This window comes from Microtus pennsylvanicus, chromosome 3 (assembly GCF_037038515.1).
Source record: "Microtus pennsylvanicus isolate mMicPen1 chromosome 3, mMicPen1.hap1, whole genome shotgun sequence".
NCBI classification, from domain to species: Eukaryota; Metazoa; Chordata; class Mammalia; order Rodentia; family Cricetidae; genus Microtus; species Microtus pennsylvanicus.
The window spans coordinates 104,939,565-105,011,653 of NC_134581.1; the positions used below are offsets into that span (position 1 = coordinate 104,939,565).

Genomic DNA, 72,089 nt, shown 5'->3' on the forward strand with positions numbered 1-72,089 from the left:
TTTTGGGGGGGGGGGGGTTACAGATTTCGAGACACGGTTTCTCTGTAGCTTTTGTGCCAGTCCCGGCAGGCTGGCCTCGAACTCCCAGAGATCTGCCTGCCTCTGCCTCCCGAATGCTGGGATTAAAGGTGTGTACCACCACTGCCTGGCTCCAGGTCAGTTCATATTACACATATAATGCCAACGGAAGGAAGGTGGCGGGTCTGAGTTTAACTAGCCATCCTGGCTCACTTCTCTCTGGGATTGTTAAAGGCCACAATCTGTCTAATGAAATTTTCAGATTTTTAATTTTTAAACTTTATGGGTATTGGGATTACATTTTCCTACTGCGTATCTTTTGGGGAGGAGGCCAATGTGTTTCCTTTGGGAGTGGCGGTGTCACAGTCCTCCAAAGTGTTAGGCCGTGATTGGTTAGAGGGAACCCTGGGGTCTGGAACCTCTCAAGCTACACATCCAGGATCTTTTTGACCACCACATTCTTCCCTAATCTAAAGGGATCTGAGACCCCTGGTGCCTCGAGGTCTGGTCTATGAGGATCTTTCTGAGGCCTCCAGAGATATTTGGAAGTAACCAGCTGAGAAGACTGCTGGGACATGTGTTTACGCGAACGAAAGAAGGTCTTTATTAGATTCCACTGGCTACACTGGTGTCGGATATACAAATGTAGACAGATGCGAGCCTCCCTTAGGGGGAATTTGGAGACACAAAAACCATGTTCTGGGTTGACATACCACAGTTAGGAAGAACAGTTAGCCAGAAGTAGAACTCCAGAACTTAAAAAAAAAAAAAGAAAAGAAAAACTGCAAGTTTAGTACATTCAAAGACGTTCCCAAAATGATGGCCACTGCTGTGGTTTGGGTAGGAGGTGCTGTGTGGGTGATGAATTCTCACAGCCTGAGTGGTACTTCCAGCATGGAGTCAGTCATGCTAAGGTCTGAGGCCTGTGTCCTCCTCATCTTTTAAGAGAAGTCAGGTTTCCTCTCTGCTCACCACTTGCTAGGTTAGGATTTTCTGTTCTGAAGGTTGATTTGAAATTATAGTTTGTCATTTGAATTGTTTTTCTTAGATTTTTAATTCATAAAGTTCCTTGAATTAATGAGTAAACAACCTATTACCCCTGTACTCAGGATGACTTTGAGTTCAGTTCGGATCTAAGAACAACCTCAAACTCCAGAGTTTCTTGTCTCTATCCTGCAAGTGCCATGGTAAAGGTGAATGTCACCATGGCACGCTTACTGTAAAACCTGTTTTTTCCAAGTGAGTTCAAATAGTGTGTCTCTTTACCAGTATTTTTATTTGAACTTGAATTGTCTTAAGCTTGGTATTTTTTTCTTTTAATTTTTTTGATTTTATTGACCTCTACATTTTTCTCTGCTCTTCTTCTTTTCTCTCCACTCCCCTTCAAGCCTCTCCCAAGGTCCCCATGCTCCCAATTTACTTACAAGGTTTTGACTTTTTCTACTACCCATGTAGATTAGATTCATTTATTTCTCTTTTAGGGTCCTCATTGTTGTCTAGCTTCTCTGGGACTGTAATTTTTTGGTTGGTTTCCTTTGATTTATTTTTTAAAAACCATAAGTGGTTTTTAAACATGAATGAGTACATGTGATAATTGTCTTTCTGGGTTTAAGTGAGGTCTGGGTTACCTCACTCAAAATAATATTTTCTAGCTCCATCCATTTGTCTGCAAATTTCAAGCCATCATTATTTTTTTTCTGCTGTGTGGTAGTCCATAGTGTAAATGAATCGTATTTTCCTTCTCCAGGTATGAAAGCACTATTTGTTAAATATGCTTTTTTTTCTATTTGATTTTTTTTTTTTTTTTTTACCAAAGGACAGACGTGAGAGTGGAGAAAACGCTCAAGGAAGACAGGGAGACAAGAGAAGACAGACAGACAGACAGTCTGACTGATCCTTCGGGAAAAGCCCAAGATCTTGGCTAGAGTAGCTATGTCTACTGAGCACCGAGGCCCCCAGAGCACAGGCAGCGCCATCATGACGTTCTGCCCAACCATGAGCGAATTTTCAGATTTCCGCAAGTATATAGCCTACATGGAATCCCAGGGGGCACACCGAGCTGGACTGGCCAAGGTCATCCCACCCAAGGAGTGGAGAGCCCGGCAGTCCTACGAGGACGTCAGTGACATGGTAATAGGCACTCCCCTGCAGCAAGTGGTGTCTGGCCGCGCAGGTGTGTTCACTCAATTCCATAAGAAGAGGAAAGCCATGACAGTGGGGCAGTACCGTGACCTGGCCAACAGCAAAAAATACCGGACCCCGCCACATGTGAATTTTGAAGATCTGGAGAGAAAATACTGGAAGAATCGGTACTTTGGGTCGCCAATTTACGGTGCAGATGTCAGCGGCTCCCTGTTTGACGAGAACACTCAACATTGGAACGTGGGACACCTGGGAAGCCTTTTGGATCTCTTGAAGCAGGAATGCGGCATTGTGATCGAGGGCGTCAACACGCCCTACCTGTACTTTGGCATGTGGAAGACCACCTTCGCGTGGCATACGGAGGACATGGACCTGTACAGCATCAACTACCTGCACTTTGGGGAGCCCAAGACGTGGTACGCGGTGCCCCCCGAGCATGGCCGGCGCCTGGAGCGCCTGGCCAGACAGCTGTTCCCGGGCAGCTCCCAGGGCTGCCAGGCCTTCATGAGGCACAAGGTGGCACTCATCTCCCCCACTGTGCTAAAGGAGAATGGCATCCCGTTTGCACGCATGACCCAGGAGGCTGGGGAGTTCATGGTCACCTTTCCCTATGGCTATCACGCTGGTTTCAATCATGGCTTCAACTGCGCAGAGGCCATCAATTTTGCCACCCCGAGGTGGATTGACTATGGGAAGGTGGCAACTCAGTGCAGCTGTGGGGGGGCCAGGGTGAGCTTCCCAATGGATGTCTTTGTGTGCACCTTGCAGCCTGAGAGTTCTGAGCTGATGAGGTCTGAGCATCAGGAAGCTGTGGACTTCCTGGAGGTCACCTCACGCCCCGGGCAGGAACTGACCCTTGGGACCTACGCACAGGTTCAGGGGACATCTACTTTGATATGTAGGCGTTCCCATCTGGGACCGCTCAAGAGGCTGGTAGGCAGAGACCGCAACCGCTGTCCTTACACTAAGGTGGTCTCTGGGTACCCATGCCTTTCAGTGCCTCAAATCCACTGTGATGGTGAGAAGATGGGACAAGCCCCTACTGCGGCCTCTGTGATCCCTGTGGATGCTGCTGATGCAAAAGCCGTGGACCATTCCCAACATTCAGAGGCCTGTGGGATCTGGGCTAAGAGATCCAAATGTCCCTGCCACTCACGAAGATGGATTTGAAATAAGCAGACACAGGGTCACAGGTCTCCTGAGGCAAAGAAGAAATTTTTAGTTATTTGGCAATTGAGCCTTCATGTGACCATTGATTTGAACCTACCACAAGTTGGATTTCGCAGGAAGAGAAAACAGTTTCAGGGGCACCCAACATGGTTCCGAACATGTGTGCCTGTGCCTGTGACAGGCTCATATGACACTATCTTCACAGCACTGTGGTCATATCTGCATCAGAACATCTGGAAGGACCTGCAAGTGACCCCCAGATTAGCGCACTGACTGTTGACCAGGTTCTGGCCTAGAAGTAGGGCGGGTGGGAGGAGAGACAGATGGAGGCTGCTCCCTCCTGTATTTTCCAGGCATTTCCTTGTAATTCTGCTGTTCTGGGCTAATTGTCTCATGGTCTCAGGGGCTGCTAGAGAGACTGCAGTGTGGGAGGTTAGCACAAGGGGAGGGGCTACATCCCTGGGGGTTTTAAATGATGTGTTGTCCAGACCAGGTTGACTTGGCTCCTTCTTTTTTGTCACTCCCTCCCTGTTCTCTTTATGCAGACCCAATAAAGATGTTAGTTGTCCCGACTGAAGTGTGCTGGATCCTTTGGTTTGTGTTTGGGATGCTATAATGGAGGGTGGAGGTTATGTCTCCCCAGGGCAGGATTTCTTCTTCCCTGCTCCCTCCAGCTCCGGGGTGCTGTGAACTTCACTTGGCCCAGCACTGGGTGGAGCTGAGACTCTGAGACCCATTCCCAGTACCACCTGTGTGGGGGTTTTGTTCCTTCTCCCTGTTGGCTCAGTTGGAGAGGGGTGAGGGAGACAGAGTCAGATGGGTTTCCCCGTGAACAGAGCTCAGAGACTAGTTTAGGGGTGCAGAGTTGATGTATTGTGTATCTGCAGTAGTTTACATGCATGCGTTACCCAATCAGAGGATTGGAATTTAGCACATTTTGGCCACAAGTTTTGGCCACAATGAATTAATCTTAAAGGTAACATTAAGAATGGTAAAGCAATCAGGGCTTGGTCTCACACACCTTTAATCCCTATACTTGGAAGGCAGAGATTGAGTCAGGAGTAACTCTGTGAGTTTGAGGCCACACAGAATTTGACACAGAAATTCCCTGTCTCAAAAAAGCAAAAAACAAACAATCAGCCAACCAAACAAGCAAACAGAAAAGGGAAAGTAATCCTCTATGGTTTGTCACTTGGTTTGTCTTTCTGGTCAGTTTTGGAAAATTCCTTCTGGAAAATTACTGGTGGTTTCTAAGATTCATTGCTGGCCTGAAACTATAGAGATGTTAATACATTGTAGCTGTCTGGACATTCATCTAATCCATGTTCTTGCCCTAACCATGACTTGTTCCCATCATCTTGGTAAGGAAGGGTTTCCTCTCTGTGCTTGTCCCTACTGGTGTTAGGCTTCTGGTGAGATGGTTTCACTTTACTCCTCTGTGTTTTGTTTCTCTAATTTTATATTGGTATTAATTCACCAGGTTCCTCAAGTTAAATGACTAACCATTTCTTGTGTGTCAGAGGGGACCTGGAACACATTCAGAGGATAGACGGACCTTGAACTCCTCATGCTCCAGCCTCCTCCTCCTAAGTCATTAAGTTTCACGAGAATTCAATCTTCTTCTTTGTTTTTTCTTTCCCTCCAGAACTGAGATATTCTAAGAATGATGGGGATAGAAAAGAAGAATTTCAGATCAAAGGCACAGAAAAGATTTTCAAAGAAATCATAGAAGAAAATATTCCCAACCAAAAGTAGGACATGCCTATAAAGATGCAAGAAATGTACAGAATACCAAGTACACTGGAGGAAAAAAATATGCTGAAAGACACTGTCTCGTGAGAATTAAAATCCTTATGCTTTTACATCAACTGTGGTGTTAGAGTGGTCTCTTGGGGTGACTCTTCCTCAGTGATTGAACTTCAGGGTGCATCACAACCTATTCCCTATGATGGGATGCCATGCTCAGCCTTGCTGAAGGGGAGAGGACCTTGGTCCTGCCTCAACTTCATATGCCATGCCACTGGAGGCTTTACTCTTTTTAAATGGAGATGGAAGAGGAGTGGATGGGGGTCAGACAGAAAGGAGGTGGTCGGGGGGAGAGGAGAGCAAGAAGAGGAAAGTGTGCTTGGTAGGTAAAATAAATTTTTAAAACTTAATCTAAAAAATGAGTCAGCAACAACTACAAAAGTTCTATTTAGTAAATGTTCTTATATATTGGGCAGGTATGCAGCCCCAAACTTCAAATTTCAAAACATGCTCCAAGCTTCAGTCCATGGCTTTACATACATACATTAAGGCAGTAGTTGATTAAAGAACAGCCATTAACAATTCTCCCTGAGTCACAACTGTCTCAACAAATGGAACGTTCAGATGGTCAGTGATCTTCAGGGTCTGTGAGGTGGGCCAGGGATGAGGAGAGCCCTGGGAGTAATTCCTGGGCTCACTCAGGGAATGTGGCATGGTCTCAAGACGTAGTGACTGAATCAAGGCCCTCTGGAAATTGGGAGTGAAACCAACACAGACCTCAACATCAACCAACAGTTGCTATAATCACTGCAGCATGAATAATGAAAACCCAGAGACAGAAATTGAAAACCCAATAAGAAACCAACCAAACCACTAGAGAAGCCTTACATCTATCAAGGCTGTGTGACTGAAAACTAAACAGATTAAAACACTCTCTCCTCCCGTTTTACATTTCCTCCAGTGCAGGGTTTAAGGTTTATGTCTCATTAGTGCAGGGATTAAAGGTTTATGTCTCATTAGTGCTGGGATTAAAGGTGTGAGGCACCACCACCTGGATTTGTTTCTGCATAGACTTTGTGGAGCCCAGGATGGATTTGAACTCAAAGAGCTCCACCTGTCTCTGTCTCCCAAATCCAGAGATTAAAGGTGTGTGCCACCAAGGCCTAAACTCTAATTAAATAAAATATCACTACATTCCCCCTTTTTTTGTCTAAAATAAAAAAGGCTATAACTAATATATGTAAAACTATGTACAGTAAGTGCAATAACTATTTACAATATAAACAGGCAATGAGTATGTCAACAATGTCTAGCCGATTTACATTTAACAAATTCAGAGAAATTATTCCATATGTAGACTCTCTTGGTGGTAGTAGTCTTATAGTTAATTTATTTACTATCATAACTCTCTTTTTATATCTGGTAAACAAGAGAACCTATAAATTCCTTGTCTTCAGCTCCCTCAGAAAACCAAAAAGGAAGCAACATTAAGCAGGAAGTGCCAGCAAGTGACTTCTATAAGAAGTGAGTAATGACAGAAACAGCTGGCTCACTAGAAGTTACCCAAAGTTCCTCTGCAACATTGGGGCAACTCCATCTTCATCCTACAGGCCTAACATATCCAATTGACCTTTTTGTGAAGCAGGACATTGAAGCACTGGCCCTTTTTCTTGGGAATGATTGGCAGTCACTTTGTTTTTGTCCTGTTTGTTCAATTAGGACAGCATACTATCACCAGCCAAGACAAGGACGTTTTCTTGTGCACTGTCTTACTTTTGCTACAGAGAAAATGTCCATGTTGAATTTTTTTGATTCCCTGTCTTCTCTGAATAAATTGTTGCTGCCAAGAATAGTCATGTCTATTTTCAAAACATAGAGGAACCTAGGTTATTAAAACATCTTAAATGCCATATTCTGTAGATCTCTGAAATGTTTGAAGATGATCTCTTATCTAAAATGTGTGTTTGTTTGACCTTGAAAACATACGTAATGTGACTAAAAGTTCAATTATACTAGGTTATTGAATATTAACCTGTATTTTCTCGTTATTCTAAAAAGTTGATAATAATAAGTTTAAAGTACTAAAGTTTGCATTACATTGTTAACTGAATCATATACATATAATACCTTGAACACGAGTAGAAATGTAATTTCAGCATGTTTTTAAAGATTAATTTCAATAATACAAAATTTGTATATATTAATACAAAAATCCAATCCATTGTGAAACATTAAAACCAGTAGTTGCTTTTTAAAAGTAGATTCAATCATCTACCATTTCATATTATCATGTCTATATCCTCTCTTTTTTCTTTTCAGAGTGGATTCAAGAATCTACCCTTTTAGCCTATCATATCTATATCCTCTTATTTCTTTTCAAAATAATACCCTTAAATATATTTTCCTTTGTTTAGCTTTTTCCTGACCATTATCCATAACAGCTTGCAACCAACACCCTAAACAATTACACACATCCATAATTCATTTAACAAACAAAAAAATCACCCTTCTCATACTTGATAATGTGGGCATTGTAATCTTATATTTACTTCCTGCTCTCTGTGGGTGACTGTATCTTTAGGGGATCCTTAAAAATATTTTGAGTTAATTGTCAAGTCCTGGGAGAGGTAGCTGTGCCATTTTTTTTCTAGTGTCTGTGTAATGGGAATGTGCAGGGTCGTCTCAAATCCTGTCTAGAGCAGGTTAGGCTGGATCATCTCAGCTAGTCACCTTGAAATTAATCTGTGCAGTTTGTAGTCCAAAGCTGATCATTAGGTGGTGTTTTCAGATTAGTAGTCTTATCATAACCCTGGAGGAGTTATTGTTGTGAGCCCCATCCTCCTTATGGAGACTTCAAAGATTGCTGTTATGGGTGCTCATGGATCACTGTGGAGAACTCAAAGAGATTCAAATCTGAAATGATGTACAAAAAGGTAGATGAAACCTTTTTCTACAATTAGTTAGTACTCTATATGGCCATTAATATCGTGATAAATAGTTTAATATATGCATATTATATATACAGATTATCCCTCTGCATTAAAATTATTGCAGGGGCATGTTGGAGGGTTATATGACCAGAATGTAGTTAAGATTCAGATCTATACAATCCACAAGTGTCTTCTTTAAAATTTTCTTAGCTTCAACAGGAATTCCCTGGGACTATTTAAATCCTTGTCACCATCTAAGGTTTTGTTGAAATTAGTCAGTTTATCCCAACAGTGTGCCATAGCTTGGAAACATCTCCTAGCAATCTTTGAACGTCCTTAAGAGTCTGCAATCGATCTCTTCTAATTTAGGGGTCTAATTTTCTGTACCCAATTTATATCCTACATAATTAATAAAATCTCTTCTTTGTATATTTTTTCAAGAGCAATTTGTATTCACCAGCAAGGCAATATTTTCTTTACTTCTTCAAACCTTCTTTCTAAAGTATCAACATTTGATTCAGATAGCAAAATGTTAACCATGTAATGGTAAACTATAGTTTCAGGAAATTGCTTATGTATCATTTCCAATGCCTGACTTACAAAAATGTTGGCACAGGGTGGGGCTATTTAACATTCATCAAACCCTCCCAACCAAAAATAGCCCAGGGCTGGATGGTGTTTGAAATGACCTGTTGCCAGTGAGAAGAAAACACAAGACTGGGACATACCCACTTGGTAGTTTATTAGAGGGGGAAAGTGCACACAGGCCTGGGGAAAATGGTGTACAGAGAGAGAGAGGGAGAACAGGAGAAAGGGAGAGAGAAGGAGGTTGCCTCTCTGAGCGTGGGGGACAGAGAGACAGCAAAGATGTTGCATCCAGTTTTAAAGGCTACATAGCACATGTGCACAGGGGAAAGACATGGCTACGTCATACACTGATGACGGGAAACCCACTCATGGCACATGTGCACAAGAAGTTTGCGTGGCTACATCACACACTGATGACAGGAGAGCCAGAATTGCAGCTTATAGGTGGCTGAATAATTACATTCCACCCTTTTGTTTATTATCAAAATTTGAGAAGGATTGAGAATCTTAATGGTTGGGAATGGGGCATACGTAAGGTCTCTCATGACTGCTTCATGCTGACTTTGTGGGCATCGACGAGTTGGGATGTTTGACCACATCCTGGGGTGGCTGATTACTGCTGTATTTTCTGGGCTCTGAGGAACTGGTTGGCTGGCAGCTTGGACCTCGCAAAATGCTGGATTATGTTTGGAAAAAGTTTAGATCCAAAGATTAACAGAGGAGAGTTCCAAAAAGGAAGAAAGAGGGTTTTTTTTTTCCTCCAGGGATTCCCAAGACCAGGAATGACAAGGAAAGAATTAAACGATATTTATTCTGGGTGAATCTGGTCCGTTTAGGTGGGTCCAATTGGCTCCCTGGATATAACATCCAGGAGACACTGCTGCAGTCAGTGATAAGTCCTGTTATGTTAAAGTTTGTTTTGTGAGGTTTTTGGAGTTTGGGGCTACAAACTCATTATTGTTTCTTACTGCCTGGGCTTTGACGGTCGTTTTGCTTCTGGCTCTATGTTTAATGATGGTTCCTGTAATAACAACTGAGTGGTTAACCGGAAATTTAGGTATGGCATTGAAAGCATAGAAGAGAATGAAGAAAGGGGAGAGTATGTGGAGTTTTTGGCACAAGAGAGGTGAATAAGGATGAGACTTTTATTTTTTTGGAACTGGAGAAAGAGTAGCTGATCATGCTGTTTTCTGGAACTTAAGGGAAGAGGGTTTTGTTTGAGTTACTCTATATGAGGGGGTATCTTGAGCTGGAAGAGTAAAGGTAAATTCAATAAAGAAGTCCCTCAAGCTTGGCAGCTGTGGGAGTTACAAGAATTACTTTAAAGGGTCCCTGCCATTTAGGAGAAAGGGGTGAGGGGCATTGGTCTGGGGGAGAAAATAATACCTGATCCCCTATTTTAATTGACAGTGGGCATGCATGAACACATGACTGAGGTAATGAGCAGTCAGTGAAATCCCATAATATGGAGCATAGATGGGAAAACAGTGGAGTAAGGAAGTGATCAGGAAGGGGAGAGTATTTAGGTGAGAGGCCAGAGGTTAAAATTGGCTGCCCATACATGAGTTCAAAGAGTGAGATAAAAAGGGGGGCTTTGGGGAGAGCCTGCCATCCCCGGGAGGCACCAGAGCCCCACTGCACTCGCAGCCAGCTAGTCGTCCTGATTAATCTGCCCAGGCAGAGCTGGAAATGATGCCAAAGCTTGCCCGAGATGTAAGGCTGGTGGTCCGAGCCAAACAAGTATATGGATGACAGTTTTGTGACTGAAGGTAAGCCGAAGGCAGGGGCAGCAGTTGTGCATGGGAAGAGAAGCAGGTGGTCAGAACCCTAAAAAGGAGACCCTGACAAAATTGGCCCTAGAGATAGACTGGAATGACTGGACAGCCCTCCCTCCCTTTGTTCTGTTCCAGGTTTGACACACCCCGGGGTGATTTAAACTCACTCCTCATGTGAGGCAGGTGAGATACCTAATCCTGATGCTGTTCTTCCCAGAGGGTTATCTGTCCATCTGAAGGCCCTCCAGATCTCCAAGCACAGACGTGGAAGCCCCTGGCTGCCGCCTACCCACCCAAACCCTCAAGTCTTGCACCCATTCCAGGTTGGCTATTCGGTGTATGTCAGGACACATCAGTCCCAGAACCTTAAACCTCACTGGAAGGGACCTTACACCCTGCTCCTTACAACACCCACTGCCCTCAAAGTGGACAGCATTGTGGCCTGATTTCACATGTCTCCCATTAAGCCGGCACCTCTGCAGGACGACCCAGAACCCTCCCAATGACAGCTTCAGCACAACCAAAATCCTCTAAAGCTAAGACTGGTCAAATCAGCCTAATTCTGTCAGGACTGCCAGCACTCGCCCTGATACCCCTGACTGTCCATGGTAACCCTCATGCGCCCCAATGACTCACATGGCAGGTCCTGACAAGGGGGAAAAGCAATTATTTTTATTGTAAAAGCTGGGTATGCAAAACCACAGGGGACACCTATTGAAAACTCTCCTCATCCTGGGACTACATCTTTCTTAGGACCCAACCAAGTCCATTTCCTAGCTCCCACCCTAGGAACCTCTCTGCTTCGTTTGCTTCTCTGCCAGCACCTACTAAGACAGTACTGACCCAATCTTGCTGGCCATGCCTGTCAACAGGACTCCCCCATTGTGATGGCACAGCCTCATCTGGCAGCTTCAATAACATCACCTCTCATTAGTCCTGTAGTTGGAAGCTAACCGAGGCTCACGTCTATGGGCGAGAGCATAGCAACTGCGCCTGCTGCCACTCCCCAGCAGGAAAGGGCAGGTCTGTGCGGCAGCTACAGAGGCTCCTGCCCCCTGGCTGCAGAGTTCCTGCGTGCCCTGGCCCTGGCGTCTCCCCGGTGCCTGGTGGACAAAGCTGGCTGAGGCCTTGCGGACAGGCCGCCTGCGCCTTCCCCACTGCTGCCCCTCCTGCTCATGCCCTCCCTGTGCCTGGCTGCCACCGCCTTGCATGGGTCGCTGTCTGAATGCATGCGTCTGGGGCACGCGGTCCCAGTGGCCACACTCAGAACGCCCAGAACCGTCTGTCACTGGGTTCCGGGCATGTGGATGCACTGGCAAGCCAGGCAACAGAAAAAGTTAACCTTAACAAAAGTACCAGAAAAAGGCCTATGTTTAGGGGCTCCACCCTCTCAATATCAACACCTGTGTAACCTAACTCTCCCTAGTCCCAGGATGACAGGAAACTGGTACCTGCTACCCTGTATCAACCTAAAAGACATCTCTAAGAATCTCAGAATTGGGATTTGGCCAAATAAGAAGAAGGGATGTAGAACACTACAATAACTCTGAGGCCTTTCAGCCTTAGTGCTTTCCCCCTCCCCTGTGAACCAGAAATCTAACAATTATCCACACCAATACTGAAATGTTGGGAACATTCCATCTCTCTGAGTCTTTGTGAATGTTCTCCAGATAGAACTCAGTTAATGAAATCGTGGCAAGATAACTCTTAAGACGTTGACTCAGTTCCTGAAGTTTTGACTCGGTCCCTGGGAAGGCGTCAAAGTAACCCTCAAATGTTTCCCCTTACCTCACCTGATCTGGCAACTGCCCTCCAGCCCTGGCTCGGACCAATTATTGTTAATAGCCCTTTGAATAAGCCAATCTTCATAGTTGTAAAACAACCCACGAGTTCCCCCCTTGACTCTATGGCTTTTGTTTTCAAATTAGCCTGTACCAGCTATGCAGGGTCCTTGGCTTGAATGCTGAGTGACCCTGTCATGACAGAATTAAAATCCTCATGCTTTTACATCAACTGTGGTATGAGGGTGTCTCTTGGAGCGACTCCTCCTTGATGGGAGCAACTCTTCCTTGTTGATTGGACTTCAGGGTCCAACACAAAGCTGCTCATCTTTATATTCAGTTCAACAGGACACTCTTCCTCTCTATCTTTCCCCTTTACCTCATACTATTTTACACTCTCTGATAATTTCACGATATTGGGATTTATTAAAACCATTTCCAATATTGTGCCTCCTGCAGTCTTGTGTTTCATTGTTTCCAAACAAAGTGCTTACACAGTTGGGTTTTAGTTGTTGTGGGGTAGCCACCAGGAAAGACCACAGGGACATGGGGTTAATGCAATAAAAAGATTCCATTAGCCGCTTGGCTACTACATTGAGTGTTCAGACCCTAGGACATGAATCCACGAGCCTTTTCTAGGAGGAGCTTTTAAGTACAAAAGCATGTTCTGAGTTGACATACTTGAGTTAACAAGATCTTTTAGCCAAGCACAACTACAGAATTCAAAAAGCAAAATTAGTTGGTTTATTTAGAGCCCGTCTAGAACTTATGGACTGTGAGGACTTAGGTCATTGTTCTCATTTTGATAGGTGGTAATGTCTACTTGCTGGGTTTACAGCCTGACTGGTGCTTCCATCCTTGAGTCAGCTGTGCTACAATCTGGAAGTTGTTTTATTCTCCACTGCACTTAGTGAATCAAGGGGCTCAAGTATGAGGATCACTGTGTCTTGAAGAGCTGCAGTTGGCCCTACGCCCCACTAACTGTGCTAAACTGTGGCATAATTTGCCATATGGATTAGGATGCAGGCCCCCATATTAATCCAATCAAGTGAGAATTAGAGGCCCAGTGGGCCCCAATCTCAGAGCAGTCAAGGGACCAAGAGAATAGAGACTGCTATCAATCATCTGATTAATGTCTTTTTCTTGTTTTCTTTTTAAAGTTTTTTTTTTTCAGCCATGGCAAAGTGTTTTCTCATTATTCATGATGGATTAGCATAGAAACCACAGTTGTCTCCCAAAGAGGCTCATAGACCCTCATCTTATGGGCAATAAGTCTAATTTCTCCAATTTCTGCAGAACCAGTTCAGCAAGGGAATCTACTGCTGTTTTAATTTAGAACCAGAGACTTCTAATACCTCTCAATCCTGATCAACCTGTCTACTGAGTTTGGAAAGCATCAGAAGAGGCAGGCTGAGTCAAACCTTGTACCTGCTCACCAAGTGGTCTCAGAGGCCTGGGAATATCGCTATTGTTCAGATCAGTTAATGCACCAAGCAGATTCACAGATTAGCTGCTAATCAAGAAAGTGGCTAGATTAAGGGTGTTGGATATTAGACAATTTTCAGCCCCTTGAAGCTCTCTAATATTAGCTGGACTTTCCTCAGTCACCACAAGGTCTGTCAATCGATGAAGTGACAGTCTGGTTATTTCTCATCCCTATGGAGTATGGGAGCCTGTGAGTCTCAGCATGACCAGCCATCCTGGCCAGTGGTTTCTTGAGAGTGTTAGATGCTTCAGAATTTGCTGAAATGCTACTGTATCTTCAGAAATCTTTCTTCTTAATGTTTACCAAGATATAGAATAGTTGAGTCGTTGAAGAGCTATGGAGAGAGTGGACAGCCTTGTCGTGTTCCTGATTTTAGTAGGATGGCTTTGAGTTTTCCTCCATTTAATTTAATGTTAGCTGACGGCTTGCTGTAAATAGCTTTTATTATATTTAGGTATGACCCTTGTATCCCTAATCTCTCCAAGACTTTTATCATAAAGGGATGTTGAATTTTGTCAAATGCTTTTTCAGCATCTAATGAAATGATCATATGGTTTTTTTCTTTCAGTTTATTTATATGGTGGATTACATTGATAGATTTGCGTATGTTGAACCAGCCCTGCATCCCTGGGATGAAGCCTACTTGATCATAATGGATAATTTTTCTAATGTGTTCTTGGATTCGGTTTGCTAGTATTTTATTGATAATTTTTGCGTCGATATTCATGAGTTAGATAGGCCTGTAATTTTCTTTCTTGGTTGGGTCTTTGTGTGGTTTTGGTATCAGGGTAACTGTAGCTTCATAAAAGGAATTTGGCAATGACTCTTCTGTTTCTATATTGTGAAATACATTAAGGAGTATAGATATTAGCTCTTCTTGGAAGTTCTGGTAGAATTCTGCATTGAAACCATCTGGTCCTGGGCTTTTTTTGGAAGGTAGATTTTTGATAACGGTTTCTAGTTCTTCGCGACTAACAGGTCTATTTAGATCGTTCACCTGGTTTTGGTTTAGCTTTGGTATGTGGCACTTATCTAAAAAAATGTCCATTTCTTTTGAATTTTCTAGTTTTGTGGCATACAGGCTTTTGTAGTAAGATCTAATGAGTCTCTGAATTTCCTCTGTGTCTGTGGTTATGTCCCCCTTTTCATTTCTGATCTTATTTATTTGCGTATTCTCTCTCTGTCGTTTAATTAGTTTGGATAGGGGTTTGTCGATCTTGTTGATTTTCTCCAAGAACCAACTTTTTGTTTCATTGATTCTTTGGACTGTTTTCTGCGTTTCTATTTTGTTGATTTCCGCCCTCAGTTTGATTATTTCCAGTCTTCTACTCCTCCTGGGCGTGTCTGTTTCTTTTTTTTCTAAAGCTTTCAGGTGTGCTGTTAAGTCTCCGATGTATGCTTTCTCTGTTTTCTTTAGGTGGCCACTTAGTGCTATGAACTTTCCTCTTAGCACTGATTTCATAGTGTCCCATAGGTTTGAGTATGTTGTCCCTTTATTTTCATTAAATTCAAGGAAGACTTTAATTTCTTTCTTGATTTCTTCCTTGACCCAGGTGTGGTTCAGTAGTTGACTGTTCAGTTTCCATGAATTTGTCGGCTTTCTGGAGGTAGGATTGTTGTTGAATTCTAACTTTAATCCGTGGTGATCTGATAAGACACAGGTGGACACTGATATTTTCTTGTATCTGTGGAGGTTTCCTTTGTTTCCTAGTATGTGGTCAATTTTCGAGAAGGTTCCATGAGCTGCAGAGAAGAAGGTATATTCTTTCCTGTTTGGATGGAATGTTCTGTAGATGTCTGTTAAGTCCAATGGGGATGTTCTACTGGGAACTCAACGAGACCAGCTGGCCTGGGTCTGGAAAGGCTGGGATAAAACCGGACTCTCTGAACATAGCGGACAATGAGGACTACTGAGAACTCAAGAACAATGGCAATGGGTTTCTGATCCTACTGCACTCACTGGCTTTGTGGGAGCCTAGGCAGTTTGGATGCTCAACTTATTAGACCTGGATGGAGGTGGGGGTTCCTTGGACTTCCCACAGGGCAGGGAAGCCTGATTGCTTTTTGGGCTGGGGGGGGACTTAATTGGGGGACGGGAAGGGAAATGGGAGGCAGTGGCGGGGAAGAGACAGAAATTTTAAATAAATAAATAAATTAAAAAAAAAGAAGAGTTGAGTCATTTTTTCAATGAGTCACTCTGTTGGACCCTAGAGTCCAGTTATTGAGGAGGTGTTGCCCCAAAACACCATCTCTCACACCACAGCTGATGTAAAAGCATGAGGATTTTATTAATTCTCTTCTGACAGGGTATTTCGGCATTAGAGGCCAGAAAGATGTCCCAAATATCTGGTACAGGCTATTTTGAAAGGAGAAAAAAAACACAGAAGCAAGGGGTGTCTGGGGGTAGTTCTTTGACTATTATGATTGGCTTATTCAAAATGACTGCTACCAATAATTGGCTGGAGAGTGGTTGCCAGATCAGGCGAGGTAAGGGGAAACATCTGAGGGTCACTTTGCCCCTTTCCCAGGGCCTGAGTCAAAACAGCAGTAGCTAAGTCAACACCTAAGGGTTATCTTGCCCTATTCAGGGTGATAGAAAGTTCCCAACATCTCAGTACATGCATGTGTAGCTGTTAGGTCCTTGGTTGTCAAGGGGGAGGGGAGCACTACTGCTGAGCCTGAGAGGGCTCAGAATTGTCCTCAGAATTGTCTTAAAGTTTTACAACTCCAAAGGGAATACTGAAAAAAAATTAAGCTAAACAAGTTAGGGCTGGCAATGTCAATGTCAGAATTCAAAGCCAAATCAAAACATAGGTCAAAAGAAACAGACATTTGAACCTTAGTGCAAAGCACACTTTAGAATAATTGAATCTTGGGTGGTGGAGGTGCACACCTTTAATCCCAACACTAGAGAGGCAGAGGCGGGCAGATCTCTGTGAGTTCAAAGCCAGCCTGGTCTACAAGAGCTAGTTGTTCCAGGACAGACTCCAAAGCCACAGAGAAACCCTGTCTTGAAAAACCAAAAAAAAAAAAAAAAATAATGCAATCTTAGCTGAGCGTGAGAGCACGCACCTTTAATCTTTAATTAAAGCACTCCAGAGGCAGAGGCTCAGTGAGGTCTTGGCCAACCTGCTTTACAAGAAAATTCCAGCACAAAGAAACCCTGTTTTGAATAATTCAAAAATGAAAAAGAACAAAGAAAAATTTGAATTTTGTTGAAACTTAATGACTTGGGAGGAGGAGGCTGGAGCATGAGGAGTTCAAGGTCCCTCTATCCTCTGAATGTGTTCCAGGTCCCCTCTGACACACAAGAAATGGTTAGTCATTTAACTCGAGGAACCTGGTGAATTAATACCAAAGTAAAATTAGGGAAACAAAACACAGAGGAGTAAAATGAAACAATCCAAGCAGAAGCCTAGTAGGGCCCAGCATAGAGAGGAAAACCCTCTGTTAGGAAGATGATAGGAACAAGTCAGAGTTAGGACAAGACAGCCTTAAATCAATGTCCAGTAAGTTATAATATATCTTATGAACTACCAGTCATTTTCCAGAAGTAATTTTCCAAAACTGACCCAACAGAGAAACCAAGTGACCTACCATATAGGATTCCTTTCCCTTTTTTTTAAATTGGTTCTTCTTTGGTTTTCTGAGACAGGAAATTTCTGTGTAACAGCCCCGGGTGGCCTTGAATTCACACAGCTCCTCCTGACTTAATCTCTGCCTCCAAGTGTGGGGATTAAAGGTGTGTGACAAAAGCCCTGATTTCTTTACCATTCTTAATGTTACTTTTCAGCTTTTTTCATTGTGCTCAAAACTGTGCTAAATATTGATCTTCTGACATTTAAAATTTTTGTGCCTCGGCATTGATTAAAATTTGGGAATATATTTTACATATGAAAATACTTTTTTCTGTTCTTTTTTAGGACAAGGTTTATCTGTGTAACTAAGAATGTCCTGGAACATATCTTGTAACCAGGCTGGGCTTGGTGTCAGAGGTCTACCCATTTTTGCCTCCCAAGTGCTGGGATTAAAGGCACGAGCCACACCATCTGAAAAAAAGTCATGTTAATTATTTGTTTTGTGATGGTTTCAGTTTTAAGAATTATCATTGTATGGTTATTCACTCTATGGGGGCATTGCTCAGTTTCTTGTCTGTATGCGGTTCTGGGGTGATAGTGTAAACAAAAACAAAGCATTGTCCAGGAAGACCACTGATCTTGGTGTGACTCTGATCCTGAACTCATAATGGAGTCATAGCTAACTGGAGGCCTTCTAATTTGGGGCCAAAGCCTAGGCTGTTGCCTGCGCCCCACCCTCTGTTACAGGCACACTGCCCGGAATACTGTCTTCTGTACACATAGACGGACTGTGTGTCATTCACGCTGATGGGAACACAACCTGATAAGACCTTTGCTGATTGGGTAACGCATGCAGGTAAACTACTGCAGATACACAATACATCAACTCTGCACCCCTAAACTAGTCTCTGGACTCTGTTCACGGGGAAACTCATCTGACTCTGTCTCCCTCACCCCTCTCCAACTGAGCCAACAGGGAGAAAGAACAAAATCCCCACACAGGTGGTACTGGGAATGAGTCTCAGAGTCTCAGCTCCACCCAGTGCTGGTCCAAGTGAAGTTCACAGCACCCTGGAGCTGGAGGGGGCAGGGAAGAAGAAATCCTGCCCTGGGGAGACATAACCTCCACCCTCCATTATAGCATCCCAAACACAAACCAATGGATCTAGCACACTTCAGTCAGGACAACTAATATCTTTATTGGGTCTACTTACAGAGCACAGGTAGGGAGTGACAAACAAGAAGGAGCCAAGTCAACCTGGTCTGGACAACACATCACTTAAAACCCCCATGGATGGAGCCCCTCCCCTTGTGCTAACCTCCCACACTGCAGTCTCTCTAGCAGCCCCTGAGACCATGAGACAATTAGCCCAGAACAGCAGAATTACAAGGAAATGCCTGGAAAATACAGGAGGAAGCAGCCTCCATCTGTCTCTCCTCTTACATTTAGCAATCAACAGCATGGGTGAGAAGAGGTCTAGAGTCAAACCCTTTGTTGGAATGCTGTACGCTTTCCACAGAACAGAAACTAAAATGACCTGTTATACAATTACTCACAAATACAGTCCTCGAGTTTTTTTTGCCCATACACATGAGTATTGTCTAAAACATTTCTTCTTTGTAGCAGCCAGGCCCTGCCATAACTGTGCTTGGCTGAGTTCACAAATCTGTTGTAACTGTAGCTTCCCTGACACTTCTCTGGCTCTGCTCTCCTGCTAAGCTTTGTTTCCTGGCTGTAATTAGAACCTCCTGCCACTGCCATAGCTGCTGCTGCTGCTGGAACCACCATAGCCACCTTGGTGTCGTGGTTTAGCGAAGTACTGGCCTCCACCACCATAAGGGCCACAGCTTCTGCCTCCAAAGTTTCCTCCTTTCATTGGTCCAAAATATGAAGTCTGATGGTTGTAATTGCCAAAATCATAGTAGCTTCCACCACCTCCGAAATTGCTTCCATCATTACCAAATCCATTATAGCCATCCCCACTGCCACCATATCCACCACCACCCTGGCTGCCACCGAAGCCACCACGACCACTGAAGTCTCCCCCTCGACCAAAATGGTCATTGCCGCCAAAACCGCCTCCACGACCACCACCAAAGTTTCCAGAACCACTTCGACCTCTTTGGCTGGACGAAGCACTAGCCATCTCCTGCTTGGATAGGGCTTTTCTTACTTCACAGTTGTGCCCATTCACAGTATGGTATTTCTGAATAACAATCTTATCCACGGAGTCATAGTCATCAAAGGTGACAAAAGCAAAACCTCTCTTTTTTCCACTGCCTCTGTCAGTCATGATTTCAATCACTTCAATTTCCCCATACTGCTTGAAATAATCTCTCAGGTGATGCTCTTCCGTGTCTTCTTTAATTCCACCAACAAAGATCTTTTTCACGGTTAAGTGGGCACCTGGTCTCTGAGAATCCTCTCTTGACACTGCTCTCTTAGGTTCCACAACTCTTCCGTCCACCTTATGGGGCCTTGCATTCATAGCGGCATCCACTTCCTCCACAGTGGTGTACGTAACAAAACCAAAGCCCCTGGGTCGCTTGGTGTTTGGATCTCTCATGACCACGCAGTCCGTGAGTGTTCCCCATTGCTCAAAATGGCTCCTCAGACTCTCGTTGGTTGTTTCGAAGCTCAGCCCTCCAATGAACAGCTTCCGCAGCTGGTCCGGCTCCTTGGGAGACTCTGATTTAGACATGACGGCAGGGAAATGGGAACCCTCAGCAGTGCTTCCTCGGCCGCGTCAATAGGCAGAAAGGAGTAAGCCAACGCACGTATCTGTTCAAGGAACTTCATGAATTAAAAGTCTAAGAAAAACAATGCAAATAATAACCTAAGATTTCAAATCAACCGTCAGAACAGAAAATCCTAACCTCACTACTGGTGAGCAGAGAGGAAACCTGACTTCTCTGAAAAGATGAGCAGGACACAGGACTCTGACCTTAGCAAGACTGACTCCATGCTGGAAGTACCACTCAGACTGTGAGAATTCAGCTCCCACACAGCACCACCTACCCAAACCACAACAATGGCCATCATTTTCAGAACGTCTTTGAATGTATTAACCTTGTATTTTTTTTTTTTTAAGTTCTGGAGTTCTATTTCGGGCTAACTGTTCTTCCTAACTGTGGTATGTCAGCCCAGAACATGGTTTTTGTCTTTCCAAGGTCACCCTAAGAAGAAAGGCTCGCATCTATCTACACTTGGATCCCCAGCACCAGTGTAGCCACTGGCAGTCAAATAAAGACTTTCTTTGGTTCGCTTAAACCCATGTCCCAGCAGTCTTCTCAGCTGGTTACTTCCAAATATCTCTGGAGGCCTCAGAAAGATCCTCAGAGACCAGACCTCGAGGCACCAGGGGTCTCAGATCCCTTTAGATTAGGGAAGAATGTGGTGGTCAAAAAGATCCTGGGATGTGTAGCTTGAGAGGTTCCAGACCCCAGGGTTCCCTCTGACCAATCACGGCCTAACACTTTGGAGGACTGTGACATCGCCACCCCCAAAGGAAACATATTGGCCTCCTCCCCAAAGGATACGCAATAGGAAAATGTAATCCCAATGGCCATAAAGTTTAAAAATTAAAAATCTGAAAATTTTATTAGACAGATTGTGGCCTTTAACAATCCCAGAGAGAAGTGAGCCAGGATGGCTAGTTAAGCTTAGACCGCCCCTTCCTTCGGTTGGCATTATATGGGGGATAAGAACTAACTGGGCTGTCAAGTCAACCCTTTGACTGACAAAACTCATTGTGACTAGGGACAGCTCAGATTAATGTTGCCCCACAATAATGAAACCTAAATGCCATCGACAAGAGGAGGGGACACCAATGAATCACAGATAAAGCTGAAACACTACCATATGAACCTTTGGTACTCGTCAATTTCACAGGACAAACACCCGAAAGTTGTTGAACAGAGACAGACTACTTACCCCACGGCAGCGAATGGAGGCTTGGCTGAACACAGAGCTGACCAGATTGTAGCTTCTTCCTGTGAGACTCCACTGGCTTTGAAGTAGGCACCTGAGTGTTTTTTCTTTTATACCTAGGAAGATGGGAGGTACTCAGTGCTTGCCTACCCACTAAGGGTCCCGCCTATTGCTGGCCACACCCTTCCTCTAGCCCCGCCCGACTTCGTTTTAAGGTAGAGCCTGCCAAGGTGAGACATGGCAAACTAGAATATGCTAAAGACAGAAAGCAATAACTGCAACGTGCTAATGGCAACTCTTCTCAGAATCACTAAGAATATTTCAAATTTCTCAAAGCTAAGTAAGAACACATGGCAGAGCTTCGCAAGAGTGAGACAAAGAGAGAAGCACACAGGTCTGTGGTCTTGCTGAACAATGCTTTGTTTTGTGGTTAAACTGCAAATCTAGAAATGGATCCAGACAAGAAACTGAGCAATGCCCCCAAAGAGTGACTAACCACACAATGATAAGTCGTTAACCTGAAACCACCACAAAACAAATAATTAAAATGTCTTTTTGCCAAGTGGTTGTGGCTCAAGCCTTTAATCCCAGGATTTGGGAGGTGGAAGTGAGCAGATCTCTGAGCCAACCTGGTCTGCAGGGTGAGATCTGGGACAGCCGTAGTTACACAGATAAACCTTGTCTCTAAATATCAGGAAAAAATGTCCTTTTGTATGCATAAAAAGTTATCAAACTTTTATTAAAATTGAAGTACAAAAATTTTAAAGGTCAGAGGATCAGTATTGAGCACAGTATTGAGCTTGCCTTTCTGTAGTAGCTTAGTCTTCTTCTCCAATAATTAAATGTTGGGATATTGCCCTATCTCTAGCTTTAGTCCATCGTTCAATAATTTTAGCTTGTGTCACTATGTGTAACTATGGCTGTCCTGGATCTCACCCTATAGACAAGGCTAGCTTTGATCCCAGAGATCTGCTCACTTCTGCCTCCCAAATGCTGGGATTAAAGGCGTGAGTAATAACCAACAGGGAAAAAGTCATTGGGCCTAGAGCTCACAGAGCTCTGCCCGCCTCTCCTCTGGAGTGCTGGGATTAAAGGTGCTGGATACCACTCCCAGCTCAGATTCCATTATTCTAAGGTGTGCTTTACCCATGTAGGGATCCAATGTCTGCTTCTTTTGACCAATGTTTTTATTTGGCTTTAAATTCTAACATTGACCTTCCTAGCCAAAGTTGTTTAGCTTAATTTTATTTCAGTATTCCCTTTGGAGTGACTCATTGAATAAATGAATCAAATATTCTATACCTTTGAAGGCTTTAAGCAGAAACATTTCTGAAGATACAGTAGCATTTCAGCAAATTCTGAAGCATCTCACGCTCTCAAGAAACCAATGGCCTGGATCCTGGACATGCTGAGACTCACAGGCTCCCATACTCCATAGGGATGAGAGACAGTCACCCCATTGATTGAGAATCCTTCTACTGACTGGGGACAATCCAAGTTAATGTTAGAGAGCTTTGAGGGGCTGAACCTTGTCTAATAGCCAATGCCTTTAATTTAGGCACTTCCCTGATTAGCAGGTAATATGTAAATTTTCATGGCACATTAACGCTCTAATAGCGATATTCCAGGACCTATAAGACCACTTGGTGGGCAGGTACAAGGTTTGACTCAGCTTGCCTCTTCTGATGCTTTCCAAACTCAGTAGACAAGTTGATCAGGCTTGAGAGGTATTAGAAGTCTCTGGTTCTCAATTAAAGCAGCAGTAGATTTCCTTGCTGTACTGGTCCTGCAGAATTGGAGAGTAATTAGATCTACTGTTCTGAGAAAACGGTCTATGGGTCTCTTTGGGAGACACCTGTGGTTTCTATGGTAATTTACCATGAATAACGAGAAAACTCCTCGCCATGGCTGAATAAAAACTTGTAAAAGAAAACAAAACAAAGACTTAAATCAGGTGATTGATGGTGGTCTCTGTTCTCTTGGTCCCTGGACTGCTCTGCTATTGGTTCCGACTGAGCCACTAATTCTCACTTTGTTGGATTAACGTTCTGGACCACATCCTAATCCATATGGCAAATTATGCCACAGTTTAGCACAGTTAGTGGGGCGTAGGGAAAACTGCAGCTCTTCAAGACACAGTGATCCTCACACTTGAACCCCTTGATTCACTAAGTGCAGTGGAGAACAAAACAACTTCCAGATCGTAGCACAGCTGACTCAAGGATGGAAGCACCAGTCAGGCTGTAAACCCAGCGAGTAGACATTACCACCTATCGATATGAAAATAAAGACCTAAGTCCTAACAGTCCATAAGTTCTAGACGGGCTCTAAATAAACTAACTAATCTTGCTTTTTGATTTCTGTAGATGTGCTTGGCATAAAGATCTTGTTGCCGGGCGGTGGTGGCACACGCCTTTAATCCCAGCACTCGGGAGGCAGAGGCAGGCGGATCTCTGTGAGTTCGAGACCAGCCAGGTCTACAAGAGCTAGTTCCAGGACAGGTTCCAAAACCACAGAGAAACCCTGTCTTGAAAAACAAACAAACAAACAAACAAAAAAAGGATCTTGTTAACTGAAGTCTGTCAACTCAGAACATGCTTTTTGTGCTTGAAACCTCACCCTAAGAAAAGGCTCGTGGCTCTCCTGGGATTCTAAATACTCAATGTAGTAGCCAAGTGGCCAATGAAAACTTGTTATTGCCTTATTCCCATTTCCCTGTGGTCTTCCCTGGTGGCTATCCCACAACAACTAAAACCCAACAGTGTAAGCACTTTGTTTGGAAACAATCAAACATAAGACTGCAGGAGGCAGAATATTGGAAATGGTTTTAATAAATCCCAATATCGTGAAATTAGCAGAGAGTGTAAAATAGTATGAGGTAAAGGGAAAAGACAGAAAAGAAGAGTGTCCTGTTGAAATGAGTATAAAGATGAACATCTTTGCATATGGAAAGGGATGGATTGGTATCACAGGGAAAAGAAGATGTTTGCAAATGATTAGGTGAGATAAACTGCAGCATGGTTTGAGGATGCCCATCGGTTGTACAGAGCTTGGGTTTGAACTCTAGAACCATAAACCGGGTGTGGTGTTCCTTTTCTGCCATTCAAACTCTGATGAGGTAGAAGCAGGAGTTCGAGGTTGCGCCGTGGCTCATGTAACAAATTTGAGCCGAGCTTGGATTACCTGTCTGGGAAACTCTGTCAGAGTGAAAAAGAGAAGTCAACCATCAAAAGGGCTCTCTAGAATTCCAGAAGAAAGACACTGGGTGTAGAGTTGTAAAGGGGAGTTAGCAGGTCATTTTCCATGGCCAGAAGCTTGATAGTGGCCCCCAAACAATCTCCATGCAGGAGGGAAAGGGAAGATTTTAGCTTCCCAGGCCAGGGAGTGGGACCTGTGCCCCCATCTCTTCACTCTGTCTCAACAGCACGAGGAACACCAGGCGGCCGCACCTCTCCTGAGCTTGGAGACAGCTTGGGCTCCATACAGGAAGGCTTAGATCTTAAAATACCTGATAATTCCTCCCACTGTGACAACTGACCTCCCTGCTGACACTGGTGCAGCCCTCCAGACCCACTGGACGTCACAGGATGTGTACTTCTTGTTCGTCTGTGACCCACAAGCAAGACTTGCTGTCATGTTGACCTCTGTTTCATATGGGTTAGGGACACCTCCCCGGAGGTATTGGTTTGTTAACAGCTTCCACTTTCACTTATAATGATATATACTTTTTCTTTTTTTATAAGTAAGTAAAAATTTTTTATTTTTTATTATTTATTTTTATTTATTAGAGTGTTAAGGAAAATACCAATACAAGGTCCCTCTCGCTCCCCTCCTTATGTACTCTCCAGATTCCCTCCCTGTCTACCCCCATCCAATCATCAGAGAGGGTAAGGCATATGGCTTTGTGGAAGGTCCAAGGTCCTCCCTACTAATTCTAGGTTGAACGTGGTATCCATCCAAAGAGAATAGGTTCAAAAAGCTACTACATGCAGTAGGGATAGATCCTGGTGCCACTGACAGTGGCCTCACAATCTGCCCCAGCCATGCAACTGTCAAACACATTCAGAGGGACTAGTTTGTTCCTATGCTTGTTCCTTTCTAGTCCAGCTGGAGTTGATGAGCTCACTTTAGCTCATGTGGACTGTTTCAGTGGGTTAAACCATCATGGTCTTGACCTCTTTGCTCATATTCTCATTCCTCCCACTCTTCAACTGGACTTTGGGAGCTCAGCCTAATGCTCCGATGTGGGTTTCTGCCTCTGTTTCCATCAGTTGCTGGATGAAGGTTCTATGGTGATATTTAAGATATTCATCAGCCTGACTACAGAGCAAGTCAAGTTCGGGCCCCCTCTTCTCTATTGCTTAAGGTCTTAGTTGGGGATAATCCTTGTGGATTCCTGGGAATTTCTCTAGAGCTAGATTTCTGCTAATCTTATAATTACTCCCTCAATAAAGATATCTCTTTCCTTGCTCTCATCTCTGTCCTTCCTCCATCTTGACTATCCCATTCCCTCAAGTTCTCCTCAATTCTCTTTTCTCCTCCTCTCCCCTTCCACCCTCCCTTCTCCGCTGACCACTATGCTCACATCTCAAAGGGCCTTGAAGTAAAAATCTTGAGACATAAAACTTAAAGTTAGCCAAAACATTATGTGCTAACCATGAAGACTCAAGCTCTGGAAAGCATCACAGAGTGTCTTCATTGCTTGCTTCTTATCACTAACAGCAGGTGTTCTAGCCACTGACCTTGCAAGTGCCCTGTTTAGCTGCCAATCTCTGCCTGAGGCTACAGTTACCCTGATACCAAGGAACCACACAAAGACTCAACCAAGAAAGAGAATTACAGACCAAACTCACTCATGAACAAGGATACATGAATACTCAATAAAATACTAGGAAACCGAATCCAAGAACACATGAAAACAATCATGCAACATGATCAGGTTGGCTAAATCCTGGAGATGCAGGTCTGGTTCAGCATACAAAATCTATCAATGTAATCTATTATATAAATAAACTGAAAGAAAAAATATGATCATTTCATTACATGGTAAAACAGCATTTGACAAAATACAACACCCATTCAAGAAAAAGGACTTGGAGAGATCAAGGATATAAGGAACATATCTAAATATAACAAAAGCAATATACAGCAAGCTGACACCAGCATAAATTTAAATGGAAAGAAACTCAAAGCAATTCCACTAAAATCACGAACAAGAAAAGGCTGTCCACTCTTTCTATATCTCTTTCACATAGTTCTTGAAATTATGGCAATAGCAATAAAACAACAAAAGGAGATCAGGGGGATTCTAATTGGAAAGGAAAAAGTCAAACTTTCATTATTTGCAGATGATATGCTAGTATATATAAGTATCCCCCAAAACTCTACCAGAGAACTCCTACAGTTGATAAATACCTTCAGTTATGTGACAGGAAACAAGAGCAACTAAAAAAAAACAGTAGCCCTCCTATACACAAATGATAAAGAAGCTGAGAGATAAATCAGAGAAACATCACATTTTACAATAGCCATAAATAACATAAAATATCTAACCGAGGAAGTGAAAGACCTATTTGACCATAACTTTAAGTCCTTGAAGAGAAAAATTGAAGAGGAAACCAGAAAATAGAAAGATCTCCCATGCTCTTAGATAGGTAGAATTAACATCATGGGGAACATCAGCCAATCACATTCATGTGTGCTTGTGTAGAGGCGTAAGCTAATGCAGACAGATTGTAAAAATATATATACAGCTTTAATGGAGACTTACAGAACCACCGACCTGCGGGGACCAGGAAAGCAGAAGCAGTGGCTGGGAGCATGCTAGCCAAATTTATAGGCAAACATTAGCCCGAGGCGAACATGCCCCCTTAGGGGCGGACTTATCCTTACATCTCTTTTTTTTTTGTCTAAATAAGACAGAACTAAACCAAATACAACTATATACAATAATAACAAATAATAAATATAACAAACAGTATTGAGAACAAAAGTTTTGCTAAACATTCTATCTCAAGGAGTCTAAATAATGTAGAGAGTAACTACAATTAAATAATCTTCAACTCCGTCAAAGATCTGAGAAGGGAATAAACACTACTCAACAAACGAGATATATCCAAAATGTGCAACAACTGACAGAGACAACTGAATACCTGGCCAATCACCCAAAGTCTCATTTGCAACGTTGAGTCAACCAATTTTGGATAAGGCCTAACATAACTGACATACCATTATTAAAGGCAAGGAACTTTGCAAAACTATCTTACCCTGTCTTGACAGGATATGACAGTCCTGTTTTATCCATTGATGCATGCTCTGTATCTCTGTCAGTGGTGGAGCTATGGGCATTTCTTTGCCCAAAGGCCGGTTCTGCCAAAAAGAAAGGCTCCAAGTGGAGTGTCTTAGGTGCTCAACATTCTCGCAGGAATAGAGCGGTGTTGCCAGGAGCAATTGTGTCTCACTATCACGAAACTCTGAGTTAGATTAAAGGCCATTTTCTACAGCTCTTTGAAGAGGTTGAAGATTATCTATCTATACTGAGTATGATCTCTATATATCTAGAGAACCTGATTAGTCTAATTATAAATGACAAAGTAAGATGACTATTTATCTATATAATTCTCAATATCTATCTAACTTAAAGACTAAGACAATAAACAACTGTGTAACAAATGAGGATAATGACCTCCAAATATAAACACTGTACAAATATACATTGCAATATGGTAAATATATATCAATACACAAACATTATATAATTATCTTAATCAGAGGTAGAAATGTACGCTGCAATATGGTAAATATATACAATATATATTTATCAATACAATATATGTCAATACATAAAAAATGTTTTAAACAGACATAGAAACATGCATGCATACAATAGTCAGTATAATTTAACTTTGTATCAATATACAAGAATCGATACCAATATTTTTGTCTAAAAGCAGTAACTCACAATTATAAATCTATCATCCCATCAATCATCCCATCATGCCCTCCTTTTTTTTTTTCAAAATGATCCCTGAGCTTATAAAATTCCTCCCCCAACCTCCCAACCCCTAAATGATGTCCCTAAACCCAGGGGTAAACTTTTCTGGGAGAAGGGATGTCGTCCTCAAGAATTACTTCCAGATGTCATGGGGCGATGTTCTTTCTGGGGGATCCTGTGAAAGTAAATTGATGGTTAAATTTCAAGATCAATGTCTTTTAAAATTGCAAATAGTCTCTGAGTATTTTGTGCAGGTCTGGCCAGAATGTTGTACAAGATGTGCACCATTTCAGCTAACCAAGTTGGGATCGTCTTGTGCAGCTGGTATCTGAAACAGGTCTTGTAGTAGCGCTATCAGTATCATGACATCATATCAACCAGGTAGAGTTGTTGTTGTGGGGCCCCATCTTCTTCCTGGAAACTTCAAATGTCCCTTCAGGAAAAACTCATTGTTCATTGAGAAAAACTTAAACATTAATCATATAGACATATATAGACATATATATATATATACTATGAAAGGCATGATAGATATTTTCAATGAAAAGTATGATAAATATGAAGAAAAGCAAAGATGTTTTCTAAATTCATATTTCTTCTGTCCCATATCATGGCTCTTGACATGAGACAGAAAGTCCAGAAACTCTGGGTTTTTCTCTTACTAACAGGCTTGGAATTGGAGAGGGACTGAGCCAGAGTCCAACTTCAAAACCAGCTCTACATATTTATAAAGAAATGTTTAATAATATATATATATATAAATTAATACTTACAAAATGTGTCCATCCATCAGTAATTAAATATTCAGGGTCCCTTAATTTCTTTGAAGATGAGTATTTTCCTGTGGAGATAAGAACCCTGCCTCCAACCTATATGTATTTCTTACCATCAGTATGCTCGCCATCCTTATGAAAGTGTTGTTATTTATCTTTTCCAAGTGGCTTCTCTTCTTCAAACCGAACCTTTATTGATTTTGACGGTATCCACAATTTTTCCTCACCTGTGGAGATAAGAGCAAAACCCCTTCCCCAACGTAGCACATCTCCTGGCTTCCATTGTGAGGTCAGCACATCCTTGAAATAAACTGGTTGATTTAATTCAGTAGACTTTTCCATTATCCAATGTCTTTCTGCAGCCGTTGTTCCCTTCTCATTAGCGTTGAGAAAATTCAAGGTTAACAAAGCATTATGTAACCTATTTCTGGGGGTGTTTTCCACCCCTTTCTGTTTGTTCAACATATCCTTTATAGTTCGATTTGATCTTTCTATGACTGCTTGACCTGTAGGATTGTATGGTATACCTGTAACATGCTTGATATTGTAATAATCAAAAAAAACGTTTCATTTTCCTAGAGACATAAGCAGGACCATTATCCGTCTTTATTTGTGTAGGTATACCCATGATAGCCATGACTTCTAATAAATGAGTGATTACTCAATCAGCTTTTTCTGAACTTAAAGCAGTTGCCCACTGAAAGCCTGAATAAGTGTCAATGGTGTGATGAACATATTTTAATTTGTCAAATTCTGCAAAGTGGAACACATCCATCTGCCAGATTTCATTCCTTTGGGTGCCCTTTGGATTAGCCCCTGCTGGCAGTGGCGTTTGGTTATAGAAAGAGCAGGTAGGGCATTTTTTCACAATCTCCTTAGCTTGTTGCCATGTAATAGAAAACTCTTTCTTCAAACCTTTGCTATTAACATGAGGTTTTTTATGAAATTCAGAGGCTTGTAGCACACTACCAATCAATAATTGATCAATTTCTGCATTACCTTGTGCTAGAGGACCTGGCAGACCCTTATGGGATCAGATGTGTGTTATGTACATAGGGCAAAGCCTGTTCCTGATCAAATCTTGAACCTGGAGAAACAATGAGGTTAGTTCAGTATCATCAGGTATAAATTCAGCAGTTTCAATATGTAAAATAACTTTCTGCGTATTGTGAATCTGTAACTATATTAATAGGTTCTTTAAAATCCCTTAGGACCATAATAATAATAAAAATGCCATTTACACACACTCTCAGTTTAGGTCTTTGATCATTTATAGAAGTTTTCCAAAACACACATAACTTATCTTTCTGATCATTATTGCTTGTAACAGTAGGCATGGGGCTTCCTAATTGTCCTGATGAGGCACATTCTCTGCAGAAACTGGAAATGACTGAACCATGTTTGCCATGGGGGCCTGTGAGGCCCCCCCTCTCACGTTTCCTGACTCAATCGGGTTGCCTTGTCTATCTCTATTAGACCTGCATTCCATTCGTCCAATGTCTGCCTTTTCCACATCTTCTACATAAACCTGAAGGCTGAGTCCTCCTATTTCTGTTATTTCTAGAAGATGCATTATTATTATTATTTCTGAAAGATGCATTATTATTATTATTATTCCTGAAAATCCGTGGTCTACAATTCCTTTTCATATGACCCATTTTTCCACAATTAAAACATTTAGTATTCTGGTGTCTCCTTTTACCTTTGGAAATTGCTTCTTCTACCCATGCTTCAGTGCCATAGTCAAATGTGTCAACATTTAGTGTATGCAAGACCCATTCTTCCAAGGGCACTGATCTGAGCTTTAAAGGCCCCAAAATCCTTTTGCATTCCACATTTGCATTTTCATAAGCCAAAGACTCAATCATTATACGTCTTGCTTCTGGGTTAGATATCCCTATTTGTACAGCCTTAGTTAATCTTTGTAAAAAGTCACTAAATGGTTCTCTCTGACCCTGTTTAACTGTGACAAATGATTCCATCCTCTGTCCTGGGTCTTGTACCCTGTCCCAAGCCCTTAATGCTGCTGTAGTACACATGGAGAGTGTGTTTTCATCCAAATTAGCTTGTTCCTGAGGGTCGGAAAAGAGCCCTTCACCTAGAATTTTATCTAGGGGAAATTCAATTCCCTTTGCTTTTTCCTGCTGTTCTAAGAGTTTAGCCTCTTGCCTGAATAAGCATTGCCATTTCAATTGCGGTTCACTCTCAAGTACTGCAGAGCTCAGCTGGAGACAGTCCGAGGGGGGTTTCTCTGCTTGTCATGGCCCAAGATCTTAGCATCTCTTTAACAAAAGAGGCTTGCATCCCAAAAGTCATGACAGCCTGTTTTATTTCCTTGAGATCATTCATACAGACAGGCTCCCATGTATCCTCCTTGATGACCCTAGGGTTTCTGGAACCAATCACCTTCTCTGTTGTTATTACTGGAAAGGCAGGTAGAGTTGTAGGTAGAGCTTTGTGGAAATTGTCCCGGAGAGATTTACCCATAGATGTAGTTAAAATTTGCCTTTCTACCCTTTGCTCTTCTTCATCAGAATTTAGAAATCCCTCAATCTTTTCAATTCTTTTCACCATTGCCTTCTGCAATGTCTGAATCTCCTGTCCAGAATTATGTTCCAAAGCCTTCATTGAGGATTCTAAAGTATGAAGTTTGTCCGTTAGAGATAACATTTCATCTTTGGACATAATTTTTATGGCATAAACCGTGCCTTCTTGTATTGACAATCTTTCTGCCAATCTGTCATAAGCTTTAGACAAAATCCGATTGTCACATTTAGCAGTTTTGATTGTCTCAGTTAATGTTTCATTTCCTACAGAAAGGGACTGACCTTATGGTCCAAATCAGCTGTTCCCTCTTCCATAGTAATGAATTTCTCCTTAATAGCAGTCACTAATGTTTCAGTTCCTACAGAAAGGGACTGAAGCTTACGATCCAAATTAGCTGTTCCCTCTTCCATAGTAATGAATTTCTCCTTAACATCAGCCTGGAGAACTTCAAACTGATTCTTGAGAAGATTGTTGTCATTCTCAATTGTTTTTAAGTGTTCAATCTCTGCCTTAAGAATCCTGGATTCGTCTCGTAAGGACTTTATCATATTTCTATTATCAAACCATTTAGTGCCAATGAAAACTACGAATCCCAGAAGGATCCATAGATGTGGGTTGATAGACACCTCTTGTAAAATCTCCCACATGGTACAATTAAAAAAACTGTTAAATTCTTGAATACTAACGTGTTCAGACATTTTATTTATAAAAGAAAAATTTTTTACCTGCAATGATTGGTTCCTGCCTGTGGTGGTCTCTGTGTTTTTGGAGCCTGTCCTAGAACTAGCTCTTGTAGACCAGGCTGTCCTCGAACTCACAGAGATCCGCCTGTCTCTGCCTCCCGAAAGCTGGGATTAAAGGCGTGCACCACTACCGCCTTGCTGGTCTCAAACTCACAGAGATCCGCCTGCCTCTGCCTCTCAAGTGCTGGGATTAAAGGCGTGTGCTACCACCGCCTGGCTGGCCTCAAACTCACAGAGATCTGCCTGCCTCTGCCTCTCTAGTGTTGGTATCAAAGGCATGCACCACCACCTCCTGGCCAAGTCACTTTGTATCAGACCAAATCTGCCACTGTGGAGGCTTTTGTTGCAGAACAGCAGGTACTTGATCTTCTGCTAATTCAGGCAGTGGGGTTCCACTGAAAACTTAGCCAAGGCAGGCAGAATGGGCCTGTGTGGCCGAGTGTGTCTCAGACTCGGCACTGGGGCCCGAGTCACGCAAGAACTAAAAAACAGCACCCAGGAGGGTGCTGTGTTAGTAGCGGGCTACCCACTTGAGTCGGGGGCAAATTAGCCTACTTTGGACGCCAAAATGTAGCGGCATAAGCGTATGCAGACAGATTGTAAAAATATATATACAGCTTTAATGGAGACTTACAGAACCAATGTTCCCGTGGATACAAAGAAAGCAGAAGCAGCGGCTGGGAGCATGTTCGTCAAATTTATAGGCAAACATTAGGCCTAGGCGAACACACCCCCTTAGGGGCTGGACTTATCCCTACATGCTTGCCTCTTTTTCTTTGTCCTCTGTGTTCCTGGATCGCTGGAACCAATGTCCCCTCTCTCAGCAGAGTTTGCCCTCGGGTTTAGGGGTTTAGGGACATCATTAAGGGGTTGGTATAGGGTTGAAGGGATGGGGAAGGTATTTTATAGGCTCAGGGGTGTTTATTGGAAAAAAAAGGGGGATTAACTGGTTTGACTGGTTTGATGGGATAATTGGTATTTGTGAGTTGTTTTTAAAAAATTGTATTGTTGTTGATTCTTGCATATTGATATATTAAATATTGTATGTGAGTATGCTTCTACCTCTATTTATTGTATGTAAATATACTTCTACCTCTATTTAAAACATTTGTTATGTATTAATATATACATATGCTTATATTTACCATCTTACTGTGCACATTTCTACTTCTGATATTATTTATGTAACGATTGCACAGTTGTTTATTCTCTTAGTATTCAAGTTAGATAGGTATCGAGAATGATAAATCAGGTTCTTTAGATACATAGAGATTATATTTAGTATAGATAGTATAATCTTCAACCTCTTTAAAGGGCTGTAAATAATGGCCTTTAATCTAACTTAAAATTCCGTGCTAACGAGACACAATCACTCCTGACAACATCGCTCTACTCCAGAGAAAACGTTGAGCATCAAAGACACTCCACTGGGAGCTTGTCTTCTTCTTGGCAGAACTGGCCTTTGGGCAAAGAAAAGCCCATACCTCAACCACTGACAGAGATACAGAGTATCCGTAAATGGATAAAAACAGGATTGTCTTATCTTGCCAAGACAGGGTAAGAAAGTTCTAAAAAGTTCCTTGCCTTTAAAAATGGTATGTCAGTTATGTTAGGCCTTAGCCAAAGTTGGTCACCTCAACACTGCAAATGAGACTTTGGGTGATTGCCCAGGTAGTCAGTTGTCTCTGTCATTTGTTGCACATTTTGGAAGTTTCTTGTTTGTACTTCCTGGTTGTTCAAGTAATATTACTCCCCTTGTCAGATCTTTAATGGAGTTGAAGATTAGATAATTGTAGTTACCCTCTACATTATTTAGACTCCTTGAAATAGAATGCTAAGAAAAACTTTTGTTATATGTTTTTTGCTAAATATTGTTTGTTGTTTGTAATTTTATATTTGGTATTTTTTCCTATTGTATATAGTTGTATTGGGTTTGGTTCAATCTTGTTTAGACAAAGGGGGAGATGATGGGGAACTTCAGCCAATCACAGTCTGTTTAGGGTGTGTCCCCCCGGGGCTATACAAAACAAAAAAAAAACATCCAGGTGCACTTGCCTCTTCCTCTTGCCCTCTGCATTCCTGGGTTGCTGGAACCCTGGTTTGTATGTTTTCTTTCTTCTGTGTATTAAAGCTAAATATTATTTTAAGTTGGTCTGTTTAATTACAACTTCCGATCGAACATGCCCATCATCAACACTGTAAAAATGGCAATCCTTTCAAAAGCAATGAATAGATTCAATGCAATCCCCATCAAAATCCCAACACAATTCTTCAGAGACCTTGAAAAAACAATAATCAACCTCATATGCAAAAACAAAAAACTCAGGATTGCCAAAACAGTCCTGTACAATAAAGGAACCTCCAGAGATAGCACCATCCCTGACATCAAGCTCTATTACAGAGCTACAGTAATGAAAATAGCATGGTATTGGCAAAAATGTGAGAGGTTGACTAAGGAAATCGAATCAAAGACCTGGATATTAATCCACGTACCTATGGACACCTGATTTTTGACAAAGAAGCTAAAATATTACAATGGAAAAAAGAAAGTATCTTTAACAAATGGTGCTGGCATAACTAGATATCAACATGTTGAAGAATGAAAATAGATACATATCTATCCCCATGCACAAATGTGAAGTCCAAATGGATTAAACACCTCAAAATAAATCCAACCACATTGAACCTGATAGAGAGAAAGTAGAAAGTAGTCTTCAGTGCATGGGCACAGGAGACCACTTTGTCATTATAACACCAGTAGCACAGACACTACTATTCATTTTTGTGAGAGCAAAAATAAATAAATGGGACCTCCTGAAACTGAGATGCTTCTGTAAAGCAAGGGACAAGGTCAATAAGACAAAAAGGTAGCCTACTGAATGGGAAAATATCTTCACCAACCCCACATCAGACAAAGGATTAATCTCCAAAACATATAAAGAGCTCAAGAAATTAGACCTTAAAATTCAAAACAAACCAATTAAAAAATGGGGTATAGAACTAAACAGAGTAGTCTCAACAGAAAAATCACAAATGGCCAGAAGATACTTAAGGAAATGTACAACATCTTTAGCCATCAGTGAAATGCAAATCAAAACAACTCTGAGATACCATCTTACACCAGTCAGAATGGCTAAAATCAAGGACAATATTGATAGCTTATGCTGGAGAGGACCTGGAGTAAGGGAAACATTCATGCATTGCTGGTGGGAATGCAAATTTGAACAAGCACTTTAGAAACCAGTATGGCGATTTCTCAGAATATTGGGAATCAACCTACCTCAGGATCCAGGATTACCATTGCTAGGTATATACCTGAAGCATTTGTTCAACTATATTCATAGCAGCATTATTTGTAATAGCCAGAATCTGGAAACAACTTAAAAGCCCTAAACAAAGAGTGGATAAAGAAAATGTGGCACATTTACACATTAGAGTACAACTAAGCAGTAAAAAACAATGAAATCTTGAATTTTGCCTACAAATGGATGGAATTAGAAAACATTATCCTGAGTGAGGTAATCCAGACCCAAAAAGATGAAAATGTATGTACTCATTCATAAGTGGATACTAAATATAAACAAAGGAAATTGAGCATAGAGTTCATAATCTTAGAGACGCTAAGTAATGAGGTGAACCCAAAGAAAAACATGTATAGATCCACCTGGAATTTCGAAACAGACAAGATTGCCTGAGAAAATTGGGAGCATGGCAGTGGGGGGAGAAGGGAGGGAAGAAGGGGAAGAGGGGAGGAGAAGAAGACTGTTGAGGAGAACTTGAGGGAATGGGATAGTCAAGATGGAGGAAGGACAGAGATGAGAGCAAGGAAAGAGATATCTTTATTGAGGGAGTCATTATAAGATTAGCAGAAACCTGGCTCTAGAGAAATTCCCAGGAATCCACAAGGATTATCCCCAACTAAGACCTTGGGCAATAGAGGAGAGGGGACCGGATCTTGACTTGCTCTGTAGTCAGGCTGATGAATATCTTAAATATCACCATAGAACCTTCATCCAGCAACTGATGGAAACAGAGGCAGAGACCCACATCGGAGCATTAGGCTGAGCTCCCAAAATCCAGTTGAAGAGTGGGAGGAATGAGAATATGAGCAAAGAGGTCAAGACCATGATGGTTTAACCCACTGAAACAGTCCACATGAGCTAAAGTGAGCTCATCAACTCCAGCTGGACTAGAAAGGAACAAGCATAGGAACAAACTAGTCCCTCTGAATGTGTTTGACAGTTGCATGGCTGGGGCAGATTGTGAGGCCACTGTCAGTGGCACCAGGATCTATCCCTACTGCATGTAGTAGCTTTTTGAACCTATTCTCTTTGGATGGATACCACGTTCAACCTAGAATTAGTAGGGAGGACCTTGGACCTTCCACAAAGCAATATGCCTTACCCTCCCTGATGATTGGATGGGGGTAGACAGGGAGGGAATCTGGAGAGAACAGAAGGAGGGGAGCGAGAGGGACCTTGTATTTTCCTTAACACTCTAATAAATAAAAATAAATAATAAAAAATAAAAATTTTTCCTTTCTTAAAAAAAGGAAAAAATATATATATCATTATAAGTGAAAGTGGAAGCTGTTAACAAACCAATACCTCCGGGGAGGTGTCCTGAACCAATATGAAACAGAGGTCAACATGACAGCAAGTCTTGCTTGTGGGTCACAGACGAACAAGAAGTACACATCCTGTGACATCCAGTGGGTCTGGAGGGCTGCACCAGTGTCAGCAGGGAGGTCAGTTGTCACAGTGGGAGGAATTATCAGTTCTTTTGAGATCTGAGCCTTTTGTATGGAGCCCACATTGTCTCCAAGCTCAGGAGAGGTGCGGCCGCCTGGTGTTCCTTGTGCTGTTGGGACAGAGTGAAGAGATGGGGGCACAGGTCCCACTCCTTGGCCTGGGAAGCTAAAATCCTCCCTTTCCCTCCTGCATGGAGATTGTTTGGGGGCCACTATCAAGCTTCTGGCCATGGAAAATGACCTGCTAACTCCCCATAACAACTCTACACCCAGTTTCTTGCTTCTGGCACTCTAGAGAGCCCTTTTGATGGTTGACTTCTCTTTTCCACTCTGACAGTTTCCCAGACAGGTATCCTAAGTTGGGCTCAATTTTGTTACATGAGCCAGGGCACAACGTTGAACTCCTCATCAGAGTTTGAATGGCAGAAAAGGAACACCACACCCGGTTTATGGTTCTAGGGTTCAAACCCAAGCTCTGTACAACCGATGGGCATCCTCAAACCACGCTGCACTTTATTTCACTTCAGCATTTGCAAACATCTTCTTTTCCCTGTGATACCAATCCATCCCTCTCCCTATACAAAGCTGTGCATCTTTATATTCAGTTCAACAGGACACTCTTCTTTTTTCTGTCTATTCCATTTACCTCATACTATTTTACACTCTCTGTTAATTTCGCGATGTTGGGATTTATTAAAACCGTTTCCAATATTCTGCCTCCTGCACTCTTGTGTTTGATTGTTTCCAAACAAAGTGCTTACACTGTTGGGTTTTAGTTGTTGTGGGGTAGCCACCAGGGAAGACCACAGGGACATGGCGTGAAGGCAATAAAAAGTCGTCATAAGCCGCTTGGCTACTACATTGAGTATTCAGAATCCCAGGAAAGCCACGATTCTTTTCTTAGGGTGAGGTTTTAAGCACAAAAAGCATGTTCTCAGTTGACATACCTCAGAAAAAAAAATTCAAGCACAACTACAGAATTCAAAAAGCAAGATTAGTTAGTTTTTTTAGAGCCTGTCTTGAACTTATGGACTGTGAGGACTTAGGTCTTTGTTTTCATTTCGATAGGTGGTAATGTCTACTCGCTGGGTTTACAGCCTGACTGGTGCTTCCATCCTTGAATCAGCTGTGCTAAGATCTGGAAGTTGTTTAATTCTCCACTGCACTTAGTGAATCAAGGGGCTCAAGTGTGAGGATCACTGTGTCTTGAAGAGCTGCAGTTGGTTCTAAGCCCCTCTAAACTGAGGCATAATTTGCCATATGGATTAGGATGAGCTCCCCAACGATAATCCAATCAAATGAGAATTAGAGGTCCCAGTTGTCACCAATATCAGAGCAATCAAAGGACCAAGAGAACAGAGACTGCTATCAATCACCTGATTTATGCCTTTGTTTTGTTTTCTTTTTGAAGTTTTTTTTTTTCACCCATGGCGAGTTGTTTTCTCATTATTCATGATAAATTAGCATAAACACCACAGGTGTCTCCCAAAGAGGCTCATAGAACTTTTTCTCATGAGCAGTAGGTCTAATTACTCTCCAATTCTGCAGGACCAGTTCAGCAAGGGAATCTACTGCTGTTTTAATTCAGAAGCAAAGACTTCTAATACCTCTCAAGCCTGATCAAACTGTCTACTGTTTGGAAAGCATCAGAGGAGGCACGCTGAGTCAAACCTTGTACCTGTCCACAAGTGGTCTTATAGGTCTGGGAATATCGCTATCGTCCATATGCATTCATGTGCCATGAAGATTTACAGATTACCTGCAAACCAGGGAAGTGCCTAAATTAAAGGCATTGGCTATTAGACAAGGTTCAGCCCCTCAAAGCTCTCTAACATTAACTTGGATTGTCCCCAGTCAGTAGAAGGATTCTCAATCAATGGGGTGACTGTCTCTCATCCCTATGGAGTATGGGAGCCTGTGAGTCTCAGCATGTCCAGGATCCAGGCCATTGGTTTCTTGAGAGCGTGAGATGCTTCAGAATTTGCTGAAATGCTACTGTATCTTCAGAAATGTTTCTGCTTAAAGCCTTCAAAGGTATAGAATATTTGATTCATTTATTCAATGAGTCACTCCAAAGGGAATACTGAAATAAAATTAAGCTAAACAACTCTGGCTAGGAAGGTCAATGTCAGAATTTAAAGCCAAATAAAAACATTGGTCAAAAGAAGCAGACATTGGATCTCTACATGGGTAAAGCACACCTTAGAATAATGGAATCTGAGCTGGGCTTGGTATCAGGCGCCTTTAATCCCAGCACTCCAGAGGAGAGGCGGGCAGAGCTCTGTGAGCTCTAGGCCAAATGACTTTTTCCCTGTTGGTTGTTACTCACGCCTTTAATCCCAGCATTTGGGAGGCAGAAGTGAGCAGATCTCTGGGATCAAAGCTAGCCTTGTCTATAGGGTGAGATCCAGGACAGCCATAGTTACACATAGTGACACAGGCTAAAATTATTGAACAATGGACAAAAGCTAGAGATAGGGAAATATCCCAACATTTCATTATTGGAGAAGAAGACTAAGCTACTACAGAAAGGCAAGCTCAATACTGTGCTCAATACTGATCCTCTGACCTTTAAAATTTTTGTACTTCAATTTTAATAAAGGTTTGATAACTTTTTATGCATACAAAAGGACATTTTTCCTGATTTTTAGAGACAAGGTTTATCTGTGTAACTACGGCTGTCCCAGAACACACCCTGCAGTCCAGGCTGGCCTTGATCTCAGAGATCTGCTCACTTCCACCTCCCAAATCCTGGGATTAAAGGCTTGAGCCACAACCACCTGGCAAAAAGACATTTTAATTATTTGTTTTGTGGTGGTTTCAGGTTATCCACTTATCATTGTCTGGTTAGTCACTCTTTGGGGGCATTGCTCAGTTTCTTGTCTAGATCCATTTCTAGGTTTGCAGTTTAACCACAAAACAAAGCATTGTCCAGCAAGACCACAGACCTGTGTGCTTCTCTCTGTGTCTCACTCTTGCGAAGCTCTGCCATGTGTTCTTACTTAGCTTTGAGAAATTTAAAATATTCTTAGAGATTCTGAGAAGAGTTGCCATTCCACGTTACAGTTATTCCTTTCTGTCTTCAGCACATTCTAGTTTGCCATGTCTCACCTTCAAATGGAGTTGGGAGGGGCTAAAGGAGGGGTGTGGCCAGCAATAGGCGGGACCCTTAGTGGGTGGTCAAGCACTGAGTACCTCCCATCTTCCTAAGTATAAAAGAAAAGAGCTCAGGCATCAGCTTCAAAGCCAGTGGAGCCTCAGGACAGAAGCTGATATCTGGTCAGCTCTATCTTCAGCCAAGCCTCCATTCGCTGCCGTGGGGTAAGTAGTCTGTCTCTGTTCAACTACTTTCGGGTGTTCGTCCTGTGAAATTGACGAGTACCAAAGGTTCATATGGTAGCGTTTCAGCTTTATCTGTGATTCATTGGTTTCCCCACCTCATGTCGATGGCATTTAGGTCTCATTATTGTGGGGCAACATTAATCTGGGCTTTCCAGAGTCTCAACGAGTTTTGTCAGTCAAGGGGTTTCTTGACAGCCCAGTTAGGTTATTTTTTGAGGGGGGAGGGGGTTCCGAGACAGGGTTTCTCTGTAGCTTTTGTGCCGGTCCCGGAACTAGCACTTGTAGACCAGGCTGGCCTCGAACTCCCAGAGATCTGCCTGCCTCTGCCTCCCGAATGCTGGGATTAAAGGTGTGCGCCACCACTGCCCGGCTCCAGGTCCGTTCATATTCCACATATAATGCCAACCGAAGGAAGGTGGCTGGTCTGAGCTTAACTAGCCATCCTGGCTCACTTCTCTCTGGGATTGTTAAAGGCTACAATCTGTCTAATGAAACTTTCAGATTTTTAATTTTTAAACTTTATGGGTATTGGGATTACATTTTCCTATTGCGTATCTTTTGGGGAGGAGGCCAATATGTTTCCTTTGGGAGTGGCGGTGTCACAGTCCTCCAAAGTGTTAGGCAGTGATTGGTCAGAGGGAACCCTGGGGTCTGGAACCTCTCAAGCTACACATCCCAGGATCTTTTTGACCACCACATTCTTCCCAACTCTAAAGGGATCTGAGACCCCTGGTGCCTCGAAGTCTGGTCTCTGAGGATCTTTCTGAGGCCTCCAGAGATATTTGGAAGTAACCAGCTGAGAAGACTGCTGGGACATGGGTTTACGCGAACGGAAGAAAGTCTTTATTAGACTCCACTGGCTACACTGGTGTCGGATATACAAATGTAGATAGATGCCAGCCTCCCTTAGGGGGAATTTGGAGAGAAAAAACCATGTTCTGGGTTGACATACCACAGTTAGGAAGAACAGTTAGCCCAAAGTAGAACTCCAGAACTTAAAAAAAAAAAAAAAAAAGAAAAAAAAAACTGCAAGTTTAGTACATTAAAAGACGTTCCCAAAATGATGGCCACTATTGTGGTTTGGGTAGGAGGTGCCGTGTGGTTGCTGAATTCTCACAGCCTGAGTGGTACTTCCAGCATGGAGTCAGTCATGCTAAGGTCTGAGGCCTGTGTCCTCCTCATCTTGTAAGAGAAGTCAGGTTTACTCCCTACTCACCACTAGTGAAGTTAGGATTTTCTGTTCTGAAGGTTGATTTGAAATCATAGTTTTTCACTCGAATTGTTTTTCTTAGATTTTTAATTCATAAAGTTCCTTGAATTAATGAGTAAACAACCTATTACCCCTGTACTCAGGATGACTTTGAGTTCAGTTTGGATGTAAGAACAAACTCGAACTCCAGAGTTTCTTGTCTCCATCCTGCAAGTGCCATGGTTAAGGTGAATGTCACCATGGCACGCTTACTGTAAAACCTGGTTTTCCCACCTGAGATCAAATAGTGTGTCTCTTTACCAGTATTTTGATTGGAACATGAGTTGTCTTACGCTTGGTATTTTTTTCTTTTAATTTTTTTGATTTTATTGAGCTGTACATTTTTCTCTGCTCTTCTTCCTTTCTCTCCACTCCCCTTCAAGCCTCTCCCAAGGTCCCCATGCTCCCAATTTACTTACGAGATTTTGACTTTTTCTACTACCCATGTAGATTAGATTCATTTTTTTCTCTTTTAGGGTCCTTATTGTTGTCTAGCTTCTCTGGGACTGTAATTTTTTGGCTGGTTTTCTTTCATTTATTTTTTAAAAACCATAAGTGTTTTTTAAACATGAATGAGTACATGTGAAAATTGTATTTCTGGGTTTCAGTGAGGTCTGTGTTACCTCACTCAAAATAATGTTTTCTAGCTCCATCCATTTGTCTGCAAATTTCAAGCCGTCATTATTTTTTTTCTGCTGTGTGATAGTCCATAGTGTAAATGAATCATATTTTCCTTATCCAGTTATGAAAGCACTATATGTTAAATATGCTTTTTTTTTCTATTTGATAATTTTTTTACCAAAGGACAGACGTGAGAGTGGAGAAAACGCTCAAGGAAGACAGGGAGACAAGAGAAGACAGACAGACAGACAGTCTGACTGATCCTTCGGGAGAAGCCCAAGATCTTGGCTAGAGTAGCCATGTCTTCTAAACACCGAGGCCCCCAGAGCACAGGCAGCACCATCATGACGTTCTGCCCAACCATGAGCGAATTTTCAGATTTCCGCAAGTATATAGCCTACGTGGAATCCCAGGGGGCACACCGAGCTGGACTGGCCAAGGTCATCCCACCCAAGGAGTGGAGAGCCCGGCAGTCCTACGAGGACGTCAGTGACATGGTAATAGGCACTCCCCTGCAGCAAGTGGTGTCTGGCCGCGCAGGTGTCTTCACTCAATTCCATAAGAAGAAGAAAGCCATGACAGTGGGGCAGTACCGTGACCTGGCCAACAGCAAAAAATACCGGACCCCGCCACATGTGAATTTTGAAGATCTGGAGAGAAAATACTGGAAGAATCGGTACTTTGGGTCGCCAATTTACGGTGCAGATGTCAGCGGCTCCCTGTTTGACGAGAACACTCAACATTGGAACGTGGGACACCTGGGAAGCCTTTTGGACCTCTTGAAGCAGGAATGCGGCATTGTGATCGAGGGCGTCAACACGCCCTACCTGTACTTTGGCATGTGGAAGACCACCTTCGCGTGGCATACGGAGGACATGGACCTGTACAGCATCAACTACCTGCACTTTGGGCAGCCCAAGACGTGGTACGCGGTGCCCCCCGAGCATGGCCGGCGCCTGGAGCACCTGGCCAGACAGCTGTTCCCGGGCAGCTCCCAGGGCTGCCAGGCCTTCATGAGGCACAAGGTGGCACTCATCTCCCCCACTGTGCTCAAGGAGAATGGTATCCCGTTTGCACGCATGACCCAGGAGGCTGGGGAATTCATGGTCACCTTTCCCTATGGCTATCACGCTGGCTTCAATCACGGATTCAACTGCGCAGAGGCCATCAATTTTGCCACCCCGAGGTGGATCGACTATGGGAAGGTGGCGACTCAGTGCAGCTGTGGGGAGGCCAGGGTGAGCTTCCCAATGGATGTCTTTGTGTGCACCTTGCAGCCTGAGAGATCTGAGCTGATGAGGTCTGAGCATCAGGAAGCAGTGGACTCCCTGGAGGTCACCTCACTCCCCGGGCAGGAACTGACCCTTGGGACCTGCACACAGGTTCAGGGGACATCTACTTTGATATGTAGGCGTTCCCATCTGGGACCGCTCAAGAGGCTGGTAGGCAGAGACCGCAACCGCTGTCCTTACACTAAGGTGGTCTCTGGGTACCCATGCCTTTCAGTGCCTCAAATCCACTGTGATGGTGAGAAGATGGGACAAGCCCCTACTGCGGCCTCTGTGATCCCTGTGGAAGCTGCTGATGCAAAAGCCGTGGACCATTCCCAACATTCATAGGCCTGTGGGAACTTGGCTCGGAGCCCCAAATGTCCCTGCCACTCACGAAGATGGATTTGAAATAAGCAGACACAGGTTCACAGGTCTCCTGAGGCCACCAACAGAAATTTTTAGTTATTTGACAATTGAGCCTTCATGTGACCATTGATTTGAACCTCCCACAAGCTGGATTCCACAGGAAGAGAAAACAGTTTCAGGGGCACCCAACATGGTTCCGAACATGTGTGCCTGTGCCTGTGACGGGCTCATATGACACTATCTTCAGAGCACTGTGGTCATATCTGCATCAGAACATCTGGAAGGACCTGCAAGTGACCCCCAGATGAGCGCGCTGACTGTTGACCAGGTTCTGGCCTAGAAGCAGGGCAGGCGGGAGGAGAGACAGATGGAGGCTGCTCCCTCCTGTATTTTCCAGGCATTTACTTGTAATTCTGCTGTTCTGGGCTAATTGTCTCATGGTCTCAGGGGCTGCTAGAGAGACTGCAGTGTGGGAGGTTAGCACAAGGGGAGGGCCTCTATACCTGGGGGTTTTAAGTGATGTGTTGTCAAGACCAGGTTGACTTGGCTCCTTCTTGTTTGTCACTCCCTCCCTGTGCTCTGTAAGCAGACCCAATAAAGATGTTAGTTGTCCCGACTGAAGTGTGCTTGATCATTTGGTTTGTGTTTGGGATGCTATAATGGAGGGTGGAGGTTATGTCTCCCCAGGGCAGGATTTCTTCTTCCCTGCCCCCTCCAGCTCCAGGGTGCTGTGAACTTCACTTGGACCAGCACTGGGTGGAGCTGAGACTCTGAGACCCATTCCCAGTACCACCTGGGTGGGGGTTTTGTTCCTTCTCCCTGTTGGCTCAGTTGGAGAGGGGTGAGGGAGACAGAGTCAGATGAGTTTCCCCATGAACAGAGTCCAGAGACTAGTTTAGGGGTGCAGAGTTGATGTATTGTGTATCTTCAGTAGTTTACATGCATGCGTTACCCAATCAGAGGATTGGAATTTAGCACATTTTGGCCACTAGTTTTGGCCACAATGAATTAATCTTAAAGGTAACATTAAGAATGGTAAAGCAATCAGGGCTTGGTCTCACACACCTTTAATCCCAATACTTGGAAGGCAGAGATTGAGTCAGGAGGAACTCTGTGAGTTTGAGGCCACACAGAATTTGACACAGAAATTCCCTGTCTCAAAAAAGTAAAAAACAAACAATCAGCCAACCAAACAAACAAACAGAAAAGGGAAAGTAATCCTCTATGGTATATCACTTGGTTTGTCTTTCTGGTCAATTTTGGAAAATTCCTTCTGGAAAATGACTGGTGGTTTCTAAGATTCATTGCTGGCCTGAAACTATAGAGATGTTGATACATTGTAGCTGTCTGGACATTCATCTAATCCATGTTCTTGCCCTAACCATGACTTGTTCCCATCATCTTGGTAAGGAAGGGTTTCCTCTCTGTGCTTGTCCCTACTGGTGTTAGGCTTCTGGTGAGATTGTTTCATTTTACTCCTCTGTGTTTTATTGGTATTTTATATTGGTATTAATTCACCAGGTTCCTCAAGTTAAACGACTAACCATTTCTTGTGTGTCAGAGGGGGCCTGGAACACATTCAGAGGATAGACGGACTTTGAACTCCTCATGCTCCAGCTTCCTCCTCCTAAGTCATTAAGTTTCTCGAGAATTCAATCTTCTTTGTTTTTTCTTTCCCTCAAGAACTGAAATGTTCTAAGAATGATGGGGATAGAAAAGAAGAATTTCAGATCAAAGGCACAGAAAGATATTCAAAGAAATCATAGGAGAAAATATTCCCAACCAAAAGTAGGACATGCCTATGAAGATGCAAGAAATGTACAGAATACCAAGTACACTGGAGGAAAAAAATATGCTGAAAGACACTGTCTCGTGAGAATTAAAATCCTTATGCTTTTACATCAACTATGTTGTTAGAGTGGTCGCTTGGGGTGACTCTTCCTCAGTGATTGAACTTCAGGGTGCATCAGAACCTATTCCCTATGATGGGATGCCATGCTCAGCCTTGATGAAGGGGAGAGGACCTTGGTCCTGCCTCAACTTCATATACCATGCCACTGGAGGCTTTACTCTTTTTAAATGGAGATGGAAGAGGAGTGGATGGGGGTCAGACAGAAAGGAGGTGGTCGGGGGGAGAGGAGAGCAGGAAGGGGAAACTGTGCTTGGTAGGTAAAATAAATTTTTAAAACTTAATCTAAAAAATGAGTCAGCAACAACTACAAAAGTTCTAGTTAGTAAATGTTCTTATATATTGGGCAGGTATGCAGCCCCAAACTTCAAATTTCAAAACATGCTCCAATCTTTCAGTCCATGGCTTTACATACATACATTAAGGCAGTAGTTGATTAAAGAACAGCCATTAACAATTCTCCCTGAGTCACAACTGTCTCAACAAATGGAACGTTCAGATGGTCAGTGATCTTCAGGGTCTGTGAGGTGGGCCAGGGATGAGGAGAGCCCTGGGAGTACTTCCTGGGCTCACTCAGGGAATGTGGCATGGTCTCAAGATGTAGTGACTGAATCAAGGCCCTCTGGAAATTGGGAGTGAAACCAACACAGACCTCAACATCAACCAACAGTTGTTCTAATCACTGCAGCATGAGTAATGAAAACCCAGAGAGAGAAATTGAAAGCCCAATCAGAGACCAACCAAACCACTAGAGAAGCCTTACATCTATCAAGGCTGTGTGACTGAAAACTAAACAGATTAAAACACTCTCTCCTCCCGTTTTACATTTCCTCCAGTGCAGGGTTTAAGGTTTATGTCTCATTAGTGCAGGGATTAAAGGTTTATGTCTCATTAGTGCTGGGATTAAAGGTGTGAGGCACCACCACCTGGATTTGTTTCTGCATAGACTTTGTGGAGCCCAGGATGGATTTGAACTCAAAGAGCTCCACCTGTCTCTGTCTCCCAAATCCAGAGATTAAAGGTGTGTGCCACCAGGGTCTGAACTCTAAATAAATAAAATATCACTACATTCCCCCTTTTTTGTCTAAAATAAAGAAGGCTATAACTAATATATGAAAAACTATGTACAGTAAGTGCAATAACTATTTACAATATAAACAGGCAATGAGTATGTCAACAATGTCTAGCCCATTTGCATTTAACATATTCAGAGAAATTACTCCATATGTAGACTCTCTTGGTGGTAGTAGTCTTGTAGTTAATTTATTTACTATCATAACTCTCTTTTTATATCTGGTAAACAAGAGAACCTATTAATTCCTAGTCTTCACCTCCCTCAGAGAACCAAAAAGGAAGCAACATTAAGCAGGAAGTGCCAGCAAGTGACTTCTATAAGATGTGAGTAATGACAGAAACAGCTGGCTCGCAAGAAGTTACCCAAAGTTCCTCTGCAACACTGGGGCAACTCCATCTTCATCCTATAGGCCTAACATATCCAATAGACCTTTCTGTAAAGCAGGACATTCTGAAGCACTGGCCCTCTTTTTCTTGGGAATGAATGGCAGTCACTTTGTTTTTGTCCTGTTTGTTCAATTAGGACAGCATACTATCACCAGCCAAGAAAAGGACGTTTTCTTGTGCAGTGGCTTACTTTTGCTACAAAGAAAAAGTCCATGTTGAATTTTTGTGATTCCCCTGTCTTCTCTGAATAAATTGTTGCTGCCAGGAATAGGCATGTCTATTTTCAAAACATAGAGGAACCTAGGTTATTAAAACATCTTAAATGCCATATTCTGTAGATCTCTGAAATGTTTGCAGATGACCTGCCTATCTACAATGTATCTTTGTTTGACCTTGAAAACATACCTAATGTGACTAAAAGTTCAATTATACTGGGTTATTGAATATTTGAAAAAAGTTGATAATAATAAGTTTTAAGTACTAAAGTTTGCATTACATTGTTAACTGAATCATATACATATAATACCTGGAACACGAGTTGAAATGTAATTTCAGCATGTTTTTAAAGATTAATTTCAATAATACAAAATTTGTATATATTAATACAAAAATCCAAACCAATGTGAAATATTAAAACCAGTAGTTGCTTTTTAAAAGTAGATTCAATCATCTACCATTTCATATTATCATGTCTATATCCTCTCTTTTTTCTTTTCCGAGTGGATTCAAGTATCTACCCTTTTATCCTATCATATCTATATCCTCTTATTTCTTTTCAAAATAATACCCTTAAATATATTCTCCTTTGTTTAGCTTTTTCCTGACCATTATCCATAACAGCTTGCAACCAACACCCTAAACAATTACACACATCCATAATTCATTTAACAAACAAAAAAACCACCCAGCTCATACTTGAGAATGTGGGCATTGTAATCTTAAATTTACTTCCTGCTCTCTGTGGGTGACTGTATTTTTAGGGGATCCTTAAAAATATTTTGAGTTAATTGTCAAGTCATGGGAGAGGTAGCTGTTCCATTTTTTTCTAGTGTCTGTGTAATGGGAATGTGCAGGGTCGTCTCAAATCCTGTCTAGAGCAGGTTAGGCTAGATCATCTCAGCTAGTCACCTTGAAATTAATCTGTGCAGTTTGTAGTCCAAAGCTGATGATTAGGTGGTGTTTTCAGATTACTGGTCTTATCATAACCCTGGAGGAGTTATTGTTGTGAGCACCATCCTCCTTATGGAGACTTCAGAGATTGCTGTTATGGGTGCTCATGGATCACTGTGGAGAACTCAAAGAGATTCAAATCTGAAATGATGTACAAAAAGGTAGATGAAACCTTTTTCTACAATTAGTTAGTACTCTATATGGCCATTAATATCGTGATAAATAGTTTAATATATGCATATTATATATACAGATTATCCCTCTGCATTAAAATTATTGCAGGGGCATGTTGGAGGGTTATATGACCAGAATGTAGTTAAGATTCAGATCTATACAATCCACAAGTGTCTTCTTTAAAATTCTCTTAGCTTCAACAGGCAATTCCCTGGGACTATTTAAATCCTTGTCACCATCTAAGGTTTTGTTGAAATTAGTCAGTTTATCCCAACATTGTGCCAGAGCTTGGAAACATCTCCTAGCAATCTTTGAACGTCCTTAAGAGCCTGCAATCGATCTCTTCTAATTTAGGGGTCTAATTTTCTGTACCCAATTTATATCCTACATAATTAATAAAATCTCTTCTTTGTATATTTTTTCAAGAGCAATTTGTATTCACCAGCAAGGCAATATTTTCTTTACTCCTTCAAACATTCTAAAGTATCAACATTTGATTCAGATAGCAAAATGTTAGCCATGTAATGGTAAACTATAGCTTCAGGAAATTGCTTATGTATCATTTCCAATGCCTGACTTACAAAAATGTTGGCACAGGGTGGGGCTATTTAACATTCATCAAACCCTCCCAACCAAAAATAGCCCAGGGCTGGATGGTGTTTGAAATGACCTGTTGCCAGTGAGAAGAAAACACAAGACTGGGACAAACCCACTTGGTAGTTTATTAGAGAGGGAAAGAGCATACAGGCCTGGGGAAAATGGAGTACAGAGAGAGAGGGGGAGAACAGGGGAAAGGGAGAGAGAGGGAGGTTGCCTCTCTGAGAGTGGGGGACAGAGAGACAGCAAAGATGTTGCATCCAGTTTTAAAGGCTACTTAGCACATGTGCACAGGGGAAAGTCCTGGCTACATCATACACTGATGACGGGAAACCCACTCATGGCACATGTGCACAAGAAGTTTGCGTGGCTACATCACACACTGATGACAGAAGAGCCAGAAGTGTGTAGGGATAAGTCCCGCCCCTTAGGGGGCATGTTCGCCTCGGGCTAATGTCTGCCTATAAATTTGGCGAGCGTGCTCCGAGCTGTCTCTTCTACTTTCCTGGTCTCCGCGGGAACGGTGGTTCTGTAAGTCTATTTCTACATTAAAACTATATATATTTTTACAAACTGTCTGCATTCGTTTACGCCGCTACATTTTGGCATCCAACGTCGGGCTATTTTGCCCCCGACTCAAGCGGGTAGCCCGCTAGCTAACACAGCAACCTCCTGGGTGCTGTTTTTCAGTTCGTGACTCCGGCCCCAGTGCCGGGTCCGAGACATACTCGGCCACACAGGCCCATTCTGCCTGCCTTGGCTAAGTTTTACAGCTGAACCCCACTGCCTGAATTAGCGGAAGCTCAAGTACCTGCGGTTTTGCAACAAAAGCTGCCACAGCGGCAGATTTGGTCTGACACAAAGTGACTTGGCAGGGCAGTGGTGGCGCACGCTTTTGATACCAGCACTTGGGAGGAAAGGGCAGGCGGATCTCTGTGAGTTTGAGGCCGGCTAGGCAGTGGTAGCACACGCCTTTAATCCCAGCACTTGGGAAGCAGAGGCAGACGGATCTCTGTGAGTTTGAGGCCTGCCAGGCAGTGGTAGCACACGCCTTTAATCCCAGCACTTGGGAAGCAGAGGCAGACGGATCTCTGTGAGTTTGAGGCCTGCCAGGCCGTGGTAGTGCACGCCTTTAATCCCAGCACTTGGGAGGCAGAGACAGGCGGATCTCTGTGAGTTCGAGGCCAGCCTGGTCTACAAGAGCTAGTTCTAGGACAGGCTCCAAAACCACAGAGACCAACAACTGGCAGGAACCGATCATTGCAGGTAAAAAATTTTTTCTTTTATAAATAAAATGTCTGAACACATTACTGTTCAAGAATTTAACAGTTTTTTTAATTGTACCATGTGGGAGATTTTACAAGAGGTGTCTGTCACGCCACCTCTATGGATCCTTCTGGGATTCGTAGTTTTCATTGGCACCAAATGGTTTGATAATAGAAATATGATAAAGTCTTTACGAGACTAATCCAGGATTCTTAAGGCAGAGATAGAACGCTTAAAAACAATTGAGAATGATAACAATCTTCTCAAGAATCAGTTTGAAGTTCTCCAGACTGATAACAATCTTCTCAAGAATCAGTTTGAAGTTCTCCAGACTGATAACAATCTTCTCAAGAATCAGTTTGAAGTTCTCCAGACTGATAACAATCTTCTCAAGAATCAGTTTGAAGTTCTCCAGACTGATAACAATCTTCTCAAGAATCAGTTTGGAGTTCTCCAGACTGATAACAATCTTCTCGAGAATCGGTTTGAAGTTCTCCAGGCTGATAACAATCTTCTCAAGAATCAGTTTGAGGCTCTCCAGGCTGATATTAAGGAGAAATTCATTACTATGGAAGAGGGAACAGCTGATCTGGATCGTAAGGTTCAGTCCCTCTCTGTAGGAACTGAAACATTAGTGGCTGATATTAAGGAGAAATTCATTACTATGGAAGAGGGAACAGCTGATTTGGACAATAAGATTCAGTCCCTTTCTGTAGGAAATGAAACATTAACTGAGAGAATCAAAACTGCTGAATGTGACAATCGGATTTTGTCTAAAGCTTATGACAAATTGATGGAAAGATTGTCAATACAAGAAGGCACGGTTTATGCCATAAAAATTATGTCCAAAGATGAGATGTTATCTCTAACGGACAAACTTCATACTTTAGAATCCTCAATGAAGGCTTTGGAACATAATTCTGGACAGGAGATTCAGACATTGCAGAAGGCAATAGTGAATAGAATTGAAAAGATTGAGGAATTTCTAAATTCTGATGAAGAAGAACAAAGGGTAGAAGGGCAAATTTTAACTACATCTGTGGGTAAATCTCTCCGGGACAATTTCCACAAAGCTCTACCGAGAGCTCTACCTGCCTTTCCAGTAATAACAACAGAGAAGGTGGTTGGTTCCAGAAACCCTAGGGTCATCAAGGAGGATACATGGGAGCCTGTCCGTATGAATGACCTCAAGGAAATTAAACAGGCTGTCATGACTTTTGGGATGCAAGCCTCTTTTGTTAAAGAAATGCTAAGATCTTGGGCCACGACAAACAAAGCAACCCCCTTGGACTGGCTCCAGCTGAGCTCTGCAGTACTTGAGAGTGGACCACAATTGAAATGGCAATGCTTATTCAGGCAAGAGGCTAAACTCTTAGAACAGCAGGAAAAAGCAAAGGGAATTGACATTTCCCTAGATAAAATTCTAGGTGAAGGGCTCTTTTCCGACCCTCAGGAACAAGCTAATTTGGATGAAAACACACTCTCCATGTGTACTACAGCAGCATTAAGGGCTTGGGACAGGGTACAAGACCCAGGACAGAGAATAGAATCATTTGTCAGAGTTAAACAGGGTCAGAGAGAACCCTTTAGTGACTTTTTACAAAGATTAACTAAGGCTGTACAAATAGGGATATCTAACCCAGAAGCAAGACGTATAATGATTGAGTCTTTGGCTTATGAAAATGCAAATGTGGAATGCAAAAGGATTTTGGGGCCTTTAAAGCTCAGATCAGCGCCTTTGGAAGAATGGGTCTTGCATACACTCAATGTTGATACATTTGATTATGGCACTGAAGCATGGGTAGAAGAAGCAATTTCCAATGGTAAAAGGAGACACCAGAATACCAAATGTTTTAATTGTCGCAAAATGGGTCATATGAAAAGGAATTGTAGACAACGGATTTTCAGAAATAATAATAATAATGCATCTTTCAGAAATAATAATAATAATGCATCTTCTAGAAATAACAGAAATAGGAGGACTCAGCCTTCAGGTTTATGTAGAAGATGTGGAAAAGGCAGACATTGGACGAATGAATGCAGGTCTACAAGAGATAGACAAGGCAACCTGATACAGTCGGGAAACGTGAGAGGGGGGGCCTCACAGGCCCCCATGGCAAACATGGTTCAGTCATATCCAGTTTCTGCAGAGAACGTGCCTCATCAGGACAATTAGGAAGCCCCATGCCTACTGTTACAAGCAATAATGATCAGAAAGATAAGTTACGTGTGTTTTGGCAAACTTCTATAAATGATCAAAGACCTAAACTGAGAGTGTGTGTAAATGGCATTTTTATTACTGGCCTGCTGGACACAGGTGCTGATGTAAGTATCATTACCCCAGAATCTTGGCATCCGTATTGGCCTCTTCGGAATGTAAATGTTCAGCTCCTGGGAATTGGAACCCTATCTCGAGTAAGGCAGAGCACGAGATGGGTTGAATGTATAGGGCCAGAGGGACAAATAGGAAAATTAAAGCCATATGTAGCCAATATCGCAATGAATTTATGGGGTCGTGATCTATTACAACAATGGAATACCGAAATTAACATTCCTGCTACTTCTAGAGCCTATAGTTCTGAGAATAATATTAAAAGATATTACAAACGGAGAAAACCGGCCATTCGGACTGTACAAGAACAAGCAATTGATGTCCCTTCAGAGATACCAACAGCCTTGCCTCTAAAATGGTTGACTGAGAAACCAATATGGACAAAGCAATGGCCTTTAGCTGAGGAAAAGTTACAGGCTTTAGAACAGCTGGTACAAGAACAATTAGATGCTGGACATATAGAAGAATCTACCAGCCCTTGGAATTCTCCTGTGTTTGTGGTTAAGAAAAAATCAGGTAAATGGAGAATGGTGACAGATCTCAGGGCCATCAACAAGGTTATTCAACCTATGGGCCCTCTGCAATCTGGAATTCCTTTGCCCTCTTTATTACCAAAAGGATGGCCTCTCATAGTTATTGATTTAAAGGATTGTTTTTTCACTATACCTTTGCAAAAAGAAGATAGAGAAAAATTTGCCTTCACAGTGCCTACTTATAACAATTCTCAACCTTCGAGGAGGTACCACTGGACCGTTCTCCCCCAGAGTATGTTAAATAGCCCCTCCCTGTGCCAATATTTTGTGAACCAACCATTGCAAATAATACGGAAGAAATTTCCCAAATCTATAGTATACCATTACATGAACGACATCTTGTTATCCGATTCAAACATGGATACCTTGAACAGACTGTTTGAAGAAATAAAGATACTTTTACCTAAATGGGGATTGCAAATAGCTCCTGAAAAGATTCAGAAGGGAGATTCTGTTAATTATTTAGGTTATAAAATAGGTTTGCAAAAAATTAAGACACAAAAAGCACAAATTAGGAGAGATCGCCTACGGACTCTTAATGACTTTCAAAGACTGTTAGGAGACATTTCCAGTCTACGACCAGCTATTGGAATAACACCTGATCTAATAATTCATTTGAACAAAACCTTGGATGGTGATAAAGATTTAAACAGTCCCAGAGAATTAACAGCTGAAGCAGAAAAGGAACTGACAATGATTGAGGAAAAATTACAACAGGCACATGTGGACAGGGTGAATCCAGAGCTTGATTGTATTCTTGTCATACTACCATCAAAAATTTCTCCTACAGGAATTTTAATGCAGAGAGATGATATTATTTTGGAATGGATCTTTTTACCACATAAACCAAGTAAGAAACTGAAAACTTATGTGGAAAAAGTCTCTGAGTTAATTATAAAAGCCAAGCTGAGACTTCGTCAACTAGCAGGCATAGACCCAGCAGAAATTATAGTGCCCTTCACTGCTGATGAACTAAAGAAATTATGGGAAGATAATGAACCATGGCAAAGAGCTTGTGCTAATTTTTTGGGAGACATTAATAACAACTATCCAAAAAGCAAGTGGCTTAACTTCATAAAGAGAACTTCTTGGATTCTTCCTCGAATCGTCCGTGATGCTCCAATAACTGGAGCCTGTACATTCTATACTGATGCCAATAAATCAGGGAAGGCAGGTTACAAATCAGAAGACTTGGATAAGGTGGAACAAAGTCCGTATAATTCTGTCCAAAAGGCAGAATTATATGCCATTCTTATGGTGCTAAGGGATTTTAAAGAACCTATTAATATAGTTACAGATTCACAATACGCAGAAAGAGTTATTTTACATATTGAAACTGCTGAATTTATACCTGATGATACTGAACTAACCTCATTGTTTCTCCAGGTTCAAGATTTGATCAGGAACAGGCTTTGCCCTATGTACATAACACACATCCGATCCCATACGGGTCTGCCAGGTCCTCTAGCACAAGGTAATGCAGAAATTGATCAATTACTAATTGGTAGTGTGCTACAAGCCTCTGAATTTCATAAAAAACCTCATGTTAATAGCAAAGGTTTGAAGAAAGAGTTTTCTATTACATGGCAACAAGCTAAGGAGATTGTGAAAAAATGCCCTACTTGCTCTTTCTATAACCAAACGCCACTGCCTGCAGGGGCTAATCCAAAGGGCACCCAAAGGAATGAAATCTGGCAGATGGATGTGTTCCACTTTGCAGAATTTGGCAAATTAAAATATGTTCATCACACCATTGACACTTATTCAGGCTTTCAGTGGGCAACTGCTTTAAGTTCAGAAAAAGCTGATTCAGTTATCACTCATTTATTAGAAGTCATGGCTATCATGGGTATACCTACACAAATAAAAACGGACAATGGTCCTGCTTATGTTTCTAGGAAAATGAAACGGTTTTTTGATTATTACAATATCAAGCATGTTACAGGTATACCATACAATCCTACAGGTCAAGCAGTCATAGAAAGATCAAATCGAACTATAAAAGATATGTTGAACAAACAGAAAGGGGTGGAAAACACCCCCAGAAATAGGCTACATAATGCTTTGTTAACCTTGAATTTTCTCAACGCTAATGAGAAGCGAACAACGGCTGCAGAAAGACATTAGATAATGGAAAAGTCTACTGAACTAAATCAACCAGTTTATTTCAAGGATGTGCTGACCTCACAATGGAAGCCAGGATATGTGCTACGTTGGGGAAGGGGTTTTGCTCTTATCTCCACAGGTGAGGAAAAATTGTGGATAGCATCAAAATTAATAAAGGTTCGGTTTGAAGAAGAGAAGCCACTTGGAAAAGATAAATAACAATTCTTTCATAAGGATGGCGAACATACTGATGGTAAGAAATACAGATAGGTTGGAGGCAGGGTTCTTTTCTTATCTCCACAGGAAAATACTCATCTTCAAAGAAATTGAGGGACCCTGAATATTTAATTACTGATGGATGGACACATTTTGTAAGAATTAATTTTTATTTATATATCTTATTAAACATTTCTTTATAAATATATAGAGCTGGTTTTGAAGTTGGACTCTGGCTCAGTCCCTCTCCAATTCCAAGCCTGTTAGTAAAAGAAAAACCTAGAGTTTCTGGAGTTTCTGTCTCATGTCAAGAGCCATGATATGGGACAGAAAGAAATATGAGTTTAGAAAACATCCTTGCTTTTCTTCATATCTATCATACTTTTCATTGAATATATATATCATGCCTTTTATTGAATATATATATGTATGTATATATGTCTATATGATTAATGTTTAAGTTTTTCACAATGAACAATGAGTTTTTCCTGAAGTGACATTTGAAGTTTCCAGGAAGAAGATGGGGCCCCACAACAACAACTCTACCTGGTTGATATGACGTCATGATACTGATAGCGCTACTACAAGACCTGTTTTGGATACCAGCTGCACAAGACGATCCCAACTTGGTTAGCTGAAATGGTGCACATCTTGTACAACATTCTGGCCAGACCTCCACAAAATACTCAGAGACTATTTGCAATTTTAAAAGACATTGATCTTGAAATTTAACCATCATTTTACTTTCACAGGATCCCCCAGAAAGAACGTCGCCCCCATGACAGCTGGAAGTAATTCTAGAGGACGACGTCCCCTCTCCCAGTAAAGCTTACCCCTGGGTTTAGGGACATCATTTAGGGGTTGGGAGGTTGGGGGAGGAATTTTATAAGCTCAGGGACCATTTTGAAAAAAAAAAGAGGGAATGATGGGATTATAGATTTATAATTGTGAGTTACTGCTTTTAGACAAATATATTGGTATCAATTCTTGTATATTGAAACAAAGTTAAATTATATTGACTATTGTATGCATGCATGTTTCTATGTCTGTTTAAAACATTTTTATGTATTGCCATATATTGTATTGATATATATATTGTATACATTTACCATATTGCAATGTACATTTCTACCTCTGATTAAGATACTTATATAATGTTTGTGCATTGATATATATTTACCATATTGCAATGTATATTTGTACAGTGTTTATATTTGGAGGTCATTATCCTCATTTGTTACACAGTTGTTTATTGTCTTAGTCTTTAAGTTAGATAGATATTGAGAATTATATAGATAAATAGTCATCTAAGTTTGTCATTTGTAATCAGACTAATCAGGTTCTTTAGATATATAGAGATTATACTCAGTATAGATAGATAATCTTCAACCTCTTCAAAGAGCTGTAGAAAATGGCCTTTAATCTAACTCAGAGTTTCGTGATAGTGAGGCACAATTGCTCCTGGCAATACCACTCCATTCCCGAGTGAATGATGAGCACCAAAGACACTCCACCTGGAGCCTTTCTATTTGGCAGAACTGGCCTTTGGGCAAAGAAATGCCTATACCTCAACCACTGACACAGATACAGAGCATGCATCAAAAGATAAAACAGGACTGTCATATCCTGCCAAGACAGGGTAAGATAGTTTTGAAAAGTTCCTTGCCTTTAATAATGGTATGTCAGTTATGTTAGGCCTAGCCAAAATTGGTTGACTCAACATTGCAAACGAGACTTTGGGTGATTGCCCAGGTAGTCAGTTGTCTCTGTCAATTGTTGCACATTTTGGATATATCTCGTTTGTTGAGTAGTGTTTATTCCCTTCTCAGATCTTTGACTGAGTTGAAGATTATATAATTGTAGTTACTCTTTACATTATTTGGACTCCTTGAGATAGAATGTTTAGCAAAGCTTTTGTTCTCAATATTGTTTGTTATATTTATTATTTGTTGTTATTGTATGTAGTTGTATTTGGTTTAGTTCTGTCTTATTTAGACAAAAAGGGGAGATGTAGGGATAAGTCCCGCCCCTTAGGGGGCGTGTTCGCCTCGGGCTAATGTCTGCCTATAAATTTGGCGAGCGGTGCTCCGAGCTGTCTCTTCTACTTTCCTGGTCTCCGCGGGAACGGTGGTTCTTTAAGTCTATTTCTACATTAAAACTATATATATTTTTACAAACTGTCTGCATTCGTTTACGCCGCTACAGAAGTGCAGCTTATGAGTGGCTGAATAATTACATTCCACCCTTTTGTTTATTATGAAAATTTGAGAGGGGTTGAGGATCTTAATGGGTGGGAATGGGGCATCCGTAAGGTCTCTCATGACTGCTTCATGCTGACTTTGTGGGCATCGAGGAGTTGGGATGTTTGACCACATCCTGGGGTGGCTGATTACTGCTGTATTTTCTGGGCTCTGAGGAACTGGTTGGCTGGCAGCTTGGACCTCGCAAAATGCTGGATTATGTTTGGAAAAAGTTTAGATCCAAAGATTAACAGAGGAGAGTCCCAAGATGGAAGAAAGAGGTTTTTTTTTTTTCCTCCAGGGATTCCCAAGACCAGGAATGACAAGGAAAGAATTAAACGATACTTATTCTGGGTGAATCTGGTCCGTTTAGGTGGGTCCAATTGGCTCCCTGGATATAACATCCAGGAGACACTGCTGCAGTCAGTGATAAGTCCTGTTATGGTAAAGTTTGTTTTGTGAGGTTTTTGGAGTTTGGGGCTACAAACTCATTATTGTTTCTTACTGCCTGGGCTTTGACTGTCCTTTTGCCTCTGGCTCTATGTTTAATGATGGTTCCTGTAATAACAACTGAGTGGTTAACTGGAAATTTAAGTATGGCATTGAAAGCATAGAAGAGAAAGAAGAAAGGGGAGAGTATGTGGAGTTTTTGGCACAAGAGAGGTGAATAGGATGAGACTTTTATTTTTTTGGAACTGGAGAAAGAGTAACTGATCCTGCTGTTTTCTGGAACTTAAGGGAAGAGGGTTTTGTTTGAGTTACTCTATATGAGGGGGTATCTTGAGCTGGAAGAGTAAAGGTAAATTCAATAAAGAAGTCCCTCAAGCTTGGCAGCTGTGGGAGTTACAAGAATTACTTTAAAGGGCCCCTGCCATTTAGAAGAAATGGGTGAGGGGCATTGGTCTGGGGGAGAAAATAATACCTGATCCCCTATTTTAATTGACAGTGGGCATGCATGAACACATGACTGAGGTAAGAGCAGTCAGTGAAATCCCATAATATGGAGCATAAATGGGAAAACAGTGATGTAAGGAAGTGATCAGGAAGGGGAGAGGATTTAGGTGAGAGGCTGGGGATTACAATTGTAACTAGTGTAACTAGTATAAGATGGTATCTCAGAGTTGTTTTGATTTGGATTTCCCTGATGGCTAAGGATGTTTGTTGTACATTTCCTTAAGTATCTTCTGGCCATTTGTGATTTTTCTGTTGAGACTACTCTGTTTAGTTCTGTACCCCACTTTTTAATTGGTTTATTTTGAAGTTTAAGGTCTAATTTCTTGAGCTCTTTATATGTTTTGGAGATTAATCCTTTGTCTGATGTGGGGTTGGTGAAGATCTTTTCCCATTCAGTAGGCTACCTTTTTGTCTTATTGACTGTGTCCCTTGCTTTACAGAAGCATCTCAGTTTCAGGAGGTCCCATTTATTTATTTTTGCTCTCACAAAAATGAATAGTAGTGTCTGTGCTACTGGTGTTATAATGACAAAGTGGTCTCCTGTGCCCATGCACTGAAGACTACTTTCTACTTTCTCTCTATCAGGTTGAGTGTGGTTGGATTTATATTGAGGTCTTTAATCCATTTGGACTTCACATTTGTGCATGGGGATAGATATGTATCTATTTTCATTCTTCAACATGTTGACATCTAGTTATGCCAGCACCATTTGTTAAAGATACTTTCTTTTTTCCATTGTAATATTTTAGCTTCTTTGTCAAAAATCAGGTGTCCATAGGTACGTGGATTAATATCCATGTCTTTGATTCGATTTCCTTAGTCAACCTCTCACATTTTTGCCAATACCATGCTATTTTCATTACTGTAGCTCTGTAATAGAGCTTGATGTCAGGGATGGTGCTATCTCTGGAGGTTCCTTTATTGTACAGGACTGTTTTGGCAATCCTGAGTTTTTTGTTTTTGCATATGAGGTTGATTATTGTTTTTTCAAGGTCTCTGAAGAATTGTGTTGGGATTTTGATGGGGATTTCATTGAATCTATTCATTGCTTTTGAAAGGATTGCCATTTTTACAGTGTTGATGATGGGCATGGTCGATCGGAAGTTGTAATTAAACAGACCAACTTAATATCGTATTTAGCTTTAATACACAGAAGAAAGAAAACATACAAACCAGGGTTCCAGCAATTCAGGAATGCAGAGGGCAACGAGGAAGAGGCAAGTGCACCTGGATGTTTTTATTTGTTTTGTATAGCCCCAGGGGGACACACCCTAAACGGACTGTGATTGGCTGAAGTTCCCCATCATCTCCCCCTTTGTCTAAACAAGATTGAACCAAACCCAATACAACTATATACAATAGGAAAAAATACCAAATATAAAATTACAAACAACAAACAATATTTAGCAAGAAACATATAACAAAAGTTTTACTAAGCATTCTATTTCAAGGAGTCTAAATAATGTAGTGGGTAACTACAATTATCTAATCTTCAACTCCATTAAAGATCTGACAAGGGGAGTAATATTACTTGAACAACCAGGAAGTACAAACAAGAAACTTCCAAAATGTGCAACAAATGACAGAGACAACTGACTACCTGGGCAATCACCCAAAGTCTCATTTGCAATGTTGAGGTGACCAACTTTGGCTAAGGCCTAACATAACTGACATACCATTTTTAAAGGCAAGGAACTTTTTAGAACTATCTTACCCTGTCTTGGCAAGATAAGACAATCCTGTTTTTATCCATTTACGGATACTCTGTATCTCTGTCAGTGGTTGAGGTATGGGCTTTTCTTTGCCCAAAGGCCAGTTCTGCCAAGAAGAAGACAAGCTCCCAGTGGAGTGTCTTTGATGCTCAACGTTTTCTCTGGAGTAGAGCGATGTTGTCAGGAGTGATTGTGTCTCGTTAGCATGGGATTTTAAGTTAGATTAAAGGCCATTTTTTACAGCTCTTTAAAGAGGTTGAAGATTAAACTGTCTATACTAAATATAATCTCTATGTATCTAAAGAACCTGATTTATCATTCTCGATACCTATCTACCTTGAAGACTAAGAGAATAAACAACTGTGCAATCGTTACATAAATAATATCAGAAGTAGAAATGTGAACAGTAATATGGTAAATATATGCATATGTATATATTAATATATATTAATACATAACAAATGTTTTAAATAGAGGTAGAAGTATATTTACATACAATAAATAGAGGTAGAAGCATACTCACATACAATATTTAATATATCAATATACAAGAATCAACAACAATACAATTTTTTAAAAACAACTCACAAATACCAATTATCCCATCAAACCAGTCAAACCAGTTAATCCCCCTTTTTTTTCCATAAACACCCCTTAGCCTATAAAATACCTTCCCCATCCCTTCAACCCTATACCACCCCTAAATGATGTCCCTAAACCCCTAAACCCGAGGCCAAACTCTGCTGAGAGAGGGGACATTGGTTCCAGTGATCCAGGAACACAGAGGACAAAGAAGAAGAGGCAAGCACACATGAATGTGATTGGCTGATGTTCCCCATCATGTTAATTCTACCTATCTAAGAGCATGGGAGATCTTTCTATTTTCTGGTTTCTTCTTCAGTTTCTCTCTTCAAAGACTTAAAGTTATGGTCAAATAGGTCTTTCACTTCCTCGGTTAGTGCTACCCCAAGATATTTTATGTTATTTATGGCTATTGTAAAATGTGATGTTTCTCTGATTTCTCTCTCAGCTTCTTTATCATTTGTGTATAACAGCGCCACTGTTTTGTTTTTTTAGTTGCTCTTGTTTCCTGTCACATAACTGAAGGTATTTATCAACTGTAGGAGTTCTCTGGTAGAGTTTTGGGGGATACTTATATATACTAGCATATCATCTGCAAATAATGAAAGTTTGACTTTTTCCTTTCCAATTAGAATCCCCATGATCTCCTTTTGTTGTTTTATTGCAATTGGCCAAAACTTCAAGAACTATGTAAAAGAGATATAGAAAGAATAGACAGCCTTTTCTTGTTCGTGATTTTAGTGGAATTGCTTTGAGTATCTCTCCATTTAAATTTATGTTGGTGTCAGCTTGCTGTATATTGCTTTTGTCATATTTAGATATGTTCCTTATATCCTTGATCTCTCCAAGTCCTTTTTCTTGAATGGGTGTTGTATTTTGTCAAATGCTGTTTTAGGATATAATGAAATGATCATATTTTTTTCTTTCAGTTTATTTATATAATAGATTACATTGATAGATTTTGTATGCTGAACCAGACCTGCATCTCCAGGATTTAGCCAACCTGATCATATTGCATGATTGTTTTCATGTGTTCTTGGATTTGGTTTCCTTGTATTTTATTGAGTATTCATGTATCCTTGTTCACGAGTGAGTTTGGTCTGTAATTCTCTTTCTTGGTTGAGTCTTTGTGTGGTTTTGGTATCAGGGTAAGTGTAGCCTCATGCAAAGAGGTTGGCAATGTTCCTTTTGTTTCTATTCTGTGGAACACTTTTAAAAGTAGGGGTATTAGCTCTTCTTGGAAGTTCTGGTAGAATTCTGCACTAAAACCATCTGGCCCTTGGCTATATTTGCTTGGGAGGTTTTTGATGACAGCTTCTATTTCCTTGCAGTTTTAGGTCTATTTAAATTGTTCACCTGTTCTCGATTTAATTTTGGTATGTGATAGCTGTCTTAAAAATTGTCCATTTCTTTTACATTTTCCAGTTTTGAGGAGTATGGGTTTATGTACTATGACCTATTGATTCTCTGAATTTCTTCAGTATCTGTTGTTATGTCCCCCTTTTTATTTCTGATTTCATTAATTTGGATGTTCTCTCTCTGACTTTTGATTAGTTTGGATAAGGGTTTGTCTATCTTGTTGATTGTCTTAAAGAACCAGCTCTTTGTTTCATGATCTTTGGATTCTTTTCTGCATTCCTATTTTGTTGATTTCAACCCTCAATTTGGTTATTTCCTGTCTTCTACTTCTCCTCGGTGAATCTGCTTCTTTTTGTTCCAGAGCTTTCAGATGTGCTGTTAAGTCACTAATGTGAGCTTTCTCCATATTTTTTATGTGGACACTTAGTGCTATAAACTTTCCTTTTAGCACTGCTTTCATTATTTCCCATAAATTTTGATATATTCTGCCTTTATTTTCATTGAATTCAACGAAGTGTTTAATTTCTTTCTGTATTTCTTCCTTGACCCAAGGGTTGTTCAATAGTTCGCTGTTAAATTTCCATGAGCTTGTAGGTTTTCTGAGAGCATTATTGTTAAATTCTAACTTTAGTCCATGGTCATCTGATAAGACTCAGGAGGCTACTCCAATTTTTTATATCTCTGGAGGTTTGCTTTTTTACCAAGTATGTGATCAACTTTAGAGAAGGTTCCATGAGGTCCTGAAAAGAAGGTATATTCTTTTGTGCTTGTGTGCAATGTTCTATAAATGTCTGTTACATCCATTTGATTCATGACATCTGTTAATTTTCATATTTCTCTGTTAAGTTACTGTCTAATTGGCCTGTCCATTGGTGAGAGAGGAGTGTTGAAGTCTCCTACTATGAGTGTGTGGGGTTTGATGTGTGATTTAAGTTTTAATAGTGTTTCTTTTACACAGGGGCATAGATGTTCAAGACTGAGACTACATCTTGATGGATTGTTCCTGTTATGTGTATAAAGTGTCCTTCTCCATCTCTTCTGATTGATTTTAGTTATAAATCAATTCTGTTAGATATTAGGATAGCTACACCCGCTTGTTTCTTGGCTGCATTTGTTTAGAAAGCCTTTTTCCAAACCCTTACTCTAAGGTAATGTCCATCTTTGAGGTTGGAGTGTGTTTTTTGTATACAGCTGAAGGCTGGATCCTGCTTTCATATCCATTGTCTTAGCCTGTGTCTTTTTATAGGTAACTTGAGTCCATTGATATTAAGTGATATTAGTGACCAGTGGTTGTTAATTTCTGTTATATTTTGGTGGTAGTGGTTCGTGCTTCCCTTCATTTGGTTTTCCTGGTGGAAGGTTATCTGTTGCATGTGTTTTTGTGGGTGCAGTTAGCTTCCTTGGGCTGGGGTTTTCTTTCTAGTAATTTCTGTAGACCTGGGTTTGTGGGTACATATTGTTTAAATCTGTTTTTGTCATGAAATAACTTGTTTGCTCCATTGGTGGTTATTGAAAGCTTTTCTGGGTATAGTAGTATTGGCTTGTGTCTGTGGTCTCTTTTGTCTGCAGCACATCTATCCAGGCCTTCTGGCTTTCATGATTTTCATTGATAAGTCAGGTGTCATTACCTTTATATGTTATTTGACAGTTTTCTTTTGCTGCTCCTAATATTCTGTCTTTATTCTGTATGTTTTGTGTTTTGGTTATTATATGATGAGGGGATTTTTTTGATCCAGTCTATTTGGTGTTCTGTAAGCTTCTTGTACTTTCTAGGGTTATCCTTCTTTAAGTTGGGAAAGTTTTCTACTATTATTTTTGTTAAATATATTTTCTTTGCCTTTGAGCTGGAGTTTTTCTCCTTCTTCTACCCCTATTATTCTCAGGTTTGGTCTTTTCATGATGTCCCAGATTTCCTGGTTGTTTGGTGTTAAGAATTTTTTGAATTTAATGTTTTCTTTGACCAATGAGTCTATTCCTCTATAGTATCTTCAGCACCTGAGATTCTTTCTTCTATTTCTTGTATTCTGTTTGTTATACTTGTTTCTGTAGTTCCTGCTCATTACCCAAATTTTCCATATCCAGAATTCCCTCGATTTGTGTTTTCTTTTACCTCTATTTCAGTCTTCAAGTCTTGAACTGTTTGCTTCACTTGTTTAGTTGTTTTTTTTCTTGGTTTTCTTGTAGGGATTTATTAATTTCTTCCAATTTTTTGTTTGTCTTTTCCTCCATCTCTTTAAAGGGTTTTTCATTTCCTCTTGAAAGGTCTCCACCATTTTAATAAAGTCATGTTCAAAGCTGTTTTCTTCTACTTCTTCTGGTTTAGGGTGATCAAGTCTTCCTTGTGTGACTACTGGGATCTGGTGTTACCATGTTGCTTTTTAGGATTTTGGAAAAATTCTTGCATTGCTGGCTACCCATTTTTCTTTTTAAATGAGGCCAGCAACGTCTTTGCACCTTGATCCAATCCTCACAGTGTCTGTCTGAGTGTTGGGGAGTTTTTCTTGGTTTGCTCTGTACTGTCTCAGAAAACCTCTGAGGTCTCTATAAGCCTGCTCTCTTGGTCTTCTCTCTTGGTTTGCTCTCTGGGTACTACTCTCTCTTGGTCCCCTCAGTGTTGAGCAAGCTCTTTGTCCCCTAAGTATTATACCAAGCTCTCAGCTGTTAGGTGAGGTGTGACTAGTAGTGGATGGGATTGGATTTTGGGGAGCCTACCTGCAGTAAACTCTCAGTTGGCTGGCTAGAAAAGCCAAGGCAGTTGGGAGAGGGGCGTGGGCTTTTGTCCCACTGTGGATATCCTAGAGAGTGTGTTGTCTTACCTAGTGGCTATTCATTTACCTTTCAAGTCCCCTCAGTATTGGAGCAAGCTGTGTTTCAGAGTTCCCCTGAGATTGTAGGAGGATAGGCAGGTTTGGGGGCAGGGTATGGCTGGTAGTTTAGAGGGGCCACTGGATGGGGTTGAATTTTGGGGGAGCCTACCAACTGGAAACTCCCTGCTGGCTGGCTAGAAAAGCCAAGGGATTTGGAGGAGGGGCCCTGGGTTTTTTCCACTGTGGAGGTCCTAGAGTGGGTGTTCCACCGCATGGTTGTTCACTTATCTCTTATGTACCCTCAGTATTGGAGCAAGCTTTGTTTTAGAGTTCCACCAAGGTTGCCGGAGGATATGTTATTTTTATTTATGTTTTAATAAATAAAGCTTGCCTAAAGATCAGAAGGGCAAAGCTAAGCCACTAGCAGTCAGGCAGTGGTGGTGAACTCCTTTAATCCTGGCATTGGAAGACAGAGGCAGATCAACCTCTTTGAACTTAAGGCCACCGTGGGCTACACACAATCACTGCAGAAACAAATCCAGGTAGTGGTGCCTCACACCTTCAATCCCAGTACTAGGAAGTCACAAGCCTTTAATCCCAGCATTAAGGTAATATGAAATGTGAGGGGAGAGAGGATAATTATGCGTAGTCTACTTAGCCATCTCAGTGGGCTTAGCCTGCTTAGTTTACAGTCGCCCAGCCTTGGTAGAGAGGTAAGATGACTGTAGTGGCTTGGCTGCTTTGGTTTCCAGGTTTTCAGATTGAGCCCAAAGTTTTTCCAGAGATTTTTCTTTTAAACTAATGATGCATTTGGTGCCTATGTATTGTTGAAAAATCGTGAAAAAGCTGTTTCCCTTAAGCTTTTCAGCCACCAACACAGGTCAGTGCTTCATGTAGGGTTCCAGCTCCAGCCCACGAGGTTTTCTCTTTCTTTCTTTCTTTCTTTCTTTCTTTCTTTCTTTCTTTCTTTCTTTCTTTCTTTCTTTCTATCTATCTATCTATGTATCTATCTATCTATCTATCTACCTATCTATCTATCTATCTATCTTCTTTCTTTCTCCGTCTCTTCTTCTTCTTCTTCTTCTTCTTCTTCTTCTTCTTCTTCTTCTTCTTCTTCTTCTTCTTCTTCTCTCTCTCTCTCTCTCTCTCTCTCTCTCTCTCTCTCTCTCTCTCTTTCTGTCTCTCTCTCCACCATTGGTTGCGGGCACTCTGTGAACCCATTTCTCAGTCTGCTGCCCGATTAGGTAGCGTCCCTGAAATCCAGCCACGATTTTATTGTTCTACACAGCAGCAATCAGTCTCATTTCACCACCAATAGTCAGTGGGTTTGATGAAACAACTGGGAATTCTTAAAAAGGTGAATTATCTAAAAGAAAGTGTTTTTTCCACATTAAAAAATGGGAAAAGCCATTATAATGGAGGGATTTGGATCTCTGTATGATAATATGTTAGATTGTTTAAATTGGAATGATTGAATGAGAGGATATCTAATTTACATGGGATTCATGTAAGGTCGATTGCTAGCATTATCAGCTTTACAATTTTTCTCTTATCATTAAAAATGTTGATTAATCTGAGTGCTAAAATGCAGGCCTTAGAAAAATCTGAAAAAAACAGGTCCTGGAGTGATTCAGACCTAGACAGAAGAATTTAATGGCGTGCCAGTTTCTCCTTACGTTATAAGAATAGAGAGGAACAGCCTAAGGCTTTCAGAGAGCCAATGTTAATTTATCCAGTAATGTTACAGGAATTGACAAATGGCAGAGACTTTGTTACAGATAAGTGGACCCCTGTGCCATTGCTGGATGTAAAGAGATTCAATGAAGCAATAGTCTCACACGACATGCATTCACTTTTTTATGAACCACATGTTAAACTGGAGGTCAGTTTCTATTAGAGTTATCCCTGATTCCAGAAAAGATCTGGTTAGTGGATTTTTAGAGACTGGTACACAAAAAAAATGGAGTGCGTGGTTCAAAGATCATGCTAAGATTATTGAACAATGGACTAAATCTAAAGGTAGGGAAATCTCCCAACATCTCATCCTTGGAGAAGGAAAGAACATACTATAGATACGTAGGCTGCATATGATGATCACACAATGGATTTGTGCTGTACAGTTGTTTGGATTCATGTGAGAGAATTGGAGAAATAAGAAAGAAAATTGAGTATTTTCTAAAGTTAAGAAGGGGCTAAAGGAAGCCTTTGTGGATTTCTTACAAAGACTGACTTCAGCAGTAAATAGAATGATACCAAATTCAGAAGTCAGACAAATAATGGAATCTCTGACTTTTGTGAATGTCAATTCTCTGGACAAAAGCAAAATTAGGCCATTAAAAGGAAGGTCAGCACCTTTGAAAAAACGAATCTGAGATACAATTACTATATAATCTCATGAACATGATGATCCATGGATAGGAGGGGTGATTTCAGAGGTTTGAGGAAAAATCAAAATGTCAAATGTTATATTTGTTGTAAACAAGGTCACTCTAAAAAAGATTATAGGCAGGTTGTTCCTAGAAAGAATGCTTTTTTCTAAGACTAATCCATTGGAAACGCCCCTCACTTCTAGATTATATGGAAGGTGTGGCAAAGGCAGGCATTAATGAATGTAGGTCAATGGTATATATTCATGGTAGTTATTTGCCATTGGGAAACTTTCTGAGTGGCCACTTTCAAGCCCTTAAGCCAAATACAGTTCAGTCATTTCCTGCCATTGTAGAAGTAACTCCTTCCCAGAGCAATTAAAGGAACTAATGCCTATGGTAAGTAACCATACTGTTGTGGGTAATAGAACACCTATAGAAGAGAGAATAAAAAAATTCAAAAGAAACCATAATGTTAGTATTTTTGGCAAACATCTAGAAATAAACAAAGACCAAAATTAAAAATATGAATAAATGACTTTGTCATTGAAGGAGTGGTAGACACAGGTTCGGATGTAACACTAATTTCATCAGAAGCTTGGCATTCAAATTGGCCAACCTAGCATGTGAGTGTTCAGTTATTAAGGATTGCAACTTTTTCTTGGGTAAAGCAGAGTGTGAGATGGTTCAAATGTATAGGTCCAGTAGGACAGAGAAATATTAAAACAATATGTTGTTAACATAGCAATGAGTTTGTGGGTACATTTGTTACAGCAATGAAATGCACAGATTAACATTCCCCCATCTTAGAAATAAACCATACATTGACATATGCTACTGAGGAAATGGTAGAAGGTTTTATAGAAAAGAGTCACGAACCATTCAGGTTGTACAATAACAGGGCACATGAGCTCTGATATTTCAAAGGCACCAATATCCCTAACTTTGAAATGGTTGACAGACAAACCTGGATGAGTAAATCAATGGCCTCTAGCAAGAAAGTAACTGCAGGCTTTAGAACAGCTGGCACAGGAGCAACTAGTCGTTCAATGTATTGAAGAATCAACCAACCCCAGGAATGCTCTTGTATTTGTTGTTTAAAATGGAAAATGACAACAGATTTAAGTGCTGTTAATATGGGGATTCAATCACTGGGCTCCCTACAGTCTGGCATTCCTTTGCCTTTTCTATTTTTGAAAGGATGGCCTCTTATACTAACCAATTTAAATGATTGTTTCTTCACTATACCTTTACAAGAAAAAGACAGAAAACTTTGACTTCAAAGTGCCTACAAATACTCAGCCAGCTAAATGATATTAATTGGAAGATTATTCCATGGGGAATGCTAAATAGCCCCACCCTGTGCCAATATTTTTGTAAGTCAGGCATTGGAATTGATACATAAGCAATTTCCTGAATCTGTAGTTTACCATTACGTGGTTGACTTTTTGCTATCTGAATCAAATGTTGATACTTTAGAAAGACTGTTTGAAAAAGTAAAGAAAAAATTGCCTTCCTGGTGATTACAAATTGCTCCTGAAAAAATATACAAAGAAGAGATTTTATTAATTATGTAGGTTATAAAATGGGTTACAGAAAATTAGATCCCCAAATTAGGAGAGATCGATTACAGACTTTTAATGACTTTCAAAGATTGCTAGGAGACATTTCCCAGGTAGGTCCCATTGGGGGGATAAAACCTGATTAACCGATTAATTAAAACAAAACCTTAGATGTTGACAAGGATTTTTTGTTCGTTTGTTTGTTTTTTATTTGGTTTTTTGAGACAGGGTTTCTCTGTGGTTTTGGAGCCTGTCCTGGAACTAGCTCTTGTAGACTAGGCTGGTATCGAACTCACCAAGATCCACCTGCCTCTGCCTCCCAAGTGCTGGGATTAAAGGCATGTGACACCACCGCCCGGCTTGGTGACAAGGATTTAAATAGTCCAAGGAATGACCAGCTGAAGCTGAGAGAGAATTTTACCTTTATGGAAGAAGAGAAATTACAGAAGACACATGTAGATTGTATAGATATAAATTTTAACTGCATTACGGTCATATAACCCTCCAACATTCCCCTACAGGAATTTTAATGCAGAGGGATAATCTGTATATATAATAGGCATACTTTAAACCATTTATCATGATATTAATGACCATGTAGAGTAGTAACTAATTCTAGAAAAATGATGCATCTACCTTTTTGTACATCATTTCAGTTTTGAATCTCTTTGAGTTCTCCACAGTGAACCATGAACATCCATAACAACAATCATTGACGTCTCCATAAAGAGGATGGGCCCCACAACAATGACTCCTCCAGGGTTATGATAAGACAACTAATCTGAAAACACCACCTAATGATCAGCTTTGGACTACAAACTGCACAGATTAATTTTGAGGTGACTAGCTGAGATGATCCAGCCTAACAGACTACTATAGCCAGGACTTGAGAAAACCCTGCACATTCCCATTACACAGAGGCTAGAAAAATGGAACAGCTAGGTCTCCCAGGACTTGATAATTAACTCAAAGTTTTCTTTTAAGGATCGCCTAAAGATACAGTCACGCACAGAGAGCAGGAAGGAAATTTGAGATTACAACACCCATACTCTCAAGTGTGGGATGGGTGACTTTTTAATGGATTATTGATGTGTGTCATTGTTTAGAGTGTTGGTTGCAAGTTGTTATGGGTAATGGTCAGAAAAAACTACCAAAGAGAATATATTCAAGGTTCTTATTTTGTTTTTTTTTTTATTGAGAAAAGTAAGAGAAAAAAAAACAAGTTTCCACCTCCTCCCAGCCTCCCATTTCCCTCCACCTCCTCCCATCCTTCTCCCCCTCCTCCCACACTTCTCCCACTCCTCTCTCCCTCCCTCTCCAGTCCAAAGAGCAGTCAGGGTTCCCTGCCCCTCTGTCCATATCTAAGAAGGTGAACATCCAAACTGGCTAGGCTCCCACAAAGCCAGCACATTGCATAGGATCAAAACCCCGTGCCATTGTTCTTGGCTTCTCATCAGCCATATTGTTCACCATGTTCAGAGAGTCCAGTTTTAACCCATGCTTTTTCAGTCACAGTCCAGCTGGCCTTTGTGAGCTCCCAGTAGATCAGCTCCACTGTCTCAGTGGGTGGGTGCACCCCTCGTGGTCCCGACTTCTTTGCTCATGTTCTCCCTCCTTCTGCTCCTCATTGGGACCTTGGGAGCTCAGTCCAGTGCTCCAGTGTGGGTCTCTGTCTCTATCTCCATCCATCACCAGATGAAGGTTCTATGATGATATGCAAGATATTCGTCAGTATTGCTATAGGCTAGGGTCATTTCAGGTTCCCTATCCTCAGCTGCTGAAGGAACTAACTGGGGACCTCGGCTTGGGCTCCTGGGAGCCACTCTAGGTTCAAGTCTCTTGCCAACCCTAAGGTGGCTCCCTTAAGGAAGAACTGTGCTTCCGTGCTCCCCTATCTAACCTTCTTTATCCCAATCCTCCTTTTTCCCCAAGTTCCCCCCATCCTCCCATTCTCCCTTTTCTCTCCCCATCTCCCCTTATCCCCATCACACCCCACCCCCAATGAGGATATAGATATGATAGGATAAAAGGGTGGATTTTTGAATCCACTCTGAAAAGAAAAAAGGAAGATATAGATATGATAATATGAAATGGTAGATTATTGAATCTACTTATAAAAAACAACTACAAGTTTTAATGTTTCACATTGGATTGGACTTTTGTATTATTATATACAAATTTTGTATATTGAAATTAATTGTTAACATGGCATCCCAACATAGGGAATATGTTCCAAAAGCCATCTCATTCACCAGAGACAAGTACTGGTCTACCTCCTAGGGGCTATAGAGAGAAATCAAGCTACACAACTGTCACCCACATGCACAGTGATGAAGGTGGGTCTTGTATCTTATCTGTTGCTTTCATTGGTTAACTAATAAAAAAAACTGCTTGGCCTTTGATAGGACAGATATTAAGTAGGCAGAGAAAACAGAACAGAATGCTGGGAGAAAGAGGCCGAGTCAGGCAGTTGCCATGATTCTCCTACTCCAGATAGAGGCAGGTTAAGATCTTCCCTGGTAAGCCAGCTCGTGGTGCTACACAGAATATTAGAAATGGGTTAGATCAATATGTAAGAACTAGCCAGTAAGAGGTTAAAACTAATGGCCCAAGCAGTGTGTAAAAGAATACAGTTTCCGTGTAATTATTTTGGGGCATAAGCTAGCCATGCGGACTGCAGGGTGCCGAGAATGCAGCCCGCCGCTCATATTACAACAGCACAGGTTCTTGGTTGGTCCCATGCAGGCTCCCTTGCTGTTGGTCTAGAGCTTGTGAACTCCCAGAAGCTTGGGTCTTCAGTGTCTGTGGGTTTCCCCACCATTATCTTGATCCCTTTTGTTCATATAACCTGTCCTCCCTGTCTTCAACTGGACTCCTGGAGGATCCCCAGTGCTTAGCTGTGGATCTCTGCATCTGCTTTCATCAGTTACTGGATGAAGCTT

At 41.4% G+C, this 72,089-nt stretch overlaps 3 protein-coding genes across 3 annotated transcripts; 2 read left to right on the forward strand and 1 right to left on the reverse strand.

Moving 5' to 3' along the window:
* Positions 1 to 1,950: 1,950 nt before the first annotated feature.
* Positions 1,951 to 3,330, forward strand: LOC142846686 (lysine-specific demethylase 4D-like). The gene has a single exon (XM_075967530.1). The coding sequence runs from the start codon at positions 1,951 to 1,953 to the stop codon at positions 3,328 to 3,330; it is 1,380 nt and encodes a 459-aa protein (XP_075823645.1).
* A 15,327-nt stretch (positions 3,331 to 18,657) lies between these two features.
* On the reverse strand, positions 18,658 to 19,984 carry LOC142846375 (heterogeneous nuclear ribonucleoprotein A1-like). Its single transcript, XM_075966809.1, has one exon. It carries the CDS (start codon positions 19,914 to 19,916, stop codon positions 18,954 to 18,956), a length of 963 nt encoding a protein of 320 aa, XP_075822924.1. The 5' UTR covers positions 19,917 to 19,984; the 3' UTR covers positions 18,658 to 18,953.
* A 22,479-nt stretch (positions 19,985 to 42,463) lies between these two features.
* Positions 42,464 to 43,783, forward strand: LOC142846869 (lysine-specific demethylase 4D-like). The gene has a single exon (XM_075967648.1). It carries the CDS (start codon positions 42,464 to 42,466, stop codon positions 43,781 to 43,783), a length of 1,320 nt encoding a protein of 439 aa, XP_075823763.1.
* Positions 43,784 to 72,089: the final 28,306 nt, after the last annotated feature.

Coding starts and splice junctions, on each gene's coding strand:
- LOC142846375 (XM_075966809.1), bottom strand. CDS start 19,916: ATGTCTAAATCAGAGTCTCCCAAGGAGCCGGACCAGCTGCGGAAGCTG.
- LOC142846686 (XM_075967530.1), top strand. CDS start 1,951: ATGTCTACTGAGCACCGAGGCCCCCAGAGCACAGGCAGCGCCATCATG.
- LOC142846869 (XM_075967648.1), top strand. CDS start 42,464: ATGTCTTCTAAACACCGAGGCCCCCAGAGCACAGGCAGCACCATCATG.